General features: G+C 42.3%; 3 protein-coding genes across 9 annotated transcripts in view; 1 reads left to right on the forward strand and 2 right to left on the reverse strand.

The window, feature by feature from the left end:
- Positions 1 to 6,119: 6,119 nt before the first annotated feature.
- Positions 6,120 to 29,372, reverse strand: LOC120023883 (kinesin light chain 1-like). 6 transcript variants are annotated; one of them, XM_038967983.1, is made up of 15 exons: positions 29,234 to 29,372; positions 21,363 to 21,423; positions 20,313 to 20,592; positions 19,174 to 19,413; positions 18,119 to 18,194; positions 17,517 to 17,745; positions 16,554 to 16,641; positions 15,845 to 15,946; positions 15,202 to 15,375; positions 13,319 to 13,418; positions 12,827 to 12,873; positions 12,608 to 12,675; positions 11,691 to 11,799; positions 9,159 to 9,323; positions 6,120 to 7,264 (listed from the first exon to the last, which is right to left on the reverse strand). In XM_038967983.1, exons 1-15 carry the CDS (start codon positions 29,322 to 29,324, stop codon positions 7,151 to 7,153), a joined length of 1,944 nt encoding a protein of 647 aa, XP_038823911.1. In that variant the 5' UTR covers positions 29,325 to 29,372; the 3' UTR covers positions 6,120 to 7,150. The 6 variants fall into 6 exon arrangements, 5 of the variants coding, with proteins under 5 accessions (XP_038823911.1, XP_038823910.1, XP_038823912.1 ...); XM_038967982.1 differs by having other exon boundaries at positions 12,608 to 12,687; XR_005472792.1 differs by lacking the exon at positions 6,120 to 7,264 and adding an exon at positions 10,572 to 10,631 and having other exon boundaries at positions 9,210 to 9,323; positions 12,608 to 12,687.
- Positions 29,373 to 35,464: 6,092 nt separating this feature from the next.
- xrcc3 (X-ray repair complementing defective repair in Chinese hamster cells 3) lies at positions 35,465 to 53,848 on the reverse strand. Of its 2 annotated transcripts, XM_038968735.1 has the most exons (7): positions 53,671 to 53,848; positions 42,825 to 42,962; positions 38,125 to 38,337; positions 37,706 to 37,860; positions 37,211 to 37,423; positions 36,770 to 36,816; positions 35,465 to 36,486 (listed from the first exon to the last, which is right to left on the reverse strand). In XM_038968735.1, the coding sequence occupies exons 1-7, from the start codon at positions 53,741 to 53,743 to the stop codon at positions 36,204 to 36,206; spliced, it is 1,122 nt and encodes a 373-aa protein (XP_038824663.1). In that variant the 5' UTR covers positions 53,744 to 53,848; the 3' UTR covers positions 35,465 to 36,203. The 2 variants fall into 2 exon arrangements, with proteins under 2 accessions (XP_038824663.1, XP_038824664.1); XM_038968736.1 differs by lacking the exon at positions 42,825 to 42,962.
- A 288-nt stretch (positions 53,849 to 54,136) lies between these two features.
- Positions 54,137 to 72,089, forward strand: part of brf1b (BRF1 RNA polymerase III transcription initiation factor subunit b) — a 130,251-nt gene continuing 112,298 nt past the window's right edge. Inside the window, exons 1-2 of the mRNA XM_038968134.1 lie at positions 54,137 to 54,423; positions 54,817 to 55,025. Coding sequence (XP_038824062.1) covers positions 54,842 to 55,025 — 184 coding nt within the window. The 5' untranslated portion in view covers positions 54,137 to 54,423; positions 54,817 to 54,841. The remainder of the gene's footprint in view (positions 54,424 to 54,816; positions 55,026 to 72,089) is intronic.

Genomic DNA, 72,089 nt, shown 5'->3' on the forward strand with positions numbered 1-72,089 from the left:
ATGGAATAGCGTTCCATGCAATATTGTCTCTATATAATACTGTACGCTTTCTTGAATTTGTTCTGTATTTGAGGACTGTGAAAAGACCCCTGGTGGCATGTCTGGTGGAGTAAGTGTGTGTGTCAGAGCTGTGTGTAAGTTGACTATGCAAACAACTTGGGATTTTCAACACAATGTTTCTTATAAAAATAAGAAGTGATGCAGTCAGTCTCTCCTCAACACTTAGCCAAGAGAGATTGGCATGCATAGTATTTATATCAGCCCTCTGATTACAATGAAGAGCAAAACGTGCCGCTCTGTTCTGGGCCAGCTGCAGTTTAACTAGGTCTTTCCTTGCAGCACTCAACCACACAACTGGACAATAATCAAGATAAGACAAAACTAGAGCCTGCAGAACTTTCTTTTTGGAGTGTGGTGTCAAAAAAGCAGAGCATATCTTTATTATGGACAGACCTTTCCCCATTTTTACAACCATTGAATCAATGTTTTGACCATGACAGTTTACAATCTAAGGTAATGCCAAGTAATTTAGTTTCCTCAACTTGTTGAACAGCCACACCATTCATTACCTTATTCAGCTAAGGTCGAAAACTTAGGGAATGATTTGTACCAAATACAATGCTTTTAGTTTTAGAGATGTTCAGGACCAGTATTTTACTGGCCACCCATTCCAAAACAGACTGCAACTCTTTAAGGGTTGCAGGGATCACGGGATCCAAACTAAAAAGTTAGCTAGCCACTAAGAAATTTTCCAATATACTTTCAAAACAACAAACTTTTAAAAAACGAGCTCTCCCTCGTTCTCACCATTTGCCTCATGCAGCGCGGCACATCTCCTTTGCATAGATCAAACTGTTGATTGTGGCCTGTGGAATGTTGTCCCACTCCTCTTCAATGGCTGTGCAAAGTTGCATTACATTGGCGGGAACTGGAACACGCTGTTGTACACGTTGATCCAGAGCATCCCAAACACGGTCAATGGGTGACACGGCTGGTGATTATGCAGGCCTTGGAAGAACTGGGACATTTTTAGCTTCCAGGAATTGTGTACAGATCCTTGCGACACGGGGCCATGCATTATCATGCTGGAACATGAGGTGGTGGTGGCGGATGAATGGCACGACAATGGGCCACAGGATCTTGTCACGGCTTGTTGGCATTGATAAAATGCAATTGTGTTCGTTGTCTGTAGGTTATGCCTGCCCATACCATAACCCCACCTCGACCATGGGGCACTCTGTTCACAACAATGACATTAGCAAACCGCTCACCTACACCAAGCCATACTGTTGAAGTCGGGAAGTTTACATACAATTAGGTTGGAGTCATTAACTCGTTTTTCAACCACTACACACATTTCTTGTTAACAAACTACAGTTTTGGCAAGTCGGTGAGGACATCTTCTTTGTGCATGACACAAGTAATTTTTCCAACAATTATTTACAGACGGATTATTTCACTTATAATTCACTGTATCACAATTCCAGTGGGTCAAAGGTTTACATACACTAAGTTGACTGTGCCTTTAAACAGCTTGGAAAATTCCAGAAAATTATGTCATGGCTTTAGAAGATTCTGATAGGCTAATTGACATCATTTGAGTCAATTGGGGGTGTACCTGTGGATTTATTTCAAGGCCTACCTTCAAACTCAGTGCCTCTTTGCTTGACATCATGGGACAATCAAAAGAAATTAGCCAAGACAAAGAAAAATTGTAGACCTCCACAAGCCTGGTTCATCCCTGGGAGCAATTTACAAACACCTGAAGGTACCACATTCATCTGTACAAACAATAGTACGCAAGTATAAACACCATGGGACCACGCAGCCGTCATACCACTCAGGAGGGAGACACGTTCTGTCTCCTAGAGATGAACGTACTTTGGTGCGAAAAGTGCAAATCAATCCCAGAACAACAGCAAAGGACCTTGTGAAGATGCTGGAGGAAACAGGTTCAAAAGTATATATTCATAGTAAAACTAGTCTTATATCGACATAACCTGAAAGGCCGCTCAGCAAGGAAGAAGCCACTGCTCCAAAACCGCCATAAAAAAGCCAGACTACGGTTTGCAACTGCACATGGGGACAAAGATTCTACTTTTTGGAGAAATGTCCTCTGTTCTGATGAAACAAAAATAGAACTGTTTGGCCAAAATGACCATCGTTATGTTTGAAGGAACAAGGGGGACGCTTGCAAGCCGAAGAACACCATCCCAACCATGAAGCACAGGGGTGGCGGCATCATGTTGTGGGGGTGCTTTACTGCAGGAGGGACTGGTGCACTTCACAAAATAGATAGCATCATGAGAATTAAAAATGATGTGGATATGTTGAAGCAACATCTCAAGACATCAGTCAAAGTTAAAGCTTGGTCGCAAATGGGTCTTTCAAATGGACAAGTACCCCAAGCACACTTCCAAAGTTGTGGCAAAATGGCTTAAGGACAACAAAGTCAATGTATTGGAGTGGCCATCACAAAGCCCTGACCGCAATCCTATAGAAAATGTGTGGGTAGAACTGAAAATGCATGTGCGAGCAACGAGGCCTACAACCCTGACTCAGTTACACCAGCTCTGTCAGGAGGAATGGGCCAAAATTCACCCAATTTATTGTGGGAAGCTTGTGGAACGCTACCCGAAACGTTTGACCAAAGTTAAACAATTTAAAGACAATACTACCAAATACTAATTGAGTGTATGTAAACTTCTGACCCAATGGGAATGTGACGAAAGAAATGAAAGCTGAAATAAATTATCTCAACTATTATTCTGACATTTCACATTCTTAAAATAAAGTGGTGATCCTAATTGACCTAAAACAGGGAATATTTACTAGGATTAAATGTCAGAAATTGTGAAAAACTGAGTTTAAATGTATTTGGCTAAGGTGTATGTAAACTTCTGACTTCAACTGTACATGCTGTCTGTTATCTGCCTGGTAAAGTTTAAACCGGGATTAATCCGTGAAGTGCACATTTCTCCAGCGTGCCAGTGGCCAGCATTTGCCCACTGAAGTCAGATCAAGACCCTGGTGAGGACGACAAGCACGAAGATGAGCTTCCCTGAGACAGTTTCTGACAGTTTGTGCAGAAATTATTCGGTTGTACAAACCCACAGTTTCATCAGCTGTCTGGATGGCTGGTCTCAGACAATCACGCAGATGAAGAAACTGGATGTGGCGGTCCTGAGCTGGTGTGGTTACATGCGGTCTGCAGTTGTGAGGCCAGTTGGACGTACTGCCAAATTTTCTAAAACTACGTTGAAGCGGCATGATGGTAGAGAAATTAACATTCAATTCTCGCAACAGCTCTGGTGGACATTTCAGCAGTCAGCATGCCAATTACACACTCTCTCAAAACTTGATAAATATGTGGCATTGTGTTGTGTGACAAAACGGCACATTTTAGAGTGGCCTTTTATTGTCCCCAGCACATGGTGCACCTGTGCAATGATCATGCTGTTTAATCAGCTTCTTAATAGGAGAAAGGAGAAATGCTCACTAACAGGGATGTAAACAAATGTGTGCACAAAATTTGAGAGATATGCGATTTTTGTGCATATGGAACATTTCTGTGATCATTTATTTCAGCTCGTGAAACATGGGACCAACACTTTACATGTTGCGTTTATATTTTTGTTCAGTGTATTTTCAAACCCTAGATCCAAGATTGTTAATTTGACTGTATTATATGAGCTCGTTTGCGCTGAGGTGGGAGAGGTGGTAATATCTGAAGTGTGTCCTTTAAAAGTGCCAATTTCCAGTATGCGCCTGGTGGGGATATTTAAGAGCAACTGAAAGCTGGTCTTAGTGGTAACACGGTTGGTTATGGCATGGATTTTGACGGCGGAAGCGCAGCCAGCCAGCCGTGACGCACGGTGCCCATATGCACATGGAACAGAGCTACAGTATGTGCTTTTTGTGCCTTAAACCTCGAATTTTGAATCATACATAACAAGTGTTTTTTCCCCCCAAATTTTGTTTCATTTGATTAAAAACAAAGCGTAGCCTCCGCTCTCAATGAAGGCAGTTGTTTTGTCATACCCAATGCATTCGCCAAGTAGTCAAGACTATCGATGAAGGGTTTGGCTCGTGAGACTGCTTTCAAATAAATCTTAATCACCAGAGCTTTGTTAAAATATCAAATTTGTCAGCAGCAAAACAGTGAATACATCCTGTGCAACGCCACACCTACAGTATGTAGGTTATTACAGCGCCTTTTATTATTTTGGATGTGCGTTAAAATTCCATACATGTAGGCTATATATGACGACCCATCATGGAACGAGAGCTGAGATAATCTGGTGAAACTCATATTTAGAAACATTTAAGTTATTTTCCTGTAACAATGGCTTGTTTTCCGTTTCATTTGATTAAAAAACAAGCCCTTGTAGTAGGCTACCCTTACCCTACTATAACGAAAGCTGTTACAACAGCAATGTGTCTACTGTATTGTTCTTATCCCGGCCATGTATTGGCCAAAGAGCCTATCCATAAAACATTTCTAAAATGTCAACTTGTGACTTTTGCCAATATTCACAATTCACATAGGCCTACCTGCAGTGCATAGCATACTCCATACGGCTTGTATCCATTCCCATTTCCAAAGACCAGCTCTTGTCCAGTTACCAAAGACGCGCTCCTCCAAACACAGGCTATTCAACATTTTCAGTACTATAACGCTGTATCAACAGTAGGCCAAGGCTATATCTTGTTTATTGAGAATATGCCTCACACATACAATACAATTTACGGGAGCCTAGTATTTTTTATTTGAGGATAAGTGCGATGCATAAAGGCCTATACGCATTTCAGCTAATTACAATAATGTTGACTGTCAACACTCCAAAGATATTGAGCAAACAGTGGATTTTTTTAATACTGTTGCCTATGCTATTTAATAAACTGTAGTATCAATCCACAATGGACTAGGAGAATATTCTGTGCCCCTAACCGAAATTGGAGTTGATGACAACGCAATAATATACAGAATTTGAGAAAAATGCATGAGGTATTAAGCCATGGAAGGCCTTGATTGGCCAAGCCCTCATCACACCTAAAACTTGTTTATTCATCAAAACCCAGCCACTTCTGCCAACTATTGTGTTCATAATAACTGCTGTGAAAATAGCAAACATATTTCTGACACACCCCTAGACCTATAGCACTATGCCAGCACTTAGATTTACCATTTGCATTAGGTTTGTTAAAATAAAACCCTTAGTGTTGTCTCAAACATTAACTAGTCTTGTGATTGGGCACACCTCTTTGACCTGTGTGCCCTGAGTTAGTCCAAAAAACTTGACTGCTGACATGCAAAACATTTTGGGACTGTATTAACAGTGGACTAATTAAAAAGTTTAAAAAATAAAATTAAAAAATAGTTTTTCAGTGGATTTTTCCTTTAAGGCCAGATTTCAATCTTAAGCATTACAGCCTGCTTGACGTTTAAGGGATGATTCCAATTGAGCTCACATCTGCAGCGTTTACCTTCAATGAGATATCTGTGAACGTGATTGATTTGATCTTTCCATGACAGACTGACCAGGTAAATCCAGGTGAAAGCTATGATCCCTTATTGATGTCACTTGTTAAATCCACTTCAATCAGTGTAGATGAAGGGGAGGAGACCAGTTAAAGAAGGATTTTAAGCCTTGAGACAATAGAGACATGGATTGTGTATGTGTCCCATTCAGAGGGTGAATTGGCAAGACAAAATATTTAAGTTTGTTTAAACGGGGTATGGTAGTAGGTGCCAGGTGCACCGGTTTGTGTCAAGAACTGCAACGCTGCTGGGTTTTTCATGCTCAACAGTTTCCCGTATGTATCAAGAATGGTCCACCACCCAAAGGACATCCAGCTAACTTGACACAACTGTGTGAAGCATTGGAGTCAACGTGGGCCAGCATCCCTGTGGAACGCTTTCGACACCTTGTAGAGTCCATGCCCAGACAAACTGAGGCTGTTCTGAGTGCAAAAGGGGGGGTGCAACTCAATATTAGGAAGGTGTTCCTAATGTTTGGTATACTCTGTGTATATTTAAATGCAACTACGGTGTGAAATTCTCTACTTTTTTCATCCAGCAGGTGTTTAAAAACCACACATGAAAATGTGCACAAACGGGCCCTTAAACGTTTCTATCATTTCAACAGTTTTTACAGAGAAATGTTCACATATTAACAAGACATTAAATTAAATGTAAATGAAGGGGTTGAGAATGTCAATAGCTTGAGCCAAGTCATGTCTACTACATTTATAAAGGACGTCACGCTGCTGCTTAGCGAGTACCGCTTCCCCTTGATCGACTCATATCGAGACTTCCAACTCAGGACCTCTGCCCTGCAAACACACGTGACCTCCCTCCTGAAGTGTTCAAACCCGTCACACTATTGAAAAGGCATTTTCCAATGGCGCAAGGAGTGAAACTTCAGGTTAAGGAGTGAGTTTTACAGTTCTCCCATTTGCTACACATAGACAGATAATCAAAGGGTGCATCTCAATAGTTTGAAGCCATCCCTACTATAGCTTCTGCCAATGGGTACTTTATGATAGGGAAGGACTAGAAAAGCAAACAAGCTTGAGCTACCATTACATTACCAATACCCAGGTGATGCAAATATGGCTGGCATAGAATCAGGCGATGGTACTGTATCAGAGTCTCACAATGCTTTAGGGTTGGGACGGTAATGGCCAAGCGTTCCATCTACAGCTTTGTTCAGTACAGTCATGTTGAAAGGGAATCAAAAGAGTACCAACAAATGGTAGCTAAGGGCTAGGATTCAGTCATTGTCTTTCAACAGGTGGCGCCACTCCTACTTCTTCGACTGTTAGTCCCTCTACCGATCAGTGCAAACAAAAGTTACGCTATCTGATGTAAGACAATGGGGTTCCGTTTGAAACAACCACAGCCTAGGTGCATAATCACTGTATTTCAGAAAGTATTGAATTTAGTAATATGGCCCTGCTTTTTTCCCCACTAGGTTGTATATTGTTTATACCTATCCAATGCTTTCAGATCTACAAGTGCCTGGGGGTTAGGGGTTAGGCATTGTTAAATTGAAGCCTGGGCCTTGGTGCACCATACATGCCCACTGCCCCGCCCTCTGTTGTGGCAAGGGTGTGAACTGTGAAGCTTAGTCAGACTTGGGACTGGTTAGCCAGGGTTTTTGTCCCCCTTCAGTCGGCGGACGAGCTTCTCGCTGCTCCGTCGGATGGAGGCGCGCAGCTTACTGAAGGAGCTGCTTCTCTTCAGGGAGCCACGGTCATCCTACGGGGAGAGATAGCAAGGGAGGGTTACACACACATGCTCACCCACATGTATGCATGCAACTGCTCATACACATGTATGTATGCACATGCTCACACACCACACACACATGCTCGTACAGACACAAACACACACACACCAGTGGGGGCTGCTGAGGGGAGGACGGCTCATAATAATGGCTGAAACGGAGCGAATGGAATGGCATCAAACCATGTGTTTGATGTACTTGATACCATTCCACTCCAGCCGTTACCACGAGCCTGTCCTCCCCAATTAAGGTGCCACCAACCTCCTGTGGCACATACACACACAGGCCCAATTGTCTGTATACATGTACATATACACTCATGCACACTCTGGGTAGGGCTATACAGTCACACTGTAGGCAATCAACTGCAGCACATACTTTTATAGACTAAGCGTTTACACAGGCTGCCCAATTCTGACATTTTTTCCACAAATTGGTTTTTTGACCAATCACATCAGATTTTTTCACATCAGATCTTTTTCACAACTGATCAAAAAACCAATTAGTGAAAAACAGATCAGAATTTCGCTGCCTTTGTAAACACAGCCTAAGCAGGACGATCTGGATTTAAACCAAATAGCAAAATTAGAGCAGTTGAAGGGAAAGCAGCTCATAGTAGAGCTGGAATGAAATGAATGGGTTTGATACCGTTATATTAATTCTGTTCCAGCCATTTCAATGAGCCAGTCCCCCGATTTTAAAGTGACACAGCAAGCCACCGCTGTCTTCACTGACATTTTCGACCTCTACCTGACTGAGTCTGTAATACCTACACTACCGTTCAAAAGTTTGGGGTCACTTAGAAATGTCCTTGTTTTTGAAAGAAAAGCACTTTTTTTTTTAAATAACATCAAATTGATCAGAAATACAGTGTAGACATTGTTAATGTTGTAAATGACTATTGTAGCTGGAAACGGCTGATTTTTAATGGAATATCTACATAGGCGTACAGAGGCCCATTATCAGCAACCATCACTCCTGTGTTCCAATGGCACGTTGTGTTAGCTAATCCAAGTTTATCCTTTTAAAAGGCTAATTGATCATTAGAAAACCCTTTGCAATTATGTTAGCACAGCTGAAAACTGTTTTGCTGATTAAAGAAGCAATAAAACTGGCCTTCTTTAGACTAGTTGAGTATCTGGAGCATCAGCATTTGTGGGTTCGATTACAGGTTCAAAATGGCCAGAAACAAATAACTTTATTCTGAAACTGGTCAGTCTATTCTTGTTCTGAGAAATGAAGGCTATTCTATGCGAGAAATTGCCAAGGAACTGAAGATCTCGTACAACGCTGTGTACTACTCCCTTCACAGAACAGCGCAAACTGGCTCTAATAGAAAGAGGAGTAGGAGGCCCCGGTGTACAACTGAGCAAGAGGACAAGTACATTAGAGTGTCTAGTTTGATAAACAGACGCCTCACAAGTCCTCAACTAGCAGCTTCATTAAATAGTATCCGAAAAACACCAGTCTCAACGTCAACAGTAAAGAGGCGACTCCGGGATGCTGGACTTCTAGGCAGAGTTGCATAGAAAAAGCCATATCTCAGACTGGCCAATAAAAATAAAAATTTAAGATGGGCAAAAGAACACAGGCACTGAACAGAGGAACAGCTCATAGTAATAAATTGGCTGGAATAGATTGAATGGAATGGTATCAAACACGTGTTTGATGTGTTTGATACCAATCCATTTATTCCATTCTAGCCATTACTATAAGCTGCCTTTCCTCACCACGAAAAAACTTGACTCGAGTTGAACTTTTGACGGACAAAAACGGACAATGATGAATGCATATATACGATTTCATCCTTGCTCATGAGTCTCTGTAGCCGTAGCCTGAGCGATAGAGAATTGTGCTCTTCCTCACCCCATTCCATTCCAGACTGAGGCTGACCTCCTCTCCCCCGTGTAGGCCACTGTCGTACTTCACTGTGATCACCTCAGAGGTCAGGCTCTCACTACTGCTGCATTGGTTCTCCATGGCCGTGCTGTTCCTGGAGGCCTCAGCAGCTAGAACACACCGCTTCTGGCTCTATACACACACAGACGCACACACAGATGAACCCATGATTGCATGAGCGGGCCTAAACGCAAAAGCATGCATACACACGAATGCATAAACACACACACATCACATGAACACATACAACATGGAAACACACAGCAATACTACTAAGTGTGGGAGGATAAACACATCCTGGCCATTCCCTGGCCAGGTATTTCCTAAACCTTCACATTTCATTGGTATTAAGTCACTTGCGGGTGAACTCCTTTCCCTACTTGTAAGTGGTTACGGTTGTATGTATATGATCATTCCTCACAATCAAATGCCGACCGGATTATCTCCCAAGAGAACTCTCCTCCGTTATTGTCACAGCCGTGCATATCGCCCCATAAGTGGATACCAAAATGGCCATCAAGGAACTTCACTGGACTTTATGCAAACTGGAAACCATATATCCTGATGCTGCATTTATTGTAGCTGGGGATTTTAACAAAGCTAATTTGAGAACAAGGCTACCTAAATTCGATCAGCATATCTATTGCAGTACATGAGCGAGTAACACGCTCGACCATTGCTACTCTAACTTCTGCGATGCATACAAGGCCCTCCCCCACCCTCCTTTTGGTAAATCTAACCATGATTCCATCTTGTTGCTCCCCTCCTATAGGCAGAAACTAAAACAGGAAGCACCCGTGCTTAGGTCTATTGAACGCTGGTCTGACCAATCGGATTCCACGCTTCAAGATTGCTTTGGTCACGTGGACTGGGATATGTTCCGGGTAGCCTCAGATAAATAACAACATTGACTTATATGCTAACTTGGTGAGCGAGTTTATAAGGAAGGGTATAGGAGATGTTGTACCCACTGTGACTATTAAAACCTTCCTTAACCAGAAACCGTGGATTGATGGCAGCATTCACGCAAAACTGAAATCACGTACCACCGCATTTAATCATGGCAAGGCAACACGGAATATGGTCGAATACAAACAGTGTAGTTATTCCCTCCAGATTACAAAAAGAAAACCAGCCCTGTCGCGGACATCGATGTCTTGCTTCCAGACAAATTAAACAACTTCTTTGCGTGCTTTGAGGACAATACAGTGCCACCGACGCGAACCGCTACCAAAGACAGGAACAATGGAGGCCAAGATAACTGAACTAAATGACCATCGCCCCGTCACACTCACTTCTGTCATCATGAAGTGCTTTGAGAGACTAGTCAAGGATCATATCAACTCACCTGTCACCTTAGACCCACTTAAATGTGCTTACCGCCCCAATAGGTCCACAGACGATGCAATCGCCATCAAACTACACACTGCCCTATCCCATCTGGAAAAGAGGAATACCTATGTAAGATTGCTGTCCATTGACTACAGCTCAGCATTCAACACCATAGTACCCTCCAAACTCATCATTAAGCTTGAGTCCCTGGGTCTTGACCCCGCCCTGTGCAACTGGATCCTGGACTTCCTGACGGGCCGCCCCCAGGTGGTGAAGGTAGGAAACAACATCTCCACTCCGTTGATCCTCAACACTGGGGCCCCACAAGGGTGCGTTCTCAGCCCCCTCCTGTACTCCCTGTTCACCCACGACTGGCCATGGCCATGCAGACGACACAACAGTGGTAGGCTTGATTACCAACAACGATGAGACAGGAAGGCAAAATGATCATCAAGGACAATAACCAAGCGAACCACTGCCTGTTCATCCCACTTCCATCCAAAAGGCGATGTCAGTACAGGTGCATCAAAGCTGGGACAGAGAGATTGAAAAACAGCTTCTCTCTCAAGGCCATCAGATTGTTAAACAGCCACCACTAGCACAGAGAGGCTGCTGCCTACCTACAGACTTGATATCATTGTCCAGTTTAATAAATGGAACACTAGTCACTTTAATAATGCCACTTTAAGAATGTTTACATATCTCACATTACTTATCTCATATGTATATACTGTATACTACACTATCTATTGCATCTTAGCCGCTCTGTCACTGCTCATCCATATATTTGATATTTATATATTCTTATCCCATTCCTTTACTAGATTGTGTGTATTAGGTATTGTTGTGAAATTGTTAGATATTACCTGTTAGATACTGCTGCACTGTCGGATCTAGAAGCATAAGCATTTCGCTACACTCGCAATAACATCTGCTAACCATGTGTATGTGACCAAAACAATTTGATTTGATCTATATAGGAATTTCATTATGAACAATACATTCATGTGGACCCTACTATAACTGAACACTTGCCTTTTTTTCCCTTCCTAAAAAATAAATAAAAACTGTAAAAAATAAATAAAACAAATAATAATAAAAGTTAAATAAAACAATTATATTAAGTTAAATAAAAAATATATATTTTTAAATGCAGACCGGACCCACTTGTTTAGGGGTGTGAATGGCTGCCGCCTCCACTGTCTCTGCTGCCTTCAGTTTGCCCTGTCGCCTGTAGAGAGCTCCCAAGTTCCTCAGGGTGCTGGTAATGGTGGCACTGCACGGGGTCAAAGGTCAGGGTTTGTGTAAGCCAGGTAATATTCATTAGTGTACACCGTAGCAAAACCTTTTGCAACAGAAAACTAAAACAAGTCTTTCTTGTTGGACAATTTCAGATATTCCTTCCCCGTTTCGGCCTGTTTTCTTTCATTTCATGCCTAATACGGCCCAGCCTTAGGCACAAATCTAGGATCAGCTTTCCCGCCCCAAATCCTTACCTTAACCACAAGGAGGGAGAATGAGAAACTGACCTTACATCAGTGACTCAAGGGACAAATTCAGCATACTCAGTCAGAAAACTACTGGGTAGATGGTGAATCTTTAACAAAAAAAATTACTAGGCAAGTCAGTTAAGAACAAATTCTTATTTACAATGACGGTCTACCAAAAGGCAAAAGGCCTCCTGTGGGGACGGGGGCTGGGATTAAAAATAAATTAAATAAAAAAATAGGACTAAACACACATCACGACAAGAGAGACAACACTACATAAAGAGACAATATAGCATGGCAGCAACACATGACAACACAACATGACAACATGGTAGCAACACAACATGGCAGCAGCACAACATGGTAGCAGCACAAAACAGGGTTTCTTGGGCACAGACAACAACACAAAGGAAAGAAGGTAGAGACAAAAATACGATCTAGGATCGGCTTCTTGGTAAAGTTGTCTCTAGATGCTGATCTTGAGTCAGTTTAGTATTTTCCCCACTAATGGTTAAGGTTGGTATTAGGGGAGGGGAAGCTGATCCTAGAGCTGTACCTAGTGGAAACGTCACCCGGAGCATGGAGATGACTGACCTGTCCGCTTTGCGAGTTCTGTCCCAGCTGCCTTGATCTCCTATAGACAGACCTTCTCTCTGTCTGCCCTGAGGAGCACACTTTTAAACATGGTCAACAAGAGAATGGTGAACAATGGCTCAGTTGGTTGGAGCATTGGTTGCTGTGCAGGTTATAGTCCAGTGTGGGAAGATTGTTTACTATGGTTGTAGTAGGTGAAATGGGCCTGAGTTTGCTCACCTGTTCCTCCCTCTCCTCTGCCTGCATCCAGATGGACTTGACCTCCCCTGTATCGACAGATACAGATACATACACATACACATACACATACACATACACATACACATACACATACACATAGACAGACAGACAGACAGACAGACAGACAGACAGACAGACAGACAGACAGACAGACAGACAGACAGACAGACAGACAGACAGACAGACAGACAGACAGACAGACAGACAGACAGACAGACAGACAGACAGACAGACAGACAGACAGACAGACAGACAGACAGACGTTAACTGGTGTAATGGAACCAATAGAATAGCCCCAAAAGAGCAAACCCACCCATCCAGCATGCAGGCTAAGCGAAACACAGCACACCTCAAGGATTTGAAAGAGTTAAAGTACTATTTCAACCCAGGTATGGCTGGGAACTAGAGGCATTTTCCATTCTGTTTTCACAATAAAAACTTGAATGGAAGTTGTAAATGATGGGTCCTTACCATTTGTATAGCCACTGGCCTTCTCGTGGGCATGGGTTAGGATCTCTTTGTACAGCACTTCTGCTTGTTTAAACTTCCCCTGCTTTAGGTAACAGGAGGCCTAAGAGAGGAAGGGAGATACTTTTGTATATATAGTGTATGTGGACACCTCTTCAAATTAGTGAATTCGGCTATTTCAGCCACACCTGTTGCTGACAGGTGTATAAAATCAAGCACACAACCATGTAATCTCCATAGACAAACATTGGCAGTGGAATGGCCCTACTGACGAGCTCAGTGACTTTCAACGTGGCATCGTCATAGGATGCCACCTTTCCAACAAGTCAGTTCGCCAAATTTCTTCTCTGCTAGAGCTGCCCTGGTCAACTGTAAGTGCTGTTATTGTGAAGTGGAAACATGAGGAGCAACAACAGCTCAGCCGTGAAGTGGTAGGCCACACAAACTCACAGAATGGGACCGCCAAGTTCTGAAGAGCGCAGCGCATAGAAATCGTCTGTCCTCAGTTGCAACACTCACTACTGAGTTCCAAATTTGCCTTTGGAAGCAATGTCACCACAATAACTGTTTCTTTAGGAGCTTCATGAAGTGTGTTTCCGTGGCTGAGCAGCTGCATAGAAGCCTAAGATCACCATGCGCAATGCCAAGCGTCAGCTGGAGTGGTGTAAAGCTCGTCGCCATTGGACTCTGGAGCAGTGGAAAAGCGTTTTCTGGTTTGGGCTAGTGATCTAGTGAAGGGAAATCTTAATGGTACAGCATACAATGAAATTCTAGACGATTCTGTGCTTCCAACTTTGTGGCAACAGTTTGGGGAAGGCCCTTTTCTGTTTCAGCATGACAATGCCCCCATGCACAAAGCTAGGTCCATGCAGAAATGGTTTGTCGAGATCAGTGAGGAAGAACTTCACTGGCCTGCACAGAGCCCTGACCTCAACCCCATCGAACACTTTTGGGATGAATTGGAATGCCGACTGCGAGCCAGGCCTAATCACCCACCATCAGTGCCCGACCTCACTAATGGTATTGTGGCTGAATGGAAGAAAGTCCCCGTAGTAATGTTCCAACATCTAGTGGAAAGCCTTCCCAGAAGGGTGCAGGCTGTTATAGCAGCAAAAGAGGGACCAACTCCATCTAAATGCCCATGATTTTGGAATGAGATGTTCGACGAGCAGGTGTCCACATACTTTTGGTCATGTAGTGTATCATTAAGACATCATGAGTGGAAATAACGACATTCCAAACATATGACAAGGAAACAAATTCTATACAAAATACTTCATTTTTTACGTCAATCAAATCAATCAAATGTATTTTATACAGCCCTTTTTACATCGGCAATTGTCACAAAGTGCTTTACAGATACCTATTTGTTATGTTCCTGTGCATTTATCAACAGACTATTGACTTGACAGTGATGTACCTGTCAATGAGAGGCTCTATAAAATACAGGTCAGTTGAATTACTAGAACCTTCATTTAGGCACAATCCATAAACACCCATTAGCCCCTATCCTCTAGGCACATCTATAGATCTGAAAGGGATGGATACTGTAGATGAAAGCAATACGGCTGATCTCTGATTGGCAACGTGGACATCCACCATATGGCTTATTATACTAATCCAATCCTTTCACATCTGCACAATGTCCAAGGAAGTAGAGGCTAGGGGTTGTTTCTGGAAACGACCATGGTCTTTCAAAACGTAGTACTAGCCCAGGCACCAGGCAGATTCAGTGAGCTGCTCTGTTTGGGACTAGATGCTAGTGTCCCGGTATTTTCCTTTCATCTTTCCAGCACACTTCTATCAACTGTGGCGGATGCTTAACCAAGCCAGACCATTAAAACTCAGCTCAGCTCAGTAGTGTGGAAAGGGTACCAGTCTCTCACCAGCTTGTTCTTGGCTTTAGCCATGTTGGGGTCGTCGGGGCTAAGCCTGGTCTGGTAGATGTCCAGGGCCCGTTGGTAGTGCTGCTCCACCTCTCCATACTTCCCCTGGTTCTGGCACAGCAAGGCCAGGTTGTTCAGCTGCTTGGCCACGTCAGGATGCTCCTTACCCAGTATCTAAATCAACAGGGGTTAGGAGTTTAGGGTAGGATGAGGTATTTAGATAAACGCAGACACACAGTTTACATAGACATTTTAGTCATTTAGGAGACACTATCCAGAGACTTACAGTTAGTGCATTCATCTTAAGATAGCTAGGTGGGACAACCAAATATTTCAGCCATAGAAAGTACATAAAGTACATTACATTTCCTGAATAAACTTGAGAGCAGGTCAGTGCTAGCAGAAAAAAATGATACATTGAGTGTACAAAACATTAGGAACTGCTCTTTTCATGACAGACTGACCTGGTGAATCCAGGTGAACGCTATGATCCCTTATTGATGTCACCTGTTAAATCCATGTTCTATTATTATTTTTACACACACACACACACACACACACACACACACACACACACACACACACACACACACACACACACACACACACACACACACACACACACACACCCCTCGTGACCCACCTTCTCCCTAATCTCCAGCGCTCGTTTACACAGTGGCTCGGCGTCTTTGTACCTCCCACTCTTCCCATAAAGCACAGCCAGGTTGTTGAGTGTAGCGGCCACCTGAGAGGAGGGTAGGGGACATTAGCCACAGGGTCAGTGACACTCACACAGCCGCTAGGTCAATGACAGCTACACTGACTAGTAGCTGTCAGCCTTAGGATTGGAAGGGGAAGCAGGTATGGGAGCAACACAACAGTGGGGGCAGGGACAAACAAACACAAACACAAAGTGATGGCCAAACACACACATAGACACAAAGTGATGGCCAAACACACACATAGACACAAAGTGATGGCCAAACACACACATAGACACAAAGTGATGGCCAAACACACACATAGACACAAAGTGATGGCCAAACACACACATAGACACAAAGTGATGGCCAAACACACACATAGACACAAAGTGATGGCCAAACACACACATAGACACAAAGTGATGGCCAAACACACACATAGACACAAAGTGATGGCCAAACACACACATAGACACAAAGTGATGGCCAAACACACACATAGACACAAAGTGATGGCCAAACACACACATAGACACAAAGTGATGGCCAAACACACACATAGACACAAAGTGATGGTCATACACACACATAGACACAAAGTGATGGCCAAACACACACATAGACACAAAGTGATGGTCATACACACACCGCCGGGTGGTCCCTGCCAAGGGTCCTCTCCCGTACCGCCAGCGAGTCGTTGAGAAGGTTTGCTGCCTCTTTGCACTTATTCTGGTCCCTGGAAGGAGAGGGGTGGAGGGCCTGGTTACTAGGGTATCGCCACGGCAACCTCAGGGTAAAACCAGGGTTAGGGTTGCCAGAGCTTGGCTGTTTTCAACAACAACAATGGTCCCCATCATGTGAGAAGAGTAACTGACTATTTATCATGTTAAAACCGAATGCTTTCACTGTCAAACATAAGGCTGGGATTGGGCTGCAGAGTTGGTGGATCGTGCTTTGAATGAAATGGTGTGGCTGGCAGGTAGGATATCCACACTAAATCATACAGACAGAAGAAAAAACAAACATTTGGGCCTGGCAGCTATTCCAAAAAGGCGGAGCCTATGTCCTTATAAACTTCCTGCATCATAATGTGCTTCAACACTGAAATTTGACACCTGATATTTTTACTCTATTGGCAGCCACTGCTTCTTTGAAGTTTAGAACCTGCTAGCCCATTGCCATCTGTGGGAAAGCTAGGTGCCCCCTACATGAGGAATGCACAAAACTGGATCAATTACTTAGCTCATGTCAGCTGTTGTCTATTCTAAAGTAACATAATCCTAAATCGATGGTGCCATAACGTTGACCAATTAGTTTTGGAAAAAATAAGAAAATATTGATATTCATATTTAGTCATATATGACTGGAAGACCATAAGAGCACTCATTGAAAGGATACATAACTTCAATGTAGTAAAGACAATAGGCCTATGCTGTCATCACTATAATATGTTTTATGTTCTCTGATCAGATTCTTTCCATTACAAACACTATCCCGTCTTACTCTTATCAAACTGGTGGAACAATATCTGATCGGAGAACATAACTGAATATAACGCAGGATCGTTCCTGTGATCCGTCATCATCTTCTCCGGCATCCCGCGGGGCTCACCTGTAGACCAGGGCCAGAATGTTAAGCATGGTGGCCACGTCTGGGTGCTCGTGCCCGGAGGTCTTCTCCAGGTCCTCCAGGGCCTGTTTGCAGAGAGGCACGGCCACCTCGTAGCGGCCCTGCGAGGCGTACTGGATCACCAGGTTGTGGAGCGTACGCAGACGGCCTGGAATCTCGTAGCCACCCTGGTTGGCGGCAGCCATCGCCACATTGCTACTGTGCTGCTGAACTGAAGGGAATATGGAGTCTACCTTATTTAATGACATAGAAACTGTGACATTATCGCTACCGCTAGTTTACTAGCTAGTAATACTAGCTTGCTAGCTGCTAGCTTCTAATACATGCGACAAATCATTTGTGCCACTGACAAAATAATACCACCAACACCATTACAACAATTAGTAATTGTACTATTGTCGTTAGGGGAATAAAAGTTTCTTTTGTTTCTTTTTTGTGACTATCATTGCCGTTACTGTTAGTGTTTCACTGTTCCAGAGAATGTTTGAAAGCTACATAGTAGGCCATTCTGATACTGCAGACGATTCTAGATTAGATTACGGTAATAATCCCGGTCTCTAATCCCCTGCCCACCCAGTGCTTACTGCCATGGCCCTGGTTCTCCTCTTCGTCATTGCGGAAGAGGTCATCCAGTGTCTCCTTGCTGGAATCCATCTCTTCCTGGTGAGTAAAGCTAGGGTTGTATTATCACTAACGTTAAGGCACACACAGCTAACAAGAATTGTTCCGAGTGGGTTAAGTTCCCACTCCTGTCTGACTGAAAAGAAAGCCCAACAAAACTTTGAGAACATATCAGGTGATTCATGTTCTGGATACATTGACAATGTGGAAGAAAAACGTCCCTGTTCATGTCATCACCCTGCAATTTTTGGACTGTCCTGGAATGGTTTTGCGAGAAAATAAGTTGTTAGAGATGCTAGAATGCTATCTGTAACATTGATGAATTGTTCTGGGAACCAAAAGTTGTTGGCTTGGCATGCATTCACACATTCTGTGGCACTGTTGAACCCATGCTTGTCTCTAAAAGTCTCCTCTTTAGTACCTTGACAGAAACTCTGGCTTCTTCTGTACCTTCTGTTATAGCATGGATCCCACTGCTGCCACCAAAAACCATTAATCATATTGTCTGACCTGCATTTGAGTATAAAGTTCTCAAACATGATCTAGGAAATGTTGCTGTCTGCAGGGACTTAAATCCCAATGGCTCCCGAGTGGCGCAGCGGTCTAAGGCACTGCATCTCAGTGCAAGAGGTGTCACTGCAATCCCTGGTTCAAATCCAGGCTGTATCACATTCGGCTGTGATTGGGAGTCCCAGAGGTGTGTTATCTGGGTTTGGCCTGAGTAGGCTGTCATTGTAAATAAGAATTTGTTCTTAACTGACTTGCCTAGTTAAATTAAGGTTCATATTTTTTTTTAAATAAATGCTGAGAGAGAAAGTTTATACTAGTCTAGCAATATACATATTTCTTTTTTTACAATTCCTGATGGCTAAATGAGGTGGATTATTGCCTGTAAGTTTGTTTTTGATCTGATAAAATGTATTTATGTTTTACTTGAAATCAGTTGAAAATCTCTAAATAAACTATGATGAAAAAAAAGAATCCTAATGTGGTGCTGTGGCGGTGACTATTGACTCACGGGGGACGAAAGGTCATCGCCGTCGTCGTCATATCGCCGGAGGCAGCTCATGAACTCCAGGTGCTTCCTCTCCTCCTCCAGCTGCGCCACACTCTGCTCGCTCTCCTGCAGCCTCCACTGTGCCCCCGCCAGCTCGTCCCGCAGCCACTGGTTTTCCTGGCACAGCTGCCTCACCTGAGCACGCAGCTTCTGCTTCTCCGCCTCCACCATGCTAAGGTGGGCCGACAGGGCCAGCAAGACCTGGGGAAGGGGAGGTAGGAAAATAATTATTGGAAAAGACAATATGGCCGCCAGTCCACCCATCACACTTGCATGGGAATGTCCGTTCTCGTAATTCTATTTCTATGGGTGAAAACCCAGATAGGCCTTTAACCTGAAACTGCATAGGTTTTTCTCAGGGTGCCATGTCTTGCCTTATGGTTTGTTCAAGACAACTGGGAAATCAGAAAAATAAGAGGTCAAATCATGACGTCAGGGATCTTTAGGTCGGAAAGTCGGAGCTCTAGAAAGAGGCCCGAGTTCCTGAGTTGAAATTCCGAGTTGGAAGTCCGCTCAAAACAGCAAGCAAGTGTCATCTGACCTCCCATGACATGACCTCAACCCTAACTTGATACATACTGACAAGACTATGCTAATTGCTCTAAGCTAAAGAAAGCTTACCCCAGCTGCCACAAGCAGTACCCTTAACCTCTGACCTCGGTCAGGTCCATCAGGCAAAACAGAAGTGAAACAGGAAACACAGTGGCTAGCTACAAATTGAAAAACGCTTCTCCTCCTCACCAATGTTAAGATAGACAAAGAATGAGAAACAGATATTCTTGATCCAAAATCTGAGCGCAGTCCCACATGTGATTTTGACTAAGAGACTGAAACATTAACTTAAGAGTTTTGGCATATAATGTACCATAGACATCTGACTTGTACATCACCCACATAGGCTGCTACAGCCACAACGTGTTTGTGCATTTTTTATTCCTGCCACATGTATAACCATAATAATCAAATAAAGAGTTTTACTTTTCTACACAAGAGATTGCCTATGAATGTCAAGAAAGTTTTTGTCCTGCAGACATTTATTACATCAGCAGCATCTGTTCTTCATCTGCAAATTGCAAAGATTACAATTCAATGTATCTGACCTGCGCTTCGCCCAGCCCAAGCTCTAGGGTGTCCAGTGAGCGGCGGATGGCCCTGGCCTTCTCCTGGGCAGGGCTGGGCTCCTCATGGTTCTGGCTCCCCTCCACCTCCAGGCAGTGCAGGCTCCCCAGTAGGCCCTCCAGGAGAGAGTGGTGCTCTAGTCTCAGGGCCTCCATCCCCTGGATCACCTGCCTGGTCTGGCCCAGCATCTCCTCCTGGGTTGTCCTACGATCGCCCAAGACCCTCTGCGGTGCCACCAAGGCAGGTGCGTTTTCATACATCCTGGGGAGGGATGGAGGGTGGGGAAGAGAGGACATGGAGAAAAAAAGAGGGATTAGGTCCTAATTCAATTAAATTAGAAATAGATTGTGTAGTAGAAGAACCCTATTTTGTCTGGGCTTCGAGGGCTGCAGCACTGCTGGTTTTAATCCTTTCCCTCTTATCTGGGACTGATTCTGACCTGGGACACCAGGTGAGTGGAATCTGTGGGAAATCCATGTCATTTATCAATTAATTAACTACAGATGCAGTATTTTATACACACTGCACAGCATGTTGCACTCACCTGGGTAGAAATCTGTGAGAGAAAGGCAGACACATAATCATTTAATTTCCTGGTGATGATGAGGATGTGTGGCATTTGTTTTTTCAATGTAATGCAGTCTTTTTCCCAATGCGATTTGGACCAAGGAGAGTGCAGCATGCTGTGCTGTGACGCGCCCCCCCAAAAAGACTGCATCTCAGAGAGAAAAGAAAGTAGTAGTGCTCTGGACCTTGAGGTTTGGATTTCAATACCCCTGATGTAAAACAGTTGGCTGTTAGTGCTGTACATGATCAATCCAGGAAGCAATGTTATCACACACCAAGTAAGGTGATCAGAGTTAATTTTGGCAGTGGTTATTCTACTGTCTTCTTTATTTTCCCCTTGTGTTGTCAATCAATAAAATGATATTGTCTTTGCTGCGAGAACACACAAATTAATCCTAAACGTGTTAACAAGAGCAGGGTATTTAGTTTAACTTGAAAACAGCAGTATATTTTGTTAAACCTACCTTAAATTGAGAATTGGGAGACAGAGAGACGCTGATCCTAATCCTGTGTTGATGTGAGGCACTGTAAGCACAATGAAGTAGTGTGATGAAAGATTTGTCCACAGCTTAGCCACACCCTATGAGTAAGACAAACGAATATGGCACTAACACGCACCCAATTAAATACAGTATTTGGATTGGCAATGAAACATTGTGCATATACTAATACAACACACAGACACACACATTCAGGCACAAACAGACAAACACACACAAGCACTCTCTGTCTCTCTCTCAAACTTAGAGCCATGGACTCTCACTCACAAACTCCCACAGAATCCCAAACTCATCATCTCAAGCTCACCCCGGTCTCGTTCGCAGCTAAAATTAGATATTCCCATAGTACCCTGACCCCCTGCAGAGGGGTCGCTGGCTAAACCCAAGGAATGCTTTTGTGAATGGGCACCGTGGACGGGCCTCAACAATGGCCTGACCCACCCATTATACAACCCCTCCCAGTATGATTTGGGGGCAGAGGTTTGAGTCCATCATAATAGGGGGGGCGGTGGGGGGGGGGGGGGGGGGGGGGGGGGGGGTGCTGCTACAGACATTTCATGAGAGGAGGGATGTGCAGTCTGCAAATGAAATGTTGTCCTATTTGATTACCGTGGATGGAAAATATTGTTATTCATTGTCCTATAAGACCAGTGGAATATAGTGAAAGACATGCCTGACACATTATTGATTAATATACACCCTGTATGACTTATGGGACCAATGGAATTAAATATGAGATATTGAGATATAACACATATTGAAGCCAATCCATACACATCATAAAAAAATTATGCATGTGAATATGTGATATAAATACACATAGAGCTATCATAATTTATAGATTTTGTGACATCCCACAGCCACAATATCCTGGTGCTGCTCTGTGCCAGAATGTTAGCGGAAGTCCATTGTAAGAGTCATGGTGGCTAATAGATAACATTGTCTTCTCTGTTTCTAGGCTGTAGCCTATTAGTCACCAAAACAAAGAGTTCCATGCCAACTGTTACTAGGACAGCTGGACACCGCCTCTTGAATGAGTGGGAGTGCTCCTGGGCTTGAGGCACAGTGGAGGGCACAAACTACCTACCGTGTGACGTTCAAGGCAACTGCCTTCGAGAGAAAAGCTCCATGCATACTCAGGCTGTACAACTTATGTACAATGCATTTGACACAATGGTTGCAATATAACGGATACAGTATGTTAGTTACACAACATAACGTTTGTCAGTCTTGAACTTAGGCATGAGAATAGCATGCTATTCACCCGCTATTCGTTTTGGGTGGAGATGGAATAAATGAAGGTGTGGCAGAGCTGTGTCTACAGAATAAGGTCTAGCGAACATACCTGTTCCAAGTGGAAAAATGATCTACTTCTGAAAGAAATTACACCATTCTCCATGCACTGTCATTTACAAGTTGATAAGAGCTAGGTAATAAATGAGTAATCCGTTTGGATAAGGGAATGTGAAACCAGTCATATGTGTCACGGCCGATGCTGGAAGAAGCGGACCAAGGTGCAGCGTGGTAAGCATACATATTTCTTTTTTATTTGAATGTCGCCAACAAAACAATAAACAATACAACACGACCGTGAAGCTTAACAGGGCTATGAAGCCTCTAAGAAAGTTAACTTCCCACACTGAAAGGAGGGAAAAGGGCTACCTAAGTATGGTTCCCAATCAAAGACAACGATAGACAGCTGTCTCTGATTGATAACCATACCCGGCCAAAACATAGAAATAAAGAAACATAGAAAACAAAACATAGAATGCTTTGTTGCTTCGTGTCCGATTTCAAAAAGGCTTTACAGCGAAAGCACACCATATGATTATGTTAGGTCAGAGCCTAGTCACGAAAAAACATACAGCCATTTTCCAGCCAAAGAGAGGAGTAACAAAAAGCAGAAATAGAGATAAAATTAATCACTAACCTTTGATGATCTTCATCAGATGGCACTCATAGGACTTCATGTTACCCAATACATGTATGTTTTGTTCGATAAAGTTCATATTTATATCAAAAAATCTGAGTTTACATTGGCGCGTTATGTTCAGTAATGTTGTGCCTCGAAAACATCCGGCGAATTTGCAGAGCCACATCAATTTACAGAAATACTCATCATAAACTTTGATAAAAGATACAAGTGTTATGCACAGAACTAAAGATATACTGTACTTCTCCTTAATGCAACCTCTGTGTCAGATTTCAAAAAAGCTTTACGAAAAAAGCACACCTGCCATGTTGTGGAGTCAACAGAAGTCAGAAAAAGCATTATAAATATTCACTTACCTTTGTTGATCTTCATCAGACTGCACTCCCAGGAATCCCAGTTCCACAATAAATGTTTGTTTTGTTCGATAAAGTCCATCATTTATGTCCAAATATCTCCTTTTTGTTAGCGCGTTTAGTTCACAAATCCAAACTCACGAGGCGCGTGCAAGTCCAGGCGAATGTTCAGACAAAAAGTCCAAAACGTTATATTACAGTTCGTAGAAACATGTCAAACGATGTATAGAATCAATCTTTAGGATGTTTTTAACATAAATCTTCAATAATGTTTCAACCGGACAATTCCTTTGTCTTTAGAAATGCAATGGAATGCAGGTCGCTCTCACGGCCACGCGCATGACCAGCCCTTAGTCAAACAGCTCTTATTCTCTCCCCCTTCACAGTAGAAGCCTGAAACAAGGTTCTAACGACTGTTGACATCTAGTGGAAGCCTTAGGAAGTGCAATATGATCCCATTTACACTGTATATTAGAAAGGCAATGAGTTGAAAAACTACAAACCTCAGATTTCCCACTTCCTGGTTGGATTTCTCTCAGGTTTTCGCCTGCCATATGAGTTCTGTTATACTCACAGACACCATTCAAACAGTTTTAGAAACGTCAGAGTGTTTTCTATCCAAATCTACTAATAATATGCATATATTAGCTTCTGGGCCTGAGTAGCAGGAAGTTTACTCTGGGCACGCTTTTCATCCGAACGTGAAAATGCTGCCCCCTATCCCAAACGGCAGCAAACTGAAGCAGAAAAGCTCTGTGCATACTCAGGCTTTACGACTGATGTACAATGCATTTGACACAATGGTTGCGATATAACGGATACAGTATGTTAGTTACACAACATAATGTTTGTCAGTCTTGAACTTAGGCATGAGAATAGCATGCTATTCACCCGCTATTCGTTTTGGGTGGAGATGGAATAAATGAAGGTGTGGCAGAGCTGTGTCTACAGAATAAGGTCTAGCGAACATACCTGTTCCAAGTGGAAAAATGATCTACTTCTGATAGAAATTACACCATTCTCCATGCACTGTCATTTACAAGTTGATAAGAGCTAGGTAATAAATGAGTAATCCTTTTGGATAAGGGAATGTGAAACCAGTCATATGGCAGCAAACTGAAGCAGTAAAGTTTATGAAATCCTGTGCCATTATGCAGAATTTAAATTGTATGGCTTTTTAACTTGCAGGGATGGGCATTCTCGAATGTCTTCATTATAGGCTACCCTGACTTTCTCTGTCTCCTATTTATATCATGTTAAATATCAGTATTGACAATCAGTAGGCCTAATAACCAAACAAATTAAACTGCCAATTTACTGTTAGTTCCCTTCAGTTGGTATAGCCTACATTATTATTCCATATGGTTTCATTTACCTTCATTTGCTTCCTCTGTAAACGCCGTCATGGCCATGTGCTTGTTGCTGAGGATCATTAGTAACAGTTGATAATATATAAAAAAGAAATGTAGGCTAATTAAATCATAATGAAATGGAGCGCAGACCAAGCCGTAACAGTTTGAAACCGACCCATTGCGCAATACTAGGCCGCGTCACCAGACAGTTTCATGGATAGTGCAGGCAATAGACCAGGGAAGAGGCTACTATTGTACACTATTCCCCTTATTATAATTATATGTACAATAATCTTCCAACCTTAACATGGGTTGAATCACTGAATGTGTCAATTTCTTTCATGAGTAAAGGCTCTCGAAACCATTTTTTTATGATTCATAAATACCTTCCTAAACCTAAATAATCTACATAATTTTTTCTCTACCAATTGATGCTGAAACAGAGACGAATATGCATATATTTAGACGGTTTTCTTTAATTGATCCCTATTATTCTGAACCTGTACTCTCAATATATTCCAGCGTGTCGACAAAATTCTAACTAAAAGGTGCATCACATTAAAAGGGATGGCTTAAGATAAATATACTGAAAACCCCATTGAATTAAAAATCTGTTGGCCAGGAAGTGGGAGGGTTTTCAGCGGTTGAATGAAATGTCTTCAGAACGCGCGAGGTAGCCACACCCGCAGAGCCAAATAAGGTAAGTCTGAATACCAAATACTGAGAAGTACGTAGGAAAGGCATAAATTCTTAAGTCGGGATCGGGCCCTTATACATTTCATACGAGCTACAAACTACTTTAAAACTGGAGGAGAGAGTGTCGCTGTCTGAGTTCAAAGCTCTGATAGAAGAAAATGTCATTGACCATTGTAATTGTTTTTAATGTATTGTATTGTGCTCTTGTGTTATGTATACACTCCTGACATCTCGCCATGTGATCCTCACAAAACCTCAAGGGTCTTTTTCCTGGTTACATAAATAAAAAATATACATATGCCCATCAGGGGCACACTCAGTGTCTTGTCTCACATCTTTATACTGGTTTCATTATGTAAGCCTCGAATGAACAATGAAGGTCAATTGTTTATATTAATTTGCTCATTTGGGGAAACAGCACAAATATCATTTAGGTTAGTATGATCATAGTGTGGCACTTAGATCACTGCTGTGTATTGGCCTAAAGACAGTTATTCGACTCATACAAAAGGGTACACCAATTGTCTTTGAGGTGGTTGAATGAATGGAGTGACAGGGATTGAATCAGAGCTGCTACATTAGTAAACACACAAAGATTCACCAACCACGTTTCGAGGAGATAGCTTTCCCACAAATTATTCCTTATTCACTGTGCACTTTTTGGTAACCTTGTTCAATATTGAACCAAAGATTCTGATTTCTGGTTCTCAACCCACTCTTTCTCCCCAATGGTACAGAATAAATGGAACTCACAAGTAGATGCATGCATTACACAGGAAGCCACAGCAAGTTATTATGAAAAGTCATGTGAACATTTTTTTTATGTTGGGGAGGGGGTTCATTTTACTACTGTCAAACAAATTATGTCATATATATTATATGTCCAGGTTCCAACGTGAATAATATAAACTGTACACAGGTGCCTTGACACCTTACCTAACCAATAATGTTCCTAACTCAATGAACATGCAATGAAAACAGTGGTGAAAGAGATCTTTACCACTGTTGTTCACTGTAAGCATCTCCTAAAAAGGTACTTCTGCCAGGAAGCTACTAGAATGTAGAGAAGAGCTCTCCAACCCTGTTCCTGGAGAGATACCGTACAGTAGGTTTTCACTCCAACCCCAATCTAGCTCACCTGATTCTAATAATTAGCTAGTTGATAAACTGAACCAGGTTAGTTACAACTGGGGTCGGAGCGAAAACATACAGGGTAGCTCTCAGGAACAGCATTGTAAATCCCTGATGTAGGCTATGTGCTGTACACTGTATAGTCTATTTGTAATGTCAATGAAATACTTGTAATATAATGGTGGCAAATAGAAAGACATATTTTGGCCTTCCTCTCTGCATATAAAACAGGGATGAGGACCTTTTTAACTGAATTGAATAATACTTGGTTATTTGAATAGATCTATATGTATCTTTCAATTTGTAAATTATTGTCAGAATATTATTTCCTGTATCAGATATTGATACTTTTAAAATATGGTAATACTTTATCCAGGTATACTGGTTTATAACTTGTTATACAGTTGAAATTGGAGGTTTACATACACCTTAGCCAAATACATTTAAACTTAAGCTTTTCACAATTCCTGTTAGGATCACCACTTTATTTTAAGAATGTGAAATGTCAGAATAATAGTAGAGAGAATGATTTATTTAAGCTTTTATGTCTTTCATCACATTCCCAGTGGGTCAGAAGTTTACATACACTCAATTAGTATTTGGTAGCATTGCCTTTATATTGTTTAACTTGGGTAAAACTTTCGGGTAGCCTTCCACAAGCTTCCCACAATAAGTTTGGTGAATTCTGGCCCATTCCTCCTGACAGAGATGGTGTAACTGGGTCAGTGTTGTAGGCCTCCTTGCTCGCACACGCTTTTTCAGTTCTGCCCACAAATCTTCTATAGGATTGAGGTCAGGGCTTTGTGATGGCCACTCCAATACCTTGACTTTGTTGTCCTTAAGCCATTTTGCCACAACTTCGGAAGTATGCTTGTGGTCAATGTCCATTTGGAAGACCCATTTGCAACCAAGCTTTCACTTCCTAACTGATGTCTTGAGATGTTTCTTCAATATATCCACATAATTTTTCATTCTCATGATGCCATCTATTTTGTGAAGTGCACCAGTCCCTCCTGCAGCAAAGCACCACCACAACATGATGCTGCCACCCCCGTCCTTCACGGTTGGGATGTTTTTCTGCTTGCAAGCCTCCCCCTTGTTCCTCCAAACATAACGATGGTCATTATGACCAAACAGTTCTATTTTTGTTTAATCAGAACAGAGGATATTTCTCCAAAAAGTACGATCTTAGTCCCCATGTGCAGTTGTAAACCGTAGTCTGGCTTTTTATGGCGGTTTTGGAGCCGTGGCTTCTTCCTTGCTGAGTGGCCTTTCAGGTTATGTCGATATAGATCTAATTTTACTGTGGATGTGGATACTTTTGAACCTGTTTCCTCCAGCATCTTCACAAGGTCCTTTGCTGTTGATCTGGGATTGATTTGCACTTTTCGCACCAAAGTACGTTCATCTCTAGGAGACAGAACGCATCTCCTTCCTGAGCGGTATGACGTCTGGGTGGTCCCATGGTGTTTATACTTGCGTACTATTGTTTGTACAGATGAATGTGGTACCTTCAGGTGTTTGGAAATTGCTCCCAAATATGAACTAGACTTGTGGAGGTCTACAATTCTTTTTCTGAGGTCTTGGCTGATTTCTTTTGATTTTCTCATGATGTCAAGCAAAGAGTCACTGAGTTTGAAGGTAGGCCTTGAAATACATCCACAGGTACACCTCAAATTATGTCAATTAGCCTAACAAGCTTCTAAAGCCATGTCATTTTCTGGAATTTTCCAAGCTGTTTAAAGGCACAGTCAACTTAGTGTATGTAAACTTCTGACCCACTGGAAGTGTGATACATTGAATTATAAGTGAAATAATCTGTCTGTAAACAATTGTTGGAAAAATTACTTGTGTCATGCACAAAGTAGATATCCTAACCGACTTGCCAAAACTATAGTTTGTTAACAAGAAATGTGTTGAGTGGTTGAAAAACGAGTTTAATGACTCCAACCTAAGTGTTGAAAAACGAGTTTAATGACTCCAACCTAAGTGTATGTAAACATCCGACTTCAACTGTAATGTCTTATAACAAGGCTTGCGTTGTGTCTCTCTGTGAATACATTTCTCAACCAAACTGGCTGTTATTTAGCAGATCATTAAGATGATTATAAGTCATTATAAAGTGGTCATAATATGTTGCTGCTGACAAGTAGGCATTTTAATGCATTACAACTGCATCATTATGCATTATACCTGAATGCTTACTGAAAATATTTGTGTCATTTTATTTCTAGGGAATTTCATGCACATCATAAAATAATGAGCAGACGAACGTCTAGCTTCATCGAGACCACTATACACTGTATAGGCGCAAACACATTCACATAACGACGTGTTACCGGTACGCCAAAGTAGCCTACATTCACGTACCTCTAAATGTGGAGTGGATTCCTTTCGACTGAAGACACTGAGTATCGTCGGTGTTGTCTCTTTGACATCGCTTTAGTTCTGTGGAAAACATCCAATCGATAGCATATATCGTCCGACAAACTCCGGCTACGTGCTCAAATTGGCCCAGGACTCAAAGTGCACACAAACTCAGCCCAGTATCTCCCCCCTCCCCCATAGGTACGTTGAATTTAAATTATGTATCTCTTAGGCTACAATGTAATGCACTCTAGGAAAACGTGAACCATTTGGGGTTCAAAGTGATTGCCACGGTGGGAAACCTTTGGGGTTCTTATTTGTATACTAACAGTGTAATGCTTACCTATACAGCCTCTATCAATTGATCTACTGAATATAGACAACATACTTTTATATTAGCCTCTCATCTCCCTCATAATTTCTAAGTTAGTTTTAATGAATCATTTTTTCTTATCATGTATATATGTTTATCAAATCAAATCAAAGCTTATTCAGTATATCCTAATCAATAAGAGATCCACATATGTCTCAGCAACATCTGCACAGATTAAAGAGTATACAAACTCATTTAAATAACAGACATTATTCAGAACTTGTATGCAAAGTTAGCCAAGTCAATGTTACTGTGCTGTGTATGATACGTGTGCGATTTTTATTGAGCTGCCCTCTTGGCCAGATCTCACTCATAAAAGAGGTCTTCTGACCTCAATGGGACTTCCTGGATAAAAAAAATAAATATATATATATATATTTTTTTAATGCAGTCCTTGTTATTCCATACCACATTCAAGTAGATTAAAAAAGAGCAATGTTCCATCTGCCTATTTGCTGTTCATTGTTGTATTAAACATGAATTGTCCCTGTGGCATAATCTTGTGGATGATAGAAGTATCTGTGTTCCTTATGGAGATTCCTTCTTCACTCAAAGCTCCACTCCTCAAACACCTGTATTAGAAAACCTCAGGAAATACAGCACTCACCTGATCTGTACAGGGTAAAGTACATCACAGCACAGTAAAACACAGCTGACTCACATACTGGTTCATTTACTCTGTTCTCTCAGAACTCCATGCTATTGTATGTCTAACGCTGCAAAGATCCTCCAATAATACACAGGTAATACAGTCAAGATGGTCTTATTACAGGAAGTAAAACTCATTGCAGCACTGTAACATTTAGCTCTGTTCTACTGGTGTCTATTTGCCCAATGTGTTCAACAAAGGACTTATGTACTGTATATACAGAGTGTACAAAACATTAGGAACACCTTCCTAATATTGAGTTGCACCCCTTTTGCCCTCAGAACAGCTTCAATTCGTCAGGACATGGACTCTACAAGGTGTCGAAAGGGTTCCACAAGGATGCTGGCCCATGTTGACTCCAATGCTTCCCACAGTTGTGTCAGGTTGGCCATTCTTGATACACACATTGAGAGTGAAAAACCCAGCAGTGTTTCAGTTTTTAACACACTCAAACCTGACCCAGGTGCACCTGGCACCTAATACCATACCCTGTTCAAAGGCACTTAAATATGTTGTCTTGCCCATTCACTCTCTAAATGGCACACATACACAATCCATGTCTCAATTATCTCAAGGCTGAAAAATCCTTCTTTAACCTGTCTCCTAACCTTCATCTACACGAATGAATGTGGATTTAACAAGTGACGTCAATAAGGGATCATAGCTTTCACCTGGTCAGTCTGTCATGGATAGAGCAGGTGTTCCTAATGTTTTATACACTCAGTGTATATATGATAGGTGCAGGGAAATGTGTTGTTTTACAGGGTCAGCCATAGTAGTACGGTGCCCCTGGTGCAAATTAGGGTTAAGTGCCTTGATTAAGGGCACATGGACAGATTTTTTTTCTCACCATGTCAGCTCGAGTATTCAAACCAGCAAACGTTTGGTTACTGGCCCAGCGCACTAACCACTAGGCTACCTGACACTAGACCCATTAATATCAACATTTCAGAGTAGTTACTGGAGGAGAAATCACTAAAACTGTCAATATAGCTCTGCTACTAAACAAGGGTGAGTCTTTAAAAGTGAAAGTAACCTTTCTTAGGGCATTACTGACACCTCGAGTGTGACTGTGTGAGAAAATGACTTCCAGACTGTTTCTCCCAAAGGATCTCTCCTGTCGTGTAGACACAGCTTCTGTAAAATCTGTCTGCAGGAATACTGGAAAGGGAATGAGTAAGGAGTGTCCAGTTTGCAGAAGTGGATCGTCAAGACACGAACATCCATGTAACCTGGTTTTAAAAAACCTGTTTGAGGCCTTCTTACAGGAGGGAAGTCAGAGAGCTTCAGAAGAGTTGCTCGACATTCTGCACAGTAAGAAACTCAACCCACCGGTCACACAATGGTTGAATCAACATTGTTTCCACATAATTTCAATGAAATTACATTGAACCAACATGGAATAGACGTTGCCCTCTTCGCCAGATCTCCCTCATAAAAGACATCTGTGCCCAGTGGGAAACTCTTCTGTCTAGAGGATAAACAGCCTGTCTGTTTTGTCTGTCAGACTTCCAGAAAACACACAAACCACAAGTTCTGTTCCATAGATGAAGCTGCACAGGATAAGAAGATAATAAGCAAACTATAAATATGGGACTCAGGTCCTCAAGGGTCATTATTTATTCTGGCCTTTGCCTTTTTATCAGAGCAGGTTAATCATGTTTGTGGACTTGTTCTCTATAGCCTTTTAACAACATTAATAAATCAATTGGAGAAATCAGAATCCTTAAGAGTCTATTGACGCACCCGTGCGTCAATCTAAGTAACACAATTAAAAAAAACATAAATCTGTCAGTTTAAGCTAGAGCTATTTTGCATGGGCTGCATCTCAATGTACTGCATCTGGCTATGGCGGCCTTCCGTATCTGCGGTGGAAGGTGGCCGAGCTACAGCTGTGTTTGTCAGACCATGAGACATCCCGAAAATCTGTGTTCTCACGAAAACGTCTGTAGCGTCCGGACGATTTGGCTACTTTTTTATGATCTCACCAGTGTGAGATACAGTAGAGAAACGGTTAGAGCAAACTGGGATCCTTAGGACGTCCCTACCCTAAACCATTTTACATTTCAACTTCAACGGGGTAGGGACGTCCCAAGGATCCCAGATAGCACAGACCGTAGAGAAACACAGCAGCTTCCTGACAACCTGAGAGATTTGATTAAATTATCCTGAGCTCAAAGGGCTTTGACTCAGGGACACACAGTTGTGATATTGCGGTTGGAGACAGTACAGACTGGATTGTCGGTGTGATGCCAGAGTCTGTTCTCAGGAAGGGAACCAGCCCTGGGATGAAATCTTGGGAATAAAGCACTGGTATGATGCATACATGACCCTAAGGGACAGACTCCCCACAGTGAGACAGAAAACCCAGAAGATCAGAGTGCTATTGGATTGGGACAGAGGAAAGCTGTTATTCTCTGATCCTGATAATACTAAGGACAAAAGGGGGTGCAACTCAGGGCGGCAGATAGCCTAGTGGTTAGAGCGTTGGGCCAGTAACCGAAAGGTAGCTGGATCAAATCCCCGAGCTGACAAGGTAGCTGTCATTGTAAATAAGAATTTGTTCTTAACTGACTTGCCTAATTAAATAAAGGTTAAAGAAAATCATAAAAATATAATCAATATTAGGAGGGTGTTCATAATGTTTTGTACACTCAATGTATGTATAAGAACGGAACAGCAGCTAGAGCTGATAACTGCCAAAATAATGGAAACACTTGAGTAAATGAGGGATACAAAGTATATTGAAAGTAGGTGCTTCCACACAGTTGTGGTTCCTCTGTTAATTAAGCAATTAACATCATCATGGTTTGGGTCATGTATAAAAATGTTGGGCAGGCCATTATTTTGGCTACCATGGTTATGCCCCCCATAGGATGACAGTGCCCCCATCCACAGGGCACACGAGTGGTCACTGAATGGTTTGATGAGCATAAACTAATGTAAACCATATGTCATGGCCATCTCCGTCACCAGGTCTCAACCCAATTGAACACTTAAGGGAGATTCTGGAGCAGTGCCTTAGACAGCGGCCGTGTTCCGAATACCCATACTAGCGTCCTAAATAGTCCTTTTGAGTATGCAAACAATAGCATGTAACATTTCGAAAAAGTAGTCTGCTTTAAAAGGCAGGATGTCATACTCATTTCGGCTTCTCATGTAGTATGAATGAATTGTAAACTTTTCGGGAGTTTCACACACACAATTAATTCATACCAGATAGGAGGGCTACGGAATTTGATAGTTCTCTAAAGGTAAACAAAAAAACAAATTGAAGATGGCTAAGACAACGAGCAGTCTCCTGTTCAAATGCAAGTGATTTTTTTTGTCCTTAAAAAGGATTATGACCATTTAATCGTATCTTTGAAAACAGATTGTTATTTGCAGCATGCCGTGCCTTTAATTTAGCTAAATACGTTAACTATGTGCTTTAGTAGGACTTGAAGTTGAATACCCGATAAGCTTGCTGTTGTTGAGCAACAACTTCATATTTAACCTAGCTAGCCTGTTATATATGCGAAGCTGTAGCAAAGTAGTACACTACGCCCGTGGCATACTGCATACTTTTTACAAAACATTACATCATAAATAGCATGCGAAGAGGAGTACATACTATGCATTTTAAGTACATTGTACGCTAGTATGGGTATTTGGACACGGCCAGCGTTTTTCACCACCATCAACAAAACACCAAATGATGGAATTTCTTGTTGAAGAAGGGTATCCCTCCAATAGAGTTCCGGGCAGATTGTAGAATCTTTGCCAAGGTGCATTGAAGCGGTTCTGGCTCGTGGTGGCCCATTGCCCTATTAAGATCCATTATTTTGGCAGTTACCTGTATTTGTAACAGTGGAACAGCACAGTTAAGCCTAATTTATCAGAGAATCAGACCAAATGTACATGTCTATATACTATATTGATGGTCTATTAAATCTGTATATTAAGCTTAAAAATGAATTACCCAGGCAAGGAAGTACTGAATAAAATATGATTTATTTGTCAAAGTAGATAGATCACAGGAAAGATCCCCCTAGGATATTTTCCCCAGCAGTGGTGGCAAGGGTAAGGGGGGTTCTATTGCTGCTAGTGCTCACACAATGATATGCTAGCTGTTCCCATAGACTTCCAGTTATTGAGCTTTTTATTTCAGCAGTGGTGGCAAGGGTAAGGGGGGTTCTATTGCTGCTAGTGCTCACACAATGATATGCTAGCTGTTCCCATAGACTTCCAGTTATTGAGCCAATGACTATCCATTTAAAAGTGCGTCTGCAGAAATATATAAAAATAACTTTTTTTGCAGGACACACACAGTGACATACAAAGACACACAGCCGTACACACACGCACATTGTGGATAAAGAGTTACCTGACAAACAGAACACAGAGGGTGTTCTTTAATGGAAGCCTCTCCAACATAATCCAGGTAGAATCAGGATTTCCCCAGGGCAGCTGTCTAGGCCCATTACTTTTTGCAATCTTTACTAATGAATTGCCACCTGCTTTGAGGAAAGCCAGAGTGTTTATATATGCGAAGGACTCAACACTATACATGTCAGCTACTACAGCGACTGAAATGACTGCAACACTTGAAGAGTTGCAGTTAGTTTCAGAGTGGGTGGCAAGGACTAAGTTAGTCCTAAATATTTCTAAAACTAAAAGCATTGTATTTGGGACAAATCATTCACCAAACCCTAAACCTCAACTAAATCTTGTAATAAATAATATGCAAATTGAGCAAGTTGAGGTGACTAAACTACTTGGAGTTACCCTGGATTGTAAAAACTGACATGGTCAAACATATTTGATACAACAGGCGCTGCACTACCTTCTTGACAGCACTGTCAACAAGGCAGGTCCTACAGCCCTGGTTTTGTCGCACTTGGACTACTGTTCAGTAGTGTGGTCAGGTGCCACAAAAAAGTACTTAGGAAAATTGCAATTGATTCAGAACAGGGCAGCACGACTGGCCCTTGGATGTACAAAGAGAGCTGATATTACGAATATGCGTGTCAATCTCTCCTGGCTCAAAGTGGAGGAGAGATTGACTTCATCACTGCTTGTATTTGAGGTGTTGAATGCACCGAACTGTCTGTAAAGTAAATGCACGTAAATGCCGTTTACTCTTTTTGTGCGAGTGTTTACCCAGCTACCAGGGAAAAATGCACTGAAAGTATAAAAAGCGGTACTTCATTCACCACCAATGGCAATTAGCTTTACCCACCAATTTTATTTACCACTACATCACTGGATAGAACGTCCTGTAACATGTGAAACAAATAAAACACTTTGGCCAGAATTCAATCGTTGCAGATAGTTTTCTGCACTGTTTTCAGAAGTGCATTTGACTTGCAGAGCAGCATGTCCTGGTTGGAGTGAAATTACACTATTTAGAAACCGTCAGTGCTGTTGGTAGGGTGTGCTGTTGTCAGTACTGATTGGCATACACCACAGGACTGCAGATTTCTAAATCAAGTGTCGGCTCCCTCCAACAGGCACACGCTGCTGTGCAAATGAAACTTCAGAAGTGTAGTGCAAAATATATATATTTTTGCAATAGCCTATATTACATTGTTGTGAAAAGAAAAGCAGAAAATGTCTGCTGCTAAAAATGTATTTAGATTTTTTTTAAACGTATAGACATGGTTTGTCAGGATTTACATATCATTTGACTCATAATACTTCCATACTTTTTCTACCATCTCCTCTCCTTTTAAATGCATATAGGCTTCACTATGGAATGTCGAAGCACAAAGGCAACAGTCCTGCCATCCTGTAGCTCTCCTCCAGTGTGCATTCCTTGCTGGAATCACCCTTGAATCACCTGATACAAAATCCCTTTGTGGTTACAATATTGCCAAGAAAACTGCAGAGCATCTAAACAGTGTGCAGGTCCCTATCATTTTCCCATTTGGCACTTTTCTGTATCCTGCAACTGTAAAAGTTTGTTGGATTTAGGTACCATCGTTCAGGCCCAATTCGCCTGTGGTTTCAAGTCTCTTGGTGACGGACCGGGGTCTGTTTGGCAGCCCTCTCACTCCTTCCTCCCACACCCCACACAGGCAGCTGGCTCTGGGGAGGTGGGGGGCGAACACCACCTCCAGCCTGCGAGGGGCGCTGGTACCGCCCTGCTCCCCGATGCCCACACAGCCTGGGAGGCGGAGCAGCATCAGCCTCACCATCACCTGGTTGGCCCAGGCCATGCCCAGGGCGGGCAGCACCTTATTGTCCACCAACCTGGGAAAGAAGCATGCGTGCAGACGGACACACACACACACACACACACACAATAATGTCTGATCCCTGGCCGTGACCCCTCTCGAGGGTGTCTCAGGGGGAGTGGGGTATGCAAACACCACTTTTTCCAATTCACACGTATTAATACACACTTCTACATGTGTGAAATAGGACAAATGTAAGCACCCACCTAATTATTACTACTACTACACAAAGACACACACACCCCTATACTCATATTTACTAGCATAGAGCGATACATCAGGAGACTCAAACAGCTTACCCAAAGTTACAGTGTGCTGGATCTGGCCCATCCATTACATCTGTCACCTGAAGAGGTACAGTGGAATAACTCATTACATTATTCTGAACATACTGCTTGCATTTGTTTATCTATAGGGTCAGGCTACTATAACATAATTACATTATACAATACAATATCAATAGAACATATCCAACATTATTCATTTTATTGATCCTTTATTTAAAACAGCAAAGTCACATTGAGATTAACACATCCTTTTCAAGTGAGCCAAGAATAATAATACATCATCTGACATGTTTAGCAGCAGACCTGGGTGAAATACTCGGAAGTTTACGTATATACTCGAGTTTGCACTTTTGGAACTATTCCAGTGTTTCCCTACTAGTACCAGGAAAACCTAAATAGTCTGATATAGTGCATTTGACCCGGGTCTGCTGAGTAGTTAAGGCTCTTCCCTACCTGGTTGATGCACAGCACCGGGGTACTGTAGTTGTGACTCAGGCGGTGGAGAGTGGCGGCAAAGGCCAGCATGTGGCGGGCTCTCTCGATGCCCTCGTCCGCCTGGAACTCGCTGCGGAACAGGGCCGCCACTGAGTCCACCACCACCAGCCGAACAAGGCCCCGGGAGAGCAGAATGGGCACCCGCTGGGACACGCAGGCCTGCAGTGCACCCTGTTGGGAGAGCACAGAAACACTGGTCACATGTATATTAGGAAGCACAGGTGACCAGAAAGTATTAGCACAGCTGAGAGGACAGAGCATACGGTTCTTACAGTCTCACTAGAACAGCTTATGGAATGCTCCTCATCATGTTTGAACCAAAATCTTTTGTATCTTTTATTTCTGCAATAAAATGGGAACATAACCCAACTACATATCTACGCCTGGAAAGCCAATTCCATGTTTTATAGGAATTCTCCACTAAAGTAGGTGTCTGTTGCACCACTGTCTTACCAGATCGGCAGCATGCTCTATATAGATGTTGTCGCTGAAACGGATGCTCCGTATCAGGGCCTGGGGAAGCTCTGGCCGCAGCCGAGCCTGCTGGGTAATGAGCTGCCGCAGACGCTTGATGGGAAACGAGTCTTCTGTGCAAATATACACAGCTCCTGCAGGTGTAAAGACACATGCACATACAAAATATCATGCCATAAGCCTCACTATCTGCCAATAATGAAAAAGTTACAATATTTAGACAATACGGTTTACAGGCAGAACATCAGGACAAAACACTGGCAACAAAGAGCTGGGTCGCATTTATTAGGGCATGCAATGGAAAACGTTTTGCAACAAATAAAAATGTGTGTTCCTTATTGGACAGGCTAGTCCAGTTTGTCCCTCCCCGATTCAGTCCATTTTATCCATTAGGTCACCTGAATTGAGCCCTCCATACGCCAGTGGGTACTGCACAGAAAGACACAGCTGCAAGCCAAACTGGGTCTTTCCTGCACTGCTCTCCCCTGCCAGTTCTGTGATGCCGCTCAACGGTACACCACCTCGCAGTAGAGCATCCAGAACGGGGCAAGCCAAACTTAGCTTGTGCCCAGGTTCCAAAGAGGGACACTCTCCACGGTGTACTTGTAAGGCTGTGTGAAAACAAACAATTCGTTAGTTTGAATAATAGACTATAACTTGTTTGAGCCTAGGATTGTAAAGCCTAGGCTACAATCACTTCCGGGTGGCTGAATACAGTGGTAGAGTGCATCTCCAACTCTGGTGAGTTACTGAGTGTGCAGGCTTTTGTTAATTAATGCAATGCTGCAGAGGACTGAAAACAGCTCGGTTACTTTTTAAACCTCTTGTATTGGACTCAACCAGTGTTTCCAACCAGTTTTTCTTTTTAAATTAAACTAGGCTACTTTTCCATTCGCTAGTCAGAAAAAAGTCTGCCCTGCCCTCTTCACTAGAATGAACGATATGCATCTTCTAGCAATCTATTGATTGAACAGGCGCCTGTCAGTCACAAGGCGAGCGATGACAGGGAAACACTGCTGGTTTGACAATCTGCTCTGTCCCACCTCCCGGTACCTGTTGGCAGTGTGTTTTGTGCGCAGTGGTTGGCTGCAGTCAAACTTCTTTACATGGAGGAGGAGAGCAAGATGCCCCTTCATCGTCTCTTTGTGAGAATTTCAGGGCTATACAGTAGGACCATTTTACTTGCACATGCGCCTAAAAATAAAAACATCCCAACAGAATGTTGCCACCACCATTGCTACACCGTAGAGATGGTGACAGGTTTCCTCCAGATGTGACGCTTGACATTCAGGCCAAGGAGTTCAATCTTGGTTTTGTCAGACCAGAGAATCTTGTTTCTCATGCTCTAAGAGTCCTTTAAAAGTGCCTTTTGGCACACTCCAAGTGGGCTGTCATGTGCCTTTTACTGAGGAGTGGCTTCCATCTGGCCACTCTACAATAAAAGGCCTGATTGGTGGAGTGCTGCAAAGATGGTTGTCCTGGAAGGTTCTCCAGTCTCCACAAATGAACTCTGGAGCTCTGCCAGAGTGACCATCTGGTTCTTGGTCACCTCCCTGACCAAGGCCCTTCTGCCCAGATTGCTCAGTTTGACCGGGCGGCCAGCTCTAGGAAGAGTGGTGGTGGTACCACACTTCTTCCATTTAAGAATGATGGAGGCCACTGTGTTCATGGGGACCTTCAATGCTGAAGAAATGTTTTGGTACCCTTCCCCAGATCTGTGCCTTGACACAATCCTGTCTGAGCTCTACGGACAATTCCTTCGACCTCATGGCTTGGTTTTTGCTCTGACATGCACTGTTAACCGTGGGACCTTATATAGACAGGTGTGCGCCTTTCCAAATCATGTCCAATCAATTGAAATTACCACTGGTGGACTCCAATAAAGTTGTAGAAACATCAAGGATGATCAATGGAAACAGGATGCACCTGAGCTCAATTTCGAGTCTCATAACAAAAAGGGTCTGAATACTTATGCAAATAAGGTTTTGTATTTCTAAAAACCTGTTTTCGCATTGTCATTATGGGGTATTGTGTGTAGATTGATGAGTACATTTTTTGTTGTTGTCAATTATAGAATAGGGCTGTAACGTAAGAAAATGTTGAAAAGTAAAGGGGTCTGAATACTTTTCGAATGCATGTTGACATGATTTTGCTGTACAAAACAATCTATGCAAATGTATGGTTTGCATCACTTAATGCCGGTCACATTTCAAGTGACTATGCATAGGAATGTCAAAACCTAGCTTTTTGACAACATACGAGACCATTCAGACGAGCAGAGTTTTAAGCACACCAAAGTCAGCATTAACAATAGGCCTGCGTAATAAAATAAAGACTTCTACAAAAATCTCACACCATAGTTCTGAATTTGCAAGGTAACTTAATTTTTTCCCGGCACAACTTAAAATGTGGCACTGACTCGCCCATGGATTGATGTTCCACCATTGTCTCAATGAAGAGTTTGGCGTTCGACTAGCCACGTGAGACACGTACGCGCAGTTACAAGTCTGATAATTATGCCCCATTTATATTGTGATGAATTTCATTACACTTGCCCCGCTACTGAATAGACAAGTGTGGTGTTTGTAACACAAGATGGAGGAGAGCCTGTCTCTGAGATCGCATTTATTTTGGGAGATTGCAAAAATGACCTTTTCATTCATTCAAGACAAATATATCGTTACAGGTGATAAAACATTTTGTTTAGTTACTTTTTCCCTCAACTTGTTTCTCTAACTTTATAGCAAGTCAAGCTAGCTTGCACTGCAGAGCAGATATCTAACGTTAGCTAGCTAAAAGCTAGGTTGACGATATCACTAGCTAGCGACCTCGACCTAATTATTATCATTAAAAACAACCGGCATTACCATCACAAACTCAGCAAAAAAATAAAAAAAGTCCCCTTTTCAGGACCCTGTCTTTCAAAGATATTTGGATTTTTACGAATTAACGTCACAGATCTTCATTGTAAAGGGTTTAAACACTGTTTCCCATGCTTGTTCAATGAACCATAAACAATTAATGAACATGCACCTCTGGAACGGTCGTTAAGACACTAACAGCTAACAGACAGTAGGCAATTAAGGTCACAGTTATAAAAGCTTAGGACACTAGAGAGGCCTTTCTACTGACTCTGAAAAACACCAAAAGAAAGATGCCCAGGGTCCCTGCTCATCTGCGTGAACGTGCCTTAGGCAATAAATTGCAATGTCCGTACTGTGAGACGCCTAAGACAGCGCTACAGGGAGACAGGACAGACAGCTGAGCATCCTCGGAGTGGCAGACCATGTGTAACACCTGCACAGGATCGGTACATCTGAACATCACAACTGAGGGACAGGTACAGGATGGCAACAACAACTGCCCGAGTTACACCAGGAATGCACAATCCCTCCATCAGTGCTCAGACTGTCCTCAATAGGCTGGGCTGAGGGCTTGTAGGCCTGTTGTAAGGCAGGTCCTCACCAGACATCACTGGCAACAATGTCGCCTATGGGCATAAGCCCACCGTCGCTGGACCAGACAGGACTGGCAAAAAGTGCTCTTCACTGCCAGGGGTGATGGTCGGATTTGCGTTTATCGTCGAAGGAATGAGTGTTACACCGAGGCTTGTACTCTGGAGCGGGATCGATTTGGAGGTGGAGGGTCCGTCATGGTCTGGGGCGGTGTATCACAGCATCATCGGACTGAGCTTGTTGTCATTGCGGGCAATCTCAACGCTGTGCGTTACAGGGAAGACATCCTCTTCCCTCATGTGGTACTCTTCCTGCATGCTCATCCTGACATGACCCTCCAGCATGACAATGCCACCAGCCATACTGCTCGTTTTGTGTGTGATTTCCTGCACGACAGGAATGTCAGTGTTCTGCCATGGCCAGCGAAGAGCCCGGATCTAAATCCCATTGAGCACATCTGGGACCTGTTGGATCGGAGGGTGAGAGCTAGGGCCATTCCCCCCATAATTGTCCAGGAACTTGCAGGTGCCTTGGTGGAAGAGTGGGCTAACATCTCACAGCAAGAACTGGCAAATCTGGTGCAGTCCATGAGGAGGAAATGCACTGCAGTACTTAATGCAGCTGGTGGCCACACCAGATACTGACTGTTACTTTTGATTTTGATCCCCCCCTTTGTTCAGGGACACATTATTCAATTTCTGTTAGTCACATGTCTGTGGAACTTATTCAGTTTATGTCTCAGTTGTTGAATCTTATGTTCATACAAATATTTACACATGTGAAGTTTGCTGAAAATAAACGCAGTTGACAGTGAGACGACGTTTCTTTTTTTGCTGAGTTTATTTAAAACGGGAGGCAAGTCATAATATAACTGGCTTAACAGCCAATGTGTATTATTTAACATTACCATTCAAATAGTACTCACTTATAGGAATGGGTAATTGTTCACAAGTTGCTAGCTATCCTATAAAGTCATCACTGTGGTTTGGTAACTTCCTGTTCTTCGAGTTTGAAATAATGCAGTGTCTATCTCGCAATGAAGTCTTCCAACAGCAAGGTAGTGTTGCGATTCCATTCCGTTATGGACGTCCCCATTGAAATGCATGACATCTGGCGCAACGTAACGGAGTGCTTATTTGTAATGTGAATGAGGCTTTAGAAGGCGAGCAATATCCACCGTTGTAGTACAGATTAAGCCTGAGATGGAATGTGAAGCTGAACCTGGTTAGCTTTAGAAAACCCAGAGTAGATCTAGCTTGCTTTGTAGGATACCCCTCAAATGATGTGACATACCTTACATTTGAGTTATTTAGCAGACGCTCTTATCCAGAGCGACATACAGTACAGTGAGTGCATACAGTGAGTGCATACCTTTTCATATTTTGTATGTACTGGTCCCCCATGGGGATCGAACCCACAACCCTGGCATTGCAAGTGCCATGCTCCACCAACTGAGCCACACGGGACTCTGTGTATATGAGACATCGGGCTTTAAAGGGTTAGTCTAGCCAGCACTAAAACACCCGTCTAAACGTAGCTAGCTAGTTGGTGTGTTAGTGCTGGGCTGGAATCAAAATCTGCACACCCAGTAGCTCTCCATGTTTGGAGTTGGAGAACACTGCAATAGAATAGAGCACACCTACCTGTTACAGGCGAATGTCTGCGGTAAGAGACAGCAACAGCTATGTGCAGGTGTTGCACGTCTGACTTTGACAGGTGGGTGAGTCGTTGTAGATCCGGACCCGAGAGACTGAGAATCTCCCTCGCTGATTTCACATTAGCTAAGATCAACATAAATAAATAATGAGCAGATGCACCTACAGCATACATTTTAACACCACAACGTTGACTAGCAAAGCGAAATGTTGTAGATACAGTGCCTTCAGATGGTATACACACCTATTGACTTTTTCCAAATGTTTTGTATTACTGCCTGAATTTAAAATGGATTACACTTAGATTTTTTGTCACTGGCCTACACACCCGTATATTAATAAAAAATGAAAAGCTAAAATGTTTTGAGTCCAGTATTCAACCCCTTTCTTCTGGCAAGCCTAAATAAGTTCAGGAGTAAACATGTGCTTAACAAGTCACATAATAAGTTGCATGGACTCACTGTGTGCAATAATAGTGTTTAACATTCTTTTTTAATGACTACCTCATCTCTGTACCCCACACATACAATTATCTGTAAGGTCCCTCAGTGGAGCAGTGAATTTCAACACAGATTCAACCACAAAGACAAGGGAGGTTTACCAATGCTTCACAAAGGGCACCTATTGGTAAATGGGAGAAAAAAATGCAGACATTGAATATCCATTTGAGCATGGTGAAGTTATTAATTACACTTTGGATGGTGTATCAATATACCCACTCACTACAAAGATACAGGTGTCCTTCCTAACTCAGTTGCTGCAGAAAGAAACAGCTCAGGGATTTCACAATGAGGCCAATGGTGACTTTAAAACAGTTAGAGTTGAATGTGATAGTATTGTAACTACAGTTTTCTCCTAACCTAATTGAGAGTGAAAAGGAAGCCTGTACAGAACAAAAATATTCCTAAACCTACATTCTGTTTGTAACAAGGCACTAAAGTAATACTGCCAAAAATGTGGCAAAGCAATTCCCTTTTTGGCTTGAATACAAAGTGTTGTTTGGAGCATATCCAATACATATTACTGAGTACCACTCTCCATATTTTCAAGCATAGTGATGGCTGCATCATGTTATGGGTATGCTTTTAATCGTTAAGAACTGGTGAGTTTGAGATAAAAAAAACAAACAGAATGGAGCTAAGCACAGGCAAAATCCTAGAAGAAAACCTGGTTGTCTGATTGCCACCAGACACTGGGAGATTAATTCACCTTTAAGCAGGACAATAACCTAAAACACAAGGCCAAATCTACACTACAGTTGCTTACCAAGAAGACAGTGAATGTTCCTGAGTGGCCGAGTTAAAGTTGTAACTTAAATCCATTTGAAAATCTGTCAAGACCTGAAAATGGTTGTCTAGCAATGATCAACAACCAATTTGAATTTTGAAAAGAATAATAGCAAATGTTGCACAATCCAGGAGTGGAAAGCTCTTTGAGACCTACCCAGAAAGACTCACAGCTATAATTTCTGCCAAAGGTGCTTCTACAAAATATTGACTCAGTTGTGAATACTTATGTAAATAAGATATTTCTATATTTAATTTTCAATAAATTAGACAAAAAAATCCCAAAACATGGTTTTCACTTTGTCATTATGGGATATTGTTTGTAGATGGGTGATATAATAAAAGAAAACTATTTCATCAATTTTGAATTCAGTTTAACACAACAAAATGTGGTATAAGTCAAGGGGTATAACATTTGCTAAGTTTCCATGTCATATGGCAATACAACACAGGAGGTTGGTGGGACCTTAATTGGAGAGGATGGGCTCATGGTAATAGCCTTCCACAGTATGAGTCATAACACCCATAAAACTTAACGGTCAAACACGGAAATGGTTCCAATCGTTTTCCCACCACTCGTTTTATCCATTGTGAATTTTAGAAACACTTCAAATAATGGCTGTGTATCGTGTAGGCTTACCCTGGCATGATGTATTCATAACCATGTACATCTCTCTCAGACAAGGTGACTTATCAATATATTCGCCTGTATTTACCCCCCTGAAATGAAATGCTAATTAGCTGCTATCATACAGCACTACAAATGCCTGTCTCAAACTTCACGTCACCCCACCAGGGCCATGATGACCTGGACAAGACTGTCGAATCGAGGCAAAGGTAAGAATCTCTGGATTAACTATCTAATGTTAGCTAAATGTATTAATAAATTGCCTAAAGATTTTTTTAAAAGGACAATTAAATTAAATATGCCTGTAATCTAGCTAGCTAGCTCATAGTCAGATAATTAGCAACATTAGCCTGGCTAGATGGCTACATTAGCCATCTACTTGTCTAGTCATTTAAATGCATGAGAACCTTCTTTGGCTTTTATAAACCAACAGTCTAGCTTGCTAGTTAACTTAAATGGTGAAGCTAGGGCTAGGCGTTCTTGATAATGTTGGTTTGTGTCTGGGTGAGGGTGGGACATTCTACTTCAAGTACTACTTGACTTGTAACTACCCTAGCTAGCTGTATTATTTTAGTCTGGCTTTGATAGGTTTCAGCATCCTCACTAGTCAACAGTGTGCTTACTTTACTGCGGGAAAACATTGATATGTTTGCTATAACGCTCTGGTCAGCAGATCATTAGTATAGCTAGTAGGCAAAGTTATGCAACCTTGTTTAGTCCTACCTGCTAGTGTTTTTTAAAATTAATTGGTACTCAAAACATTTGCTTTTTAGGTAGAATTACCGTCATGTTATTGATGCCAAATTGGAAACCTTATTTGCTCCTTCTCTATTCCAGAACCAGTGGGTGTGCCTGAGTCTTGCCACCTCTCAACTAAGTAAGCAGTTTCAACTTGAAACGCTATTCTCCTGCTCTAGTCTGTTTCAGTCATTGCAGGAAGTCCTGAAGATCAGATGTGTGTGACGAATTTTGTCCCAGCCCAGCTCGAACACCGGACTTAAATAATCAGCATACTGAATCATGGCAATAGGCTATTTGTAATCAGGTATGGGCTGGGCTGGAACAAAAGCTTATACACACTCCTGCCATTCAGATCTGGATTGGTGGAGGGGGGTATTGATATATAATGCATGCTCCACACAAGTTGAACTTGTTGACTGATGCCATGAAAGCCAACCACCCCTCAAGCTAACCCTTATTCCACACTGTGCCTTTTATGCCCATGGTCCCTCAACTTTGGGCACTGTGAAGCACTCCATCTGATCTCTTTATAGATGCAGACCCAAAGACATTCAAACAGCATTTTGAGAGCAAGCGTTCCAAATCTCCAATGGTCCCAGTACTGGTTGATGTGCAGTCCTAAATTACCACAAACAATTGACCTACAGCTGGGGTAAGATTCTTCCATCATTCACACACAGTAGACATAAATGTAAACCACCATGTTGTCATCAATAATTAAGTTGTATGCCTTTTATGCCCCCCCCCAACTTCAGACATCTTGGAACTCTCAAACTTCTCTATAAACCCACCCTACCTTCACCCATTTTCCCTATGCTGCTTCCTTCACTTGTTCTTCTCCTGATTTGATAACCTCTAGACTCAGTAACATGTTTAAAAGTGTTGTGGTGTACTGTTTTTGCTACCTTTTTTTCTAGGGTTGCAAAGGGTCGGAAACTTTCCAGGAAACTTCCGGAAATCTTCCATGGGAATCTTTCTTAAATTCATTAAAAAAAGTTATACGCTAACAGTTAACCTCTTTTGTGGGATACACAAGGCAATTTTAGGTCTTGTGGCATATTTTGGTTAAACTATTCCCAATTCAAAGGAATTGCAGCCCTCTGCATGTACAGTGCATTCTTCCATCACATGTACAGCTGATCCTCAAGATCTTGCACACTAATGAGATGCTATTGAGCCCACACTACTACACTGTCTGAGCCAAGGACTACATGCTTTCTGGTAAGTTTTGATTACAATACAGGGTGGGGTGAATATATATTTTACATGACATACATTATTTTTTATTACTAGTAAATAGTAGCCTACAGCAAAGTGTGTTTAAATTATTTCTACCTTGTTAACAATTTCTGCTAGTTAGTCTTTGCTACCATGTGGGTTTTAGCTAGCTTGAGCATGCTAACTGAGTGTTAATTCACCTGTTTCCATACATGTTTCATTTTAAAACTAACTTACAAAGGAGTTGTTTAATCTAACTGCTTAACTATTTATCTGTACATGGAATTGTAAGTTGTTTTATTACTATTTAAAAAATAATCTTTACAGGAAAATGCCACAGGCACTATCTGATGTGTGGAGACATTTTACTGCAGCTAATGTAGAAGGAAAAGCTGTGTACATTGGCAAATACTGTGCCAAATCATATGTGAAGAATGCAACACAGATGCAGAATCATCTGGCCAAGTGCATAAAGTTCCATCAGTGCCACAGTAAGCAACCTCTGACAAAGGTCCTTCTAATCGAGGTGAAAATTATGAACCAGACACCTTATCGATAGCAACAGCTCATGGTCCTCCTGGAATCATATGTTTTTTGACTCAATGGAGGAATGTAGTCAGAGAAATGCTGATAAATGTCTTGCTCGAACTGTGTATGCAACTGGTTCACCTCTGATGCTCACAGGCAATGTGTATTGGAAGAGGTTTCTGAATGTTCTTCGCCCAGCATAAACCTCTCCAACCAGACATGCTTAATCTACTCATTTGCTGGATGCAGAATTCAAGTGAAGGTCAAGCAAAGCATAGAGAAAGCAGACTGTATTGCAATCATCTCTGATGGGTGGTCGAATGTTCGTGGGCAAGGAATAATTAACTACATAATCTCCACCCCTCAAACAGTATTCTACAAGAGCACAGACACAAGGGACAACAGACACACCGGGCTCTAAATTGCAGATGAGCTGAAAGCAGTCATCAATGACCTTGGACCACAGAAGGTATTTGCACTGATGACAGACATTGCTGCGAAAATGAAGGCTGCTTGGTCTAAAGTGGAGGAGTCCTACCCTCACATCACACCCATTGGCTGTGCTGCTCATGCATTGAATCTGCTCCTCAAGGACACCATGGCATTGAAAACAATGGATACACTCAACAAGAGAGCCAAGGAAATGGTTAGGTATGTGAAGTTATAGCAGCAATCTACCTCACCAAGCAAAGTGAGAAGAATAAGAGCACCACATTGAAGCTGCCCAGCAACACCCGTTGGGGTGGTGTTGTCATCATGTTTGACAGTCTCCTGGAGGGGAAGGAGTCTCTCCAAGAAATGGCCATATCACATATCACACCGATATGGACAGCCCCATCAAGAGGATCCTCCTGGATGATGTATTTTGGGAGAGAGTGGTAAGCAGCCTGAAACCTATAGCAGTAGCCATTGCACAGATTGAGGGAGACAATGCCATCCTGTCTGCAGTTCAGACTCTACTTGCAGATGCAAAAGAAAAAATCTGTACAGCCCAGCCCACTTCACTGTTGCTCCAAGCAGACGAAACTGTACTTCTGAAATACATCAAAAAGTGTGAAGACTTCTGCCTGAAGCACATTGGACCCCAAGTATGCTGGCAAGAGCATCCTGTCTGGTGCAGAGCTCAACAAGGCCTATGATTTCATCACTACCGTGTCTCACCACCTTGGCCTGGAAGAGGGCAAGGTTCTTGGCAGTCTGGCGAAGTACACTTCCAAGCAAGGGCTTTGGGATGGAGATGCAATATGGCAGTCGTGCCAACATATCTTATCAGCCACCTGGTGGAGCTGAGGCTCTTTCCCCGGTTGCCTCCATCATCATCATCCAAATCTCACCAACATCAGCCGCCTCAGAGCGCAACTGGTCCCTCTTTGGGAACACACACCAAAGTACGCAACAGGCTGACCAATACAAGGGTTGAAAAATTGGTGGCCATCCGGGCAAATTTGAGGCTTTTTGAGCCAGACAACGAGCCATCCTCAACAAGGTTGGAAAGTGACAGTGAAGATGAGGCCTCAGTCTGATGTTCAAGAGGTGGACATTGAGGTCCAGGGAGAAGACATGGAAGCCTGAGAGGAAGACAACCAAAGCTTTAGTTTCTAGACTATAATTTTAAGAATGTATGTTGAAAATGTTTTTGGGAGATACGATGGATCATTAGGGATCATTCAATATTCCTTTTCTTTTGTTGTTTGTGCTGGTCTAATTCCTCAAAATTGAAAAGCAGAAGAATCTGTGCGCTCTCAGATAATAATAATAGTTCATATGGTGCTCTTCCCAGGTTTGTGACATTGATGAATTAATCATTTTACTTCAATTCAAATGTTACGTATTAAAGGCATATGTACAAATTGTTTACTATTTTGATTTCTTTAAAACAATGTAATTGTTGGAGTTCGGGTGTTTGACATGATTTGATCAATGAATAGGTGCATTTTTGTCAAATAAATAAACTTATTCATTCATGATTATGGATATATTCTGCAATGAGTTTATCTGGCTTTGAATCTGCAACAGAACATGTCAACAAGTTAGTTCTGAATTTCTTTAAAAGATGCACTACGTGGAAATCGCTCCGCCATTTACTGGTTGCTAAAATTCTAATGTTTGCCTAATTTCAGTTTGTGACAAAACAAGCAAGTATCATGTTGTGAATAATTGTACCATCTAAAAACGCTGTGAAATAACTCTTCTATAACCAAAAATATTGTATTTTCAGCTTTTTTGAAGCTGGTGTACAAAACTGAAAGTAAACAACGTCAAAAATAAACTTAAGAATGGGAAGCATAGCAATAGTGCACATAGAACAGCTCTACAGCTTATTAAACTTGCTTTCAATGATAATGACAGATCTTTAAAACTCACATTTCACTGTGAATTGTTCCGGTCGCCCAAAAGGTTAGATATTGTAGCTTTAATACAGCAGTACATTCTGACATCATGAATTGAAATAGATCTCACCTTGTTCATATAGTTGGCAGAAATTATAAGCGATTCAATAAAGATCTGCACCGGGTGAAGGAGAAGAGGATCTGGTAAAATAAGGGTATGTTGCTAGCTATATAGCTTCTTTGCTAAATCTGGCCTCGTATTCATGGAATATTATACACTACATGACCAAAGGTATGTGGACACCTGCTCGTCGAACATCTCATTCCAAAATCATGGGCATTAACATGGAGTTTGTCCCCCCTTTGTTGTTATAAAAGCCTCTACTCTTCTGGGAAGGCTTTCCACTAGATGTTGGAACATTGCTGCGAGGACTTGCTTCCATTCAGTCACAAGAGCATTAGTGAGGTCGAGCACGGATGTTGAGCGATTAGGCCTGGCTCACAGTTGGCGTTCCAATTCATCCCAAAGGTGTTTAATGGGGTTGAGGTCAGGGCTCTGTGCAGGCCAGTCAAGTTCTTCCTGACAGATCTCGACAAACCATTTCTGTATGGACCTCGCTTTGTGCACGGGGCATTGTCATGCTTGAAACAGGAAAGGGCTTTCCCCAAACTGTTGCCAAAGTTGGAAGCACAGAATCTAGAATGTCACTATTCTGTAGCGTTAAGATTCCCCTTCACTGGAACTAAGGGGCCTAGCCCGAACCATGAAAAACAGCCTTCGACCATTATTCCTCCTTCAACAAACTTTTGTTGAACTATATCATTCAGGCAGGTAGCGTTCGCCTTGCATCCGCCAAACCCAGATTTGTCCATTGGACTGCCAGATGGTGAAGCGTGATTCATCACTCCAGAGAACACGTTTCCACTGCTCCAGAGTCCAATGACAGTGAGCTTTACACCACTCCAGCTGACGCATGGCATTGCACATGCTGATCTTAGGCTTGTGTGCGGCTGCTTGAGCATGGAAACCCCTTTCACGAAGCTCCCGACGAAGTTATTGTGCTGACGTTGCTTCCAGAGGCAGAGTTGCAACTGAGGACAGATGATTTTTACATGCTTCAGCACACAGCAGTCCCAATCTGTAAGCTTGTGTGGCCTACCACTTCGCGGCTGAGACGGTGTTGCTCCTAGACGTTTCCACTTCACAATAACCACACTTACAGTTGACCGGGGCAGCAGTACAAGGGCAGAAATTTGCCAAACTGTCTTGTTGGAAAGGTGGCATCCTATGACAGTGCCACGTTGAAAGTCATTGAGCTCTTCAGTAAGGCCATTCTACTGCCAATGTTTGACTATGAAGATTGGATGGCTGCGTGCTCGATTTTATATACCTGTCAGCAACGGGTGTGGCTGAAATAGCTGAATCCACAAATTTGAAGGGGGGTCCACATACATGATATATGCAAATGTATCTGACTTCTACTGGCATAGTATGCTGTAAAATACAAAATGCATAAGACAAATAACACAACTTATAACGCAACATGCAACAATTTCAAAGATTTTACTGAGTTAGTTATATAAAGGAAATCAGTCAATTGAAATAAATTCATTAGGCCATAATCTATGGATTTCACATGACTGGCATATCTGTATTCCATCTGTCGGTCACAGATATCTTTAATTTTATTCTAAAGTACAGGCGTGGATCAGAAAACCAGTCAGTATCTGGTGTGACCAGAATTTGCCTCATGCAGCGCAACATATCACCTTCGCATAGAGTTGATCAGGCTGTCGATTGGTACCTGTGGAATGTTGTCCAACTCTTCAATGGCTGTGCAAAGTGGCTGGATATTGGTGGGAACTGGAACACGCTGTCGTACACGTCACATCCAGAGCATCCCAAATATGCTCAATGGGTGGCATGTCTGGTGAATATGCAAGCCATGGAAGAACTAAGACATTTTCAGCTTCCAGGAATTGTGTACAGATCCTTTCGACATGGGGCCGTGCATTATCATGCTGAAACATGGGGTGATGGCGGTGGATGAATGGCACCACAATGGGACTCAGGATTTCATCACGTTAACTCTGTTGGTTCAAATTGCAATTGTGTTCGCGGCCCATAGCTTTTGCCTGCCCATACCATATAACCCCACCATGGGGCACTCTGTTCACAACGTTGACATAAGTAAATCGTTTGCTTCCACACAACGCCATACACAGTCTGCCATCTGCCTAGCACAGTTGAAACAGAGATTCATCTGTGAAGAGCACACTTCTCCAGTGTGCCGAAGGCCATCGAAGGTGAGCATTTGCCCACTGAAGTCGGTTACGACACCGACCTGCAGTCAGGTGAGGACAATGAGCACAAAGATTAGTTTTTTTTGGAGACCGTTTGACAGTTTGTTCAGAAACTCTTTGTTCGAGCAAACCCAGTTTCATCAGCTGTCTAGGTGGCTCATGTCAGACTATCCCGTTGGTAAAGAATCCGTATGTGGAGGTCCTGGGCTGGCGTGGATACACGTGTCTGCGGTTGGACGTACCGACAAATTCTCGGAAACGACGTTGGAGGCAGCTTATGGTTGAGAAATTAACATTTAGTTATCTGGAAACAGCTCTGGTGGACATTCCTGCAGTCAGCATGCCAATTGCACGCTCCCTCAAAACTTGAGACATCTGTGGCATTGTGTTGTGACAAAACTGAACATTTTAGAGTGGCCTTTTATTGTCCCAATCACAAGGTGCACCTGTGTAATGATCATGCTGTTTAATCAGCAAACCGTGCCAATATATCCTTCAAACACCAGCTTCAAGGGCATTATCACTTTCATACAATGGGTTACCAACATAGTCAAATAATGATTGACATATTTTCATTAAAAAAACTGTATTTTGATTACTTTATTCATACTATTTCATCCTTCCACAAGATATAGTCCTGACACCAATCTAGGGTTGCTACCCAAGCCGGCTGATCATCCGTTCTATCGGCTTGGTTGTCAGACGCAACATTCTTATAACCCTTTCTTGCTAGCCAGCCAACTACGGCTAACTTACAGTCATGTCAAACAGTGCCGCCAGAATCACAGCAAAGTAGCTGCATTTGCGTTTGTTTAAGCTGTTTTCTAGTGACATTTATTTGGATACACGCACAACAATGAGCTAATGATGTACGATTTTGCCTGGCATAGAAAATGTGCTCTCTCGTCAGGACACTGTTGTTCAGAGGAGCTAGCCAACAACACAGCTAACACAATCACTTCAAACTGAAGCTGGAAAGACATCAAACTAGCTGCATTTCGTTCCACCTGTTGTTTTCTATTGACATTTCTATGTATACATCCATAAAAATTCTGTCAGCTGATTCATGATTTCGACTGGCTGACTAGATGCCTGTCCGTCTCGTCCTGACATGTTCATTACTATGGGACAGCTGGATATCGAATTTCAATATTGAAACAATGTTGCAAATATCAGAGACAGACAGCAAGGTTTAAACAAATCTCTACTTTTGAAAATCAAATGCTCGACTAAATTAAATGTGAGATAACATCTAGATGCTTTTTATAGTGGAAATCAAATGTATAAATTGGCTGGCAGGGCTGATCACAGTGGATTGCAGTGAGATGGAACAGAATAAATAGGCATTTCAACATCATAGCTTTAGCCCGTGGTAACTTGTGGAATATACAACTGGGTGGTTCGAGCCCTGAATGCTGATCGGCCGACAGCTGTGGTATATCAGACTGTATATCACGGTATGAAAAAAAACATTTCATTTTACTGCTCTAATTACGTTGATAACCAGTTTATAATAGCAATAAGGCCCCTCTGGAGTTTGTGGTATATGGCCAATATACCACAGCTAAGTGCTGTATCCAGGCACTCCGCGCATAGCGTCGTAATTACAAACAGCCCTTAGCCGTGGTATATTAGCAATATAATACACCGCTCGGGCCTTACTGCTTAATTATAGACACGGGCTGGAATGCGGCTTTAACCAATCAGCATCCAAGATTAGTCCCACCTGTTATATAAAGTTAGCTAATGAATATCTAGTCGAATTATGGCTAGCTAGCGAACGTCCGTTTATTTTTTACCTTTCTTTACGGCTGCTATAATCCTTGGGTTGAGCTCCAATTGTTCCCAATCCATATTTCCCATACATACCATTTAGTCTGGGATACATTTCGCCATTCTGTGAGGCATCAGCAAGCAAAATGTGAACAGCTTGCTGGCTAACTATTGTGGTAACAAAAAGACTGGAGGACTGGCGCGCGAAATACCCGCCCACAAATCGTCATCACAGAGCGCGTCGCACTCTGTTTCGTGTTGGAAGGACCTAAATACAAATTTAGGGGTGTACATTTAAAAACTTTTTTTGAAAGCAATAGCTACTAACTGTAAAGTGATTTCATTATATTTCGGTGTACATAATAATTGGGATACACAAATAAGAATACTGTGTACATAGTTTCAATAAATGCAATGAAATACTCATCCTGAAGTTGTCATCCTTACCCTGAAAATAAAATATTTGGTTTAGCTTATGCCGAGTAGGTTTTGCGAAAGTCAAAACACCAAAACATAAGCTACCTTGTCGAATGGGATATGAAATTTGCTAACAATTACCCTTTTAAACGGCATATCGTATCACGTGAACATGTTTTGAGAACCAGCTTTTAGCATATGCACAGTCTTTTTACTATGAGAAAAGAGTTAACCAAGTATCCATAGCGTCTGAAGTGTTTCTTCCTGTACTGGATTTCTTTGTCGCCATTACAAGAACTAGCGAACACCGCGCTGGTATTACACTTTGAATAACGTCAGGTAGCTTGCTATATATAAAGATAGTAAGTACTATCTCGGCTTTGAAACTTAAATGAAAACATATTTTGCCATGCATGTCTCCCCTTCTGCACTAACATTACAGTAGTGGGTGTGTGATATCTAGTTGCTAATGTAGCTAGCTACACATTAAATGGGTTAGCTAGCTGGTTATCTTGACTTTGGTACTGTTGTGACAATGAGCGCAAAAATGTCCCACTTTACTGTAATGTAAACATGTGTTGTCCGAACTATTTCAGTAATTGCTTGCAAAATCTTCTCTAAAGCAATATATTGATGGCTTGTCAATTGTGGTCTACTGGTGTAATCAACACATTGCAGGGGGAATGTGTAAATACGATTATGTAGCCAACGTTACACAGAAGTGAAAAATGACAAATTATCCTCTTTTGATACAGGTTTATTTGGGCGGACACCACAGACATGACTTCCCGCATATGCAAGAACTGTGGATGTTCCGAGATCGACCTCGATCAGGCTCGGGGCAATGCAGTATGCACGAGCTGTGGGTCTGTGCTGGAGGACAACATCATCGTGTCCGAGGTGCAATTCGTGGAGGGCAGTGGTGGGATTTCATCAGCTGTGGGGCAATTCGTCTCAGCAGATGGTGAGACCTGCATATTGCATAAGACTTCAGCATCACAAAAAATAGAGAAATAGAGCTTACCACTATGCAGTATTACACAAATATCCTCTGCCCAAAGTCTAAATCCATATTTAGAGAAATATTGCATATGTGAAAATGCACCATATTACATGCTTGTCTCCGATGTTAAGCAGACAATGTAAGAAAAGTGCTTCACAAATAGAAAGACAACTGTTCAAATAAGCTTGATGGTATTGGGAAGAAATCCTTGCAGTTAGATTAAACAAAAAGTATATATAGTGCATAATGACATCATAAGCACTATGCTACATAAATGTTTCACAAATCATAGACTATCCATGCCTTTAGGGGGGAAAAAAAAAAAAAAAAAAAATCAGCATTTGGTTACATCTTGTGGGCTTTGCTAAATGTTTCATAACCCCCATGCTGTTTTATGATTTGAGAAATAGTAACAATAATACAGTCTTCAAACCCATTATGAAGTGTTCACCCTCAGTTGGAATGAAAGATACTGTTCTAAGTTCAGTTAATTGTGTTATGGTCTTGCTGTAAGGCCAATCATAAAAAATAATTGCACATCATACATATGGGAATTTTAAATGAATGATATGCATATGGTTTTGAAGTCTACAATCATGCCACTAGCCCAATATTAGACCTCTGATTAATGAATAAGACAATGTCTATGGGCATTCCATAGCGATTGCGTTTGAGAACTTCTGGTACAATGACTACCTGCTAGCAGCATGTGCCCCATGTCCATAGCTACATCCATATATAAAACAAATATTCGGGAGACTTCTGATAAAAAGAATAATCATTTGCATTGGAGCGGTATTTATTAGAAAGGGGTAAAGTTAAAGATTTGGTTCGGGCGCCAGGCAGGTATTAACCATGCCGAAAGGAAAATAGAATACCACTACCAGACCCACACACATCAGCAGAAGAGACTGCCTAGAGTGTAGCCTGTTTACCAGACAGCCAGTGGAGAGAAAAGAGAATACACACCCTATAAAACCCACATCACAGCACAGGGGTAACCCCAACCAGAATACCTCATACAATAATAATGGCAGAGCAATTGAACAGCAACTTCATACAAGAAAGAACCCAGCCATCAACAGAGGATTTGCAGTAATATTTATTATCTTCCAGTGGAGGAGTGCAGAGCATATGTCAGTCACAACAAAGGCCTTAAAAATGTCCACAATCTTCTCAGCCACATGTCATTAGTACACCCCACCTCAATACAGTTTAAATAACAATACACAACTTGCAAGCAACCTCCCTTTTAACTAAAATGTCCACCCAAATACTTCTGGCAGGGCAATAATAGTCCAGCTCTAATGAACTTCAATGGGAAATGCATTTCAAAAATAGAAAGTCTGTTGCAGGGTAAAGCACTGGAATGATAGAGGGAAGAGAAAGAGAACAAGAGAGATCTTAGCTGTGGTCTTCAGACGTGCCGGTGTACTGTCTGACTGTCCGATGGTTTGTATGTCAAAGCTTCGCAACAATGTTGCTACTAATCCATGAGATCCATAACCGGCGCGGTCCCAAACGATAACAACCACGACCTAGAGCGGTCACACCGATGATTGAGTTAAATACTTTATAAACTACACACGCTGAAAATAAACCAAACTTCTGCAGCATAGCACACACCATCAAACTGTCGCGCCAACCAAGAGCTCCTCCCGAGAGCTGAAAGAGCTGTCTTTATTTCCTCCTTCCTTACTGCTGATGCGCTCTTAAAGTGGCAGCGCACGGTGAAGGCTCCGTGCAGGATTTCGCCACAGCGTCACCGAACAATGAACAAGAAACTTAAATCAAATTGGTCACATACATATGGTTAGCAGATGTTATTGCGAGTGTAGCGAAATGCTTGTGCTTCTAGTTCTGACAGTGCAGCAATAGCTAACAATTCCACAACTACCTAATACACACAAATCTAAGGAATGGAATAAGAATATATACATATATGGATGAGCAATGACAGAGGCAAGATGCAATAGATGGTATAAAATACAGTATATACACATGAGATGAGTAATGCAAGATATGTAAACATTATTGAAGTGGCATTAAAGTGACTTGTGATCCATTTATTAAAGTGGTCAAAGATTTCACATTTGTAGGTAGGCAGCAGCCTCTGTTAGTGATGGCCTTAAGATTTAAAAACAGATGTCTCTTGGTCCCAGCTTTGATGGACCTGTACTGACCTCGCCTTCTGGATGGTATTGGGTTGAACAGGCAGTGGCTCGGGTGGGTGTTGTCCTTGATCTTTTTGGCCTTCCTGTGACATCGGGTGCTGTAGGTGTCCTGGAGGGAAGGTAGTTTGCCCCCTGTGATGCGTCGTGCAGACCGCACCACCCTCTGGAGAGCCCTGCGGTTGTGGGCGGTGCAGAAAGGAGGGCCTTGTATGCATCGCGGAAGTTAGCGTAGCATTGATCCAGTCTGTCGCTCTAATTTGACTTGTTAAAATCCCAGCTACAATAAATGCAGTTCTGGTTCAGCCTCTGGAATCATCCCTGGGTGGTTCGGACAAAGGAGCCACTTCGGGAAAGTCGTAGTGCTGATAATTTGACTCTGATAACCGAAACAGGCAGGTGCTGGCCCAGACGAGAAGTGAAGAAAACATGTGCGAAGCTAGAACACATTGGCATCCATATTAGATTTATTTGGGGGGGGGGGGGGTAGCAGCAGCTAAAAAAACGTTACGTTCACTGCTCGGTGATGCAAATAGTGATTCTCCAAATCAGAACCACCTACCTATTTTGGATGTCACTTCGGAACACATGCTGCTAGCAGGTAGTCATTATACCAGAAGTTCTCGATCACAGTCGCTATGGAATGCCTTTAGATTTTGTCTAATTAATCAGATCTAATATTGGACTACCCTGCCACTTCGTTTGCTATACTGAGATGGCTAGGGCTGGAAAAATGTAACTTCTCAAATGCAGAGATGACGCTATAGCTGCAAGGACTAACAGTCCATGAAGTCAACATGATTAGTTAAACAATGTATAGCTTCAAAATATGGTTAAAGATCATTTACAAATGGTGTAAAACCTTATATTTTGAGTTATAAACCATTTTAAATTAAGTGCATGAGGCATTTAAAAACGTGACATTGAATCAACGGGCATACATTTTTATTTGAGATGGCTGTAACGTTAAACACACGTAAATTCACAGAGTGGGCCTTTAAACATAAGTCTGGTCCAGAAGTTCATTGAAATGTTACTTCCTGTAGTTTCATCATCTTAAATTACCAACTTATTTATATTCTTTGTATGAAGGTTAGTTTACTGAATAGTAAGAATTAGCTCATTACTTTACAGATTATAGTAAAAATTTGTCCTAGAACCATACAATATGTAGCCTATGAACCCAGTCTGTGGGCTATAGTTAACATTCCAATCGAAAATCGCACTTGAATAGACAAGGTTAAATTTAAAGGTTAGACTAAAAACTCCAACACCGTAATATCTGAAATAGAAATGTATTGCGATAGAAGATCTTGATAGGCATGGAATATTCCCCAGTTAACATTATCCTAGAGAAACAATTGACAAGTTACATTTTGCGTGATGTTCCAAGGTGCTCAGCTCACTTTGGCTTTTTAATTTCTTTATCCACGCTTACCTGAGGAAATAAAAATTACAAGGTAAAGGATCTACATTTTATATAATCCAGAAATTATGGCTACACAGGCACATTGCTTAACTTATTTTCTCAAGTAGTTTGTCAAAGCAATCTGCTTTGAACACCGCTATATAGTCTGGGTTTTCATTATGATAATTATAGGACAGATTGCCTACCTCTCAAGATGCCTTCATGCACACTACCACCATAGCAGCCCGGGTCACTGCTCCTGGTGTTGAGGGTTATTTGATCTTGGCCCAGAGTTGTCAGGACAGTTTTCATGTGATCCTTCATCATCAATATAGTTACCACTGATGACTTTGGGCAGGTTTGTAACTTTTTCTGTAGAGATGTAGTTCAAGTTGGGATTATTCTCAGCTCCACCTTGCGTGCTTTTGAGGCTAGATAAGTACCCATGGTGATCTGAAAGAGTTTGTCCACAACCAAGACAGTTTGCGTCATACTGACTACGAGTGTTGGGGTTTCTGTCTCGTTGGATATTGCCTGTTTGTACAACCCCGTATCTTGGGGATTGAACACTGGTCATTGATAAAGGTTTCTTAGCACTAACTTGAACAGCTCTATAGAAGCTTAAAGGTGACCCATGTTGTCTACGATTAGGTTGGCCATTGCCACCCTGGGTGTTCTCATAGGCACCATTGGCTGATTGGACAGCTCCATAAGCATTCTTGCTAAAACCATCTTGGTATTTACTGTAATGGCTGGAAGTTGGTTTTACTTGGCTGGGTGACAGCTGGGCACTGGTAAGCTGTGCAGACCCATGGTGGCCTAGTGTAGTTTCACCTCTGTTTAATGCTTGAAGATGACCACCATGCTGCACAGGCTGATGGAAGTTAGAAGTGGTACCATGAATGGGGTCAGGTTGGCCATTTATTTTCCCAACCTGAGATGTTGGTTGGAAATGGCTAGGTGGATCCTGGACAGTGTGGCTCTGGGAAAAGTCCTGTTGCTTTTCCACTGATTGGGCTCTACCACTTTGGGCTGACCCTTGGTTGAACAAACAATAAATAGGACTGACACAGCTGGGATTGTCTTGGGCACCAGTGTCTTGAGAAACCATAGGCTGGCCTCCACTGCTAACTTTTATGAAGTTTGAATTTCCTCCAGAGTTGCCCAGGGAACATTCCACACAAGGATCTGATCCGTCAGTATCAACATTGCTACCACTTATGACTGCAAGCAGATTTCGCTCGTGTCCTTTTGCTGCATACTGAACAGTAGAAGCACCATACTTGCTAGGAGCTGGAGTTCTTCTGTGGCTTTGTGAACCTCTATACGCACTTGTAGCTTGTTGGTCAATGTTTAGGTGAGAAGAAGCAGACTGACCGGGAGAGGGTTCCCTTATGCCACTAGTGGCAGGTTGGATCCTGATCTGTTGTGGTGCTGGCTCAACTCTGTAGCTTCGTGAACCTCCATACTGGCCAGTAGCTTGTTGGTTGATATTACTTTGAGTAGGAGCAGACTTGGGAGTAGGTTCAACTCTGACACTTTGTGGACCCCTGTCCTGGTTAGAAGTATGATGTATGATGTTCTGCTGAAAAGGAATAGTCCCAATAGGGGCTTGGGCAACTCTGCTGCTTTGAGAACCATCATACTGGCTAGGCACCGATTGAGATGTGCTTGTGGCAGGTTTAGCACTACTGCTTTGAGAAACATCCTGGCCAGGAACTTGTTGGATGCTGTGGTGCTGAAGGGTTACATACTTGCTAGTAGCAGGTTTAACTCTGTCACTTTGTGAAACTTGATGTTGGCTAAGGGCAAGTTTGATTGCAATGTGTTGAGCAGCACCATACCGGCTAGTAGTGGGTTGGACATGTGGTTGAGAGGCAGCATGCAGGCTAGTAGCTAGTTTCTGCAGAGTTACACTGTACGGACCAGGTGTAACAAAGCTGGTTTGCATTCCCACATACGGGTTAGAAGCTGGTTGGACATGATTGCTTTTGGAAGCGTCATACTCGCTAGCCACAGGGACATCATTTTTGTCTTGGCTGGTTCCATAGAAGCTAGAGGCTGCACTATTATGAAGTTTGTGGCTTTGGCATATACCAGAGTGAACAGGTTTTGTATTGCTGGGGTTAGGTTGAGTGATAGTTCCCATTTGTGAAGGCTGATGGCAATGAGGGGTAGACTGGACATTGTCTGAAGCTTGGTAGACCGTGCCCTGTGCTGTGTTGTGATAGTCTGTGTTATGTTTTGCACCACTGTAGACAATTTCAGTCCTGCCAACTGAGGATCCATAATGGCCTGAAGCTGGCTTGGCATATTGTCCCTTGCTAGGTCCATATTTGTTTACAGAAAGTTGGCTAGGTACAAGCATCTTAATTGGTGCCAATTGAGCTTTGGTGGGCTTCACTTCTCCAAAGGAGGTTTCATCATGGCCGAGACTATCATGACCGGGAACTTGAGATAAACCACTTTGGCTATCCCCATACGTGCTGTATGCAGGGACTTTGCTGGTGGTAGGTTGATGATCTACACCTTGGACAACAAAGTTGTCTCTGGAAGCAGGTTTCACATAACTTGAGGTACCTTGGGCACGGTCACCTAGTGGGACCTTGTGACTGGGAACTTGCTGGAAGCTGTTACTTACTTGAGAAGAACCATGCACATTAGCAGGAAAGACTTGTTTCACACCAAAGCGCTGGGCATCTGTGTTGTAGTTGGAACCAGGTTGTACTTTAGTATTCTGGTAAACATAGGAAGCAAGGAAAGGGTTTACCTTGCTTGGAGTGTCATAGTGTCTTGGGGTCTTGACAGTGTCAGGAGTATATTGTTCACTGGCTGGCTTGACATATTGCTGGGGGATAGATATGCCATCAGAACTTTGCAAAACACCATATTGGCTATAGCGTCCTAAGCCAGAGAGGACGTTACCTCCAGAATGCTGCGGTGTGCTGCCACTTTGTGCAGTGGTGTCGCTTAAAGTGGGCTTATTGTTCACCGTTTGGACAGTTGCATGATGGCTTGTGGCTGGTTTGTGCAACTTTGCTGATTGTACAGCATTGTACATCTCATGTTGGGCAGAGTTGCTTGGTCTCTTACTCTCATAGTTTGGGTGAGGTCTCAAATGTTGCTGTGCATTTTGAGTGCTGCCACCAGGAGTACTGATTATGTGGCTGGGAACTGGATTGAGAATACTAGATTGGGCATTGATCATCTTTGCAGATGTAGGCTTATAGTGGCCTGGGATATCTTTGATCCCGTCACCCTGGACAGGGCTGTGGATGGGAAATTGCCCATATCCACCAAGCCTGCTGCCTCTATCAGTTTCAGGCCTGATTCCCATACCCTTTTGATGTGGAGTATTAACATCCTGGGTGGATTCATAGACGTTTATGGCTGGGGTGTCATTATCACTTAATTTGTGTTGGCCAGTACCATAAGCACTTCCACCTTGCACAAGTCCATAGCGATTCAGAACACTTTGTACATTGCTGGATGATTGTGGGGCACCACTTCTTTGGAGACCACTGTAATGGCCGAGAGAAGGATCCAGGGTGTTGTCAACTGTTAAAGATCCATAGTTGGTACTATAAAGCCCCCCTGTCTGTGACACCTCATGATTGCTTGGAGAAGGTTGTGTGCCGATAACCTGGACACTTTCAGTGTTGGTGGGAACTTGCTGTGGACAGTCAGGCTCTGGTTTATTGGCTGCGCCATCTAAAACAAAGGATTTTTTTTTTTTATACGTTCCTTAAAACTGTGTTTAAAGTAGACTACATGTAGTTATGTAAAACAATCTTACCTTTGTTGCTGCCTGTGAATTTGATTGCGCCAACCCCAGGCATTTCAGATTTAAAAGTCTTGTCCACAAACAGCCTACTGACTGAGCTAAGTGGGTAGAGGCATCGCACTGTGAGTCTAAAAAGGAAAGGTCATTAGAGATGTGCCATATGCAGCCACAGTTAATCCACATTTCTTGATCAGATTTATTAATGACATTTGGGACTATGATTATTCACACCTAGGTCACCTACTGTATTCTTAAGTAGCATATTGCACAAATAAGTTCATATTCAGATCAGGGCATTGTATAATGAAAATGACAGCATTGAAATGCTAAGATCGATCATGTTCCCAAATAACCATGACTGATCTTTACCTGAATGTAGAATCCCTGGAGATGAAAGAAGCGCTGTCAAGTATGAGCTCCCTATAAGATAGGATCTCGTTTTCATACACTACAGAAGAGTCTTCAACCTATAAGACAAGTGGAAACTTCTGTTACTTTGTAATGTGTAGCTCAAGTCAGTCAAAAGCTCATGACTGAATTTTCCAACCATCTAGCCTATAGCATTATTGTATACTGTTTGTTCTATGGGATTGTCATTTAGATCTAGATAATGTTAAAATCGAAACTCCCCCCTCCTAATAAATGATTTAAATCAATTTGGCTGACCTTTCAAATTCTGCTAAAACTAAACAAAATTCCACAGGCTCCAAACGTATATTTTAAATGAGATCTTACCATAACCGTGGTGTTGCACGTGTTCAAGCCAAACTCAAACAGCACTCTTGAGTCGTCCATTAATTTTGGTTTACAGGTTCTGTCCAAGAGGGTCGTACTGCGTGGATTCACTGCAGGCCAGGTCGTTTTTGTACTGGTCACCACAGTCATGATCCCATCAGTTGAACAGACTGGAAAGACAAAAAAAGGTCAAAGCTGCAGATGACAGCCCAATACAAAAACAAAGCATGCGTGTTATGGATGGATACTCACTTAAGCTGATCACGTCTGAAAAGACAGCGTGTTGCTGTTGCTGTCTGGATCTCCAAAGTCCTTGAATCTCTTGAGTGTATTTCAAATATGCCATAAAAATGCCTCAAGTTGATATCCTGAAATAAAAAAAGTTTTGGCCCATAGCAGTGAAGTAGGCCTATAAGCAACTATTAGAGGGCAATGTCCTGCCAAATTTGGTTGATAGTCATGCCTTAGATCAGTGGTTCCCAAACTGGTGTCGGCACAGACAGGTAGGGGGAGATTAACAAACGGCTTCTTTTTTTTAGCTAGTCATTTTACCTTGAGCCGCTAGGGGGTGGCATAGTTTCAACGCCAATGTAGTAGTGGGCCTAGTCAATCTTTTATCTTTTTACTGGTCGACCACCCCCAAATTAGCGCAAATGTTCTAACTACACTGAACAAAAATATAAACGCAACATGAAGTGTTGGTCCCATGTTTGCCGAGCTGAAATAAAAGATCCCAGAAATGTTCCATACAGACACAACTTCTCAAACTGCGCACAAATTAATTTACGTCTGTTAGTGAGCGTTTCTCCTTTGCCAAAATAATCCATCCATCTGACGGGTGTGGCATATAAAGCTGATTAAACAGCATGATCATGACACAAGTGCCCCTTGAGCTGGGGATAAGGCCACTAAAATGTGCAGTTGTGTCACAACACCACAGATGTCTCAAGTTGAGGGAGTGTGCAATTGGCATGCTGACTGCAGGAATGTATGCCAGAGAATTTAATATTCACTTTCCTACCATAAGCCACCTACGTCATTTTAGAGGATTTGGCAGTACGTCCAACCAGCCTCACAACCGTAGACCACTTGTATGGTATCATGTGGGCGAGCAGTTTACTGATGTCAAGAGTGTCCCACAGTGGCGGTGGGGTTATGGTATGGGCAGGCATAAGCTACTCACAACAAACACAATTGCATTTTATTGGTAGCAATTTGAATGCACAGAAGTACTGTGATGCAAACCTTTTGCAATTTTTTTTTTTTTTTTTTTTTTAAGGCATCTGTGACCAGATTCATATCTGTATTTCCTGTCATGTGAAATCCATAGATCAGGGCCTAATTAATTTATTTCGATTGACTAATTCTCATGAACGGGTGGCTGATTTACAAAAATAAAGACAATGCAACCATTAATGAGGGTGAATCTACAACAGATGAACCGCCATCTGATAATGACGCCGAGCGAGGCGCTGGCAGGTGAGACCCTAGTACCAGTGGGAAAGGAGTGCAAGGGTGAGCTGGCGATTACATTCAGTATGGTTTCACGTCTCATGGTTGATTGGGGGATCCACATCCACAATGTGTTGCATGTGCTAAAAAAAACAGTTTGAAGCCAGTGAAACTGAAGAGACATTTACACAAACACGCAACGCTGATAAACCGGTGGATTTTGGCTGTGGCAAAGAGCAAGATTTGCGTGGCCAAAAGCATACATTGACCACAGACTACAAACACTACCAAAGCCCAAGCTGTTTGTTATTAAGTGTCATCTCAAATACGAGAAATCTAAAAAGCCACATACTATTGGTGAGACTCAATCTCCTGGCAGCAATAGGCATGCGAGTCAGCTCAAACAAATCCCGCTGTCCGATAACACTGTTGCCCGGCAAATATATGAAGTGGCAAAAGAAAGCGTCAGCAGATTGATCGAATAACAAAACTAGATGAGTCAACTGATGTCACATGCAGCTCACCTTCTCATATTTGTCAAATACTGCTATCAGGGGAAACTACATGAAGAGGTTTTTTTGGTGTGCTTGAGAACATTCAACAAATTTGATGAAGATGCAGGATGAGGGGCTGTGTTGGGAGAACTGTATGGGCGTGTGTACAGCTGGGTAAACAAGGGTCTGAAGACAAAGATACAAGCCATTGTGCCACACGTAGTATTCCCTCCTTGTGCTACACAGGGAAGCTTTAAGGCTCTTGATAAGAAGCTTATTAGCGTGCTTCAAACAAAAAAGGGTGTACTTCATAAAGGCACGCCTCAAATACAAGACATATGCTGTCCTGTGCAAATAAATGGTATCTGAGCACGAATTGCTACTGTTGCATACTGAGGTCAGGTGGTTGTTGAGGTAAAATGCTGTTGCGTCTGTTTGAAATGACAGATGAAGAGCACCTATTCATACTAGATACAGAGTCGCCCAATGCAGAATGGCTGGCAAAACTGGCAGACATTTTTGACGGACTTAACATGTCACTGCAAGGCCCCATTACCAACATTATGTCATTGACTGACAAAGTTGAGGAGTTTGTGAAGAAGCTGGAGTGCTGGGGAGTGCAAGTGGAATAGAGAGGACGAGTGTGGAGGCATTCACTGGATTCAGTTTGAGGAGAATGAACTGCACCTGGATGTTACAAAAAGCAACAATCACCTCCAAAACTTAATGCACATTTCAGGAGGTACTTTCAAGAGGCCACAAAAACCACGACTGGAGCCAACAACCGTTCATTGCCACCGCCACTGTCACCGGAGTTACAGTATTCCTGGAACTGTCCAGTGACAGGACCTTGCCACAATCCCGCTGGTTGAATTCTGTCTGTCAATCGCAGGAGAATAACCGGGATTATCTGAAATCGCATTGATAAACTGATTGCTTTTTCATCTGTGAAACTACTTTTCCCGCACTTACATACATTAAATGGTTACGACTCACGAGAGTGGAACATCAACTACTTTTATCTGTATCAAGCATAAAGCTCTGAATACAAATGCTGTGTTCCCAGCATCAGGCTCATCCATCTCATTAGAGTGAGTATAGATTAAAAATAGGTTTAAGGTAATTACCCATGTAAATTACCAAATAAAAGTATGAAGTGAAATGCGAACAAATATATGTGTGTACATCATTGTACAGCAATAGGGCTTTCAAAAATATAAATGCGTGAGTGTATTGGGGATGGGGAACACGAGCTGTGACCCAAATGTATAAGGGGGTGAGAAAAAGTTTGGGAACCGCTGCCTAAGAATGGATTGAGACACTGATCTTTTTTTGTTCTACACCAGCATCAACACAACAGATTCAGCTATTTTCCAAGCCTGTGATTAGCTGTATCAGTTGTGTTTTAGTGCTGGGCTAGACCAAAAATGTGCACCCTTTGGGTTTCCCCTAGGAATGGATTGAGAAACACTGCTTTAGAATTGACAACATACTGTACCTCATAAGTGTAGCCAACAGTGAACAGTGGCACCTCCAAGGTCAAAATATGGCTTTCGTTTCGCAGGTTGTACCCTCTTTCAGCCACCAGCTCAGGTGTTAGAGGGTCATGACCGACCCCGATCTCCCACAGGTATCCCAGTCTTGGCTGGGTCATGTCAAAGACAATGCCTCCTCTTGTGCAAACCCCTTTGAGCTCAGGAGGGATTGGGGTGAGAATGCAGATTTTTGTAAGCAAGTTACTTTAGCAAGGTCTTCAAAGTAAAATGTTACGCTTGAAGTAAAACAAAGAGGTCTTCAAATCAAGTCCTTACATGCGTTGCTGAGCTGTTCCATAACAGAGGCTAGATGGTAGTAAGCCTCTTCCTGGGGCATGATGCTTAACGTGTAGTTCATGTCCATGGAGTACTGGAAGAGCCCCTCACCTAAGTACTATTAAGAAATATATATATTTTTTAATCTAGTATTTTTTCAAAGTTGCAATTCATGACTATAAGCTCCATTTATGGAAATGTTTGATCCAAAATGTACTCACCGTCCTATGCACAGCCTTGTCGTCAAAAGGAACCCTGATAGTATAGACATGGGTGCCATTGGCATGGACGATCTTACTGATGGTGTAGCCATGTTCTGCAGCATCTGACACAGAGAACTGCTTTTCATTCAACTTCACTCCCATCAGAGCCACATCGTGAGGAATGTTCCCCAAGTACACGTTGAACGTATGCTCTTCAAAGCTGGTCTCTGGAGGAGTAATGGAGGAAATAGTTAAGTAGCCAAATTACCAGAATTAACAAGAAATCAGCAATGCCACAAAGCACATGGGAAATAACACCTTGGTTATTGTAACCACATGTTCGTTATGTGCAAAAAGGATGAACATACTGTGGTATGGAGGAAGGGCGGCGACGTCAATGGTGAAGGGGTGCCGGCACAGCAATGGAGTGTCCACTACCCTGAGCAGCCGGTGTCTCGTTTCAACAGTGCTACCATCAGTGTAGACATGAGAGAACACATGCTCATAGAACAGGAAAGCCACGTACATCTCCCGGTAGATATTGTTTTTCACCAAACTCTAAAAATACAGTTTACTGTGTTAACTTGCACTTCAAGCTGTCGTGAATAAGCAATAATCTAGTTTTATAATTAATTTAAGTTTAAAAGCACACTAGGTAAACGTTATCTACGAATATATTATGTTGAACAAAAATATAAAAATGCAACATGTAAAAGGTTTCATGAGCCGAAATAAAAAGATCCCGGATATTGTCCATATGCACAAATATTATTTCTCATTGGATTACATCCCTGTTAGTGAGCATTTCTCTTTTGCCAACATAATCCATCCAGCTGACAGGTGTGGCATATCGAGAAGCTGATTAAACTTTGATTACACAGGTGCACCTTGTGCTGGGTACAATAAAATGCCACAGATGTCTACATTGAGGGAGCTTGCAATTGTCATGCTGACTGCAGGAACGGCCACCAGAGCTGTTGCCAGAGTTTCTCTAATTTCTCTACCATAAGCCGCCGCCAACGTCATTTTAGAGAATTTAGCAGTACTTACAACCACCCTCTCAACCGCAGACCATGTGTAACCACGCCAGTCTAGGACTTTCACATACAGGATCATCTGAGACCAGCCACCTTGTAAACTGATGAAACTGAGGAGTATGTCTAATAAAGCCCTTGTGGGAAAAAACTAATTCTTATTGGCTGGGCCTGGCTCCCCAGTGGGGGGCCTATGCCCTCCCAGGCCCACCCATGGCAGCGCCCCAGTCCAGTCATGTGAAATCCATAGATTAGGGCCTAACGAATGCATTTCATATAACGAAATCAGTCAATTGAACTAACTCGGTAAAAATCATTGAAATTGTTGCGTTTATTTTTGTTCACTATAGATCAGGTCTTCTAACTCCAGTCCCAGAGAGCTACTTGGTGCAGGCTTGTGTCAGCCCAACACAAAAATACTTGCTCAATTGTGGTCCAGATGAAAGATTAGGCCTAGTTGATTTATTTAAAATTGAAAAAAGGCCCAGTGTAGACAAACTTGACTTTCCTGTGTATATGAAATATAAAATGAATGCCCTTTTAGTGCAAGAGCTGTTTAATAAGTTCCAGCTTGTTTTGGTGGGATGAATTTTGGCCTTCCATAGTGACATCACCATGCTGTAAATTACTTAGACCAATTTTTTTTTTTTTATAATTCAAACTACCAATTACAGCTAATTTTCTGATTTCCCCTCCCCACTCAGACCACTCCCACACAGTCTTAGCAAGATATTTTCTTGAAAAATTGCCCTTGGTTAAGAAGCCATTTGTTTCTTTAATCACAAACATGTACTTAATTGTTACCCAGGAATTATATATTGTGATAAACAGCTGTATTGGGCATTTAAACATGCGTCATCTCAGTGCTGGAGAGAAAAGCCTTCACACCCAGCAGCTCTCTGGGGCCGCAGTTTGAAAACCTGGCACCAGTTGAACCTAGTCTAGTCCCAGATTGACAATGGAGTAGGCAAAAGAAAATGCCAAACTGTTTTTATGACAATTCCATAAGGAGTTTGTAGTTGAGCAGAAACAGACTGCCACCCAGGCTATGTCTGCACCCAGATCGGAGCTAAAGTCCAGTGGCTTTTACCTTCCTATATCCTCCTTCGGCACCAAAGGGGACACCCATCTGTACCATGAGCCCTTTGACTTCTAGAGTGTAGCCCCTGGCCCTCGCCGTGCCCTCATCTAGCAGTTGGCTCTCCACGCCCACGTTGATCTGCTTGCTCTCAAAGCCAAAGCCGCTGTGAACCAACGGTGTCATGATCCTGGGGGTCTCCCAGAGTAGCCTGACCCCGTCAAAGTATCCTGGGTCTGAGAGCGAGAAAGCAATGCAAGTCTTTAGAATGGTAGACACGTCACCAATCAGCGACATATTTAGACCATTATCAGCTAGAACAGAAAACCATCAGTAGGGCTACTCCGAACGTCCAGGCTCAGATTTGAAGAACTCTGGTTAACAGTGTAGGGATGAGCACAAATACTCGATTGAAGGTTTGTACATGATCACTAAATGAGTACTCTATTTTCAAATGCCACTATGTGCACACAGTAGGTAGATTTTAAACAAGTACTCAATTTGAAATAGTTCAGCGATTACAACAGAATTTCTTTCAAATGCCAATTCCTTTCAAGAGGTGGATGAGGGATTGTATTTACATTTAGGTTTCCATCTAATTGGCGACATTTTCATGCGAATATTCTAAAGTCTGGATTTAAAAAAAAAAAACGGCATTTCAGAGATGTTTCCCTCAAATTGTTGCAGATGACAGTGCACGTAAAAAATTCCCATGTACTGAATAAAAAAAAAACGTTTAATGGGTTTCAATTGCATTTAACTAATAGTTCACAAAAAAATGTTAAGAGCGTACCCATAGTTAGTGGCATGTTCGCGCTAGCCAAAAACACGCAGATGGCGCTTCTGCCTAGAGCACACTTATAGCCTACATGAGAAAATGTATCAAAAGAGCGAGTATTTATTTGTCAAACAGAAGCCAAGCGCTGATCATGTCACCAGAATAAGACCGATATTTATTGGAAAGGAGCGTCAAGCGCACCTCCTTGTACTTTCACCACCCTGTGAAGTTCATTCATCAGTAGTCTAATAAACTGCATGCTTGCCGGACCAGTCGTAGTGGGAGAACCACACATGCCATCGCGTCACAAGTTCTCGATATGGTTATTATAATATTTGCACGTTAAAGAGTTTCCGACATTTCTCATAATTTTACTGACAAAATTATCCCATCTTATGTATTTTGTTTTGTCAACATTTGGAAAGTTTTACAGAATATTCAGTTTCTAATCTGGCCTGTCATTTATCCTACATGTATTTCACTGGAAACCTGGTCATTGAAGCACAATTTCATGGCTTATCTGAAGAACTATGAGTAAATATTAATCCACAGTTGTCTTGGATGATTACGTGCATTATATTTGAATATAAAAAAACTAATTTGCATGGAGTTATCAAAATCTGCTGCAGCTGATGGTAGTGGCATTGTTAAATACCATTCTTTAGCGATATAGGGGAATACAAATAAATATACTTATGGTGCAGGCCACAGATATGTCAATCATGACCACCATCATTTTCTGACTGAAGAACACTGTCCCGTGAATGACCTCCACCGCAACACCGTCAACCTGAGAGTAGAAAGACAATGGTTGGGAAAAGGGTTTGCCAGTTTTATATTTTAGAAGTTCAACGTTTCCTCATCTGCACTGATTGGGAATACACCGCTATAAGAGCAAGCGTCTTGAGGGCTCCCACCATATTTCTTTCAATATTGTTTTCAGATCAGCACAGAAACGCATAGCATTTCTTGAAATACCCACCATTATGATTTCCGAGTGATTTTGTCTGTAGGGAGAGCGGAAGACAACCCTTTTCGGAGTGGCACTCAGCTCGTAACCCAGTCGATGGGCTTCGGTGATGGGCATGGTGGCCATTTCATCCTCATCCTTTAGGAACATTACCTGCCATGCAGAATTGGCTATATTTTGTGCCTAAGAGAGGATTCAGTATTGAGTCAACATAAGCTTGAACATGTTTCAATGCAAAGATTATACTTAAGAAACATGTTGAATACTTCTAAAGGATGTGGCTTACAACAGAATGGGCAGCCCTCCATGCTTCCTTTGAGGTTCCTTCAGAGGTAGTACAAGGCACATCTCTCCCCACAGTTACCTAAGGGATATAGGACTATATTTAAGAGGGGTCATCTAACTGTCGAAGAAAAACAATTTGATGGACTTTCCAATTCTGGTTCTGGAGGCCCACTATATGCCAGCAGAAGTTCTAATCAATCAATTAGTTTGAATCTTAAATAATGGTAAAAAACATAGTAATTTGATTGGGCATTTATCAGAGTTCATTTGACAAAGCAAATTGCGTTTCTACTCTGTGTGAAACCCAGTATGCACACTGGGCTAGGCCCCCAGGACCGGAAAAGGCAGCCTTACTGTACCTCCATGTAGTCCTCTTCACATATAACCTCCCGTTGGGACCAGGGCAGTAGCAGGGAGCAGGTCTGAGACAAAGGGTAGCACGACTGTCGGTCCTTGGCATCCATGACAATGATATTGAACTGGAAGGTGAATACCTCATCGTTCTGAAACCGCAAATATTTGTTAGTCATCAGGTTTGATCAGCTCAGCAAGATGACAGTTCAGTATGGGAAGACAGGAGTTTGAGTCCAGGTCCTCAGCCTGCACCTTTGTGTTCCATCCCTTAAACCAACACACCCTATTCACCACCTCATTCAAATCATCAAACCACCATTGATTCATTGAGTCAGTTGAATCAGGTTGGGCTAAGACTTTAGCACTCTGCTTTCCTAGAGTGAGACATAGGGTATATCCCAATTATCCCCCCCAAAGTGTTCACTTGTTATCGTGGAAACTCCCACTAGCCCATGCCTCCACCAATCA

This window comes from Salvelinus namaycush, chromosome 29, assembly GCF_016432855.1.
Source record: "Salvelinus namaycush isolate Seneca chromosome 29, SaNama_1.0, whole genome shotgun sequence".
NCBI classification, from domain to species: domain Eukaryota; kingdom Metazoa; phylum Chordata; class Actinopteri; order Salmoniformes; family Salmonidae; genus Salvelinus; species Salvelinus namaycush.

What these genes read in the sequence shown, in the direction of transcription:
- LOC120023883 (XM_038967982.1), bottom strand. Translation starts at nt 29,324, where the DNA reads ATGTTTTCCACAGAACTAAAGCGATGTCAAAGAGACAACACCGACGAT. An exon ending in GGCCAGTGGCTATACAAATG is followed by an intron (nt 12,874 to 13,318) that starts GTAAGGACCCAT and finishes CTGTCGATACAG; the next exon opens with GGGAGGTCAAGTCCATCTGG. An exon ending in TCAGTCTGGAATGGAATGGG is followed by an intron (nt 7,265 to 9,158) that starts GTGAGGAAGAGC and finishes CTCTCCCCGTAG; the next exon opens with GATGACCGTGGCTCCCTGAA.
- xrcc3 (XM_038968735.1), bottom strand. Translation starts at nt 53,743, where the DNA reads ATGGTATGTATGGGAAATATGGATTGGGAACAATTGGAGCTCAACCCA. An exon ending in CAGACATTCGCCTGTAACAG is followed by an intron (nt 38,338 to 42,824) that starts GTAGGTGTGCTC and finishes GTTTTCACACAG; the next exon opens with CCTTACAAGTACACCGTGGA. An exon ending in CCAGCACACTGTAACTTTGG is followed by an intron (nt 36,487 to 36,769) that starts GTAAGCTGTTTG and finishes CTTCTTTCCCAG; the next exon opens with GTTGGTGGACAATAAGGTGC.